The sequence below is a fragment of the Nicotiana tomentosiformis genome, chromosome 8, assembly GCF_000390325.3.
Source record: "Nicotiana tomentosiformis chromosome 8, ASM39032v3, whole genome shotgun sequence".
Lineage (NCBI taxonomy): Eukaryota > Viridiplantae > Streptophyta > Magnoliopsida > Solanales > Solanaceae > Nicotiana > Nicotiana tomentosiformis.
The window spans coordinates 88,758,685-88,830,773 of record NC_090819.1 but is presented as its reverse complement, the minus strand read 5'-3'; the positions used below and the strand labels follow the sequence as shown (position 1 = coordinate 88,830,773).

At 37.1% G+C, this 72,089-nt stretch overlaps 3 protein-coding genes and 2 long non-coding RNA genes across 6 annotated transcripts; 3 read left to right on the top strand and 2 right to left on the bottom strand.

The window, feature by feature from the left end:
* The first annotated feature begins 2,061 nt into the window (after positions 1–2,061).
* Positions 2,062–18,264, top strand: LOC104106190 (uncharacterized). 2 transcript variants are annotated; one of them, XR_011410453.1, is made up of 5 exons: positions 2,075–2,276; positions 2,385–2,473; positions 11,185–11,248; positions 17,435–17,971; positions 18,046–18,264. It is a non-coding gene; the product is annotated as an uncharacterized lncRNA (long non-coding RNA). The 2 variants fall into 2 exon arrangements; XR_011410452.1 differs by lacking the exons at positions 17,435–17,971; positions 18,046–18,264 and having other exon boundaries at positions 2,062–2,276; positions 11,185–11,471.
* A 2,035-nt stretch (positions 18,265–20,299) lies between these two features.
* LOC108946850 (uncharacterized) lies at positions 20,300–21,062 on the top strand. The gene is made up of 2 exons (XR_001971231.3): positions 20,300–20,358; positions 20,807–21,062. It is a non-coding gene; the product is annotated as an uncharacterized lncRNA (long non-coding RNA).
* Positions 21,063–26,590: 5,528 nt separating this feature from the next.
* LOC104106188 (protein JINGUBANG-like) lies at positions 26,591–28,316 on the top strand. The gene has a single exon (XM_009614680.4). The coding sequence runs from the start codon at positions 26,760–26,762 to the stop codon at positions 28,143–28,145; it is 1,386 nt and encodes a 461-aa protein (XP_009612975.1). The 5' UTR covers positions 26,591–26,759; the 3' UTR covers positions 28,146–28,316.
* A 12,730-nt stretch (positions 28,317–41,046) lies between these two features.
* On the bottom strand, positions 41,047–42,903 carry LOC104106187 (aquaporin TIP4-1). The gene is made up of 3 exons (XM_009614679.4): positions 42,656–42,903; positions 41,802–42,043; positions 41,047–41,539 (listed from the first exon to the last, which is right to left on the bottom strand). The coding sequence occupies exons 1-3, from the start codon at positions 42,780–42,782 to the stop codon at positions 41,165–41,167; spliced, it is 744 nt and encodes a 247-aa protein (XP_009612974.1). The 5' UTR covers positions 42,783–42,903; the 3' UTR covers positions 41,047–41,164.
* Positions 42,904–55,951: 13,048 nt separating this feature from the next.
* Positions 55,952–61,509, bottom strand: LOC138897801 (uncharacterized). Its single transcript, XM_070183816.1, has 5 exons — positions 60,507–61,509; positions 59,412–59,555; positions 58,479–58,971; positions 57,756–57,838; positions 55,952–56,157 (listed from the first exon to the last, which is right to left on the bottom strand). The coding sequence occupies exons 1-5, from the start codon at positions 61,507–61,509 to the stop codon at positions 55,952–55,954; spliced, it is 1,929 nt and encodes a 642-aa protein (XP_070039917.1).
* Positions 61,510–72,089: the final 10,580 nt, after the last annotated feature.

Here is a 72,089-nt window from a genome sequence, read left to right as displayed (position 1 = left end):
AAAAAGTCAACAAAAGGACCCGCCTCTCGGAACCCGACATAATTTTCATGAAATCCGAACACCCATTCCGATACGAGTTCAACCATACCAATTTTATCGAATTCCAATAACAAATCAACCTCCAAATCTTAAATTTGAACTAAGAGGGTTTTCTAAATTTTTCAACCCAATTCACTAATTTAGTGATAAAAACAACAATAGATTCATGTAATTTAACCAAAATCAAGTTAGGAATTCTTACCCCAATATTTTCCTTGAAAAACATTCGAAAGATCGCCTCACCCGAGCTTCCTTGGTCCGAAAATGGAAGAATGACACGAAGTTGGACTTTATTCTGCTGCCCAGGGGTTTGTTCTTCACGTTCGCGAGACTCCCCTCGCGAAGAAAAAAAATTTCAAAACTCATTTTCAAACTCTTCTCAGACAGCCTTTAGTATAATAGTCATAACGTTTTGTACAAAACTCCAAATGATAAATGGTTTGACTTTCTGAAAACTACACTCCAAGGGCTATAACTTTTATTTGTTGATCATCTCCCAATTCCTTATAGATTACGAGATATAAGCTTCCAAAATCAGCCCTATGCAACAGAGATTTCCAAACTCTTCCCGGACAGCCTATAGTGTATCCACCATAACTTTTTGTACACAACTCCAAATGACATATGGTTTACCTTTCTGAAACTAGACACAACAAACTATAACTCTCAGTTTTGGATCATCTCCAAATTTCTTATAGATTGCGAGATATGAGCCTCTAAAGTCAGACGACGAACAACAAAATTTTCTTCTTCGCGAACGCGAAGAACAAAGTCCTAACAGCAAAATCCTTCTTCGCGAACGCGAGAGGCTCCTCACAAACACGAAGAACAACACCAGAACCAGCAACCAGCAGCATCAAAATACCCAAACTTGGTCCTGAACCACCCCGAATCAAACCTGAGGCTCCCGGGACACCGTCCAATCGTACCAACTAGTCCCAATACATAACACGAACCTGCTTGAGGCCTCAAATCACATCAAACAACATCAAAGCCACGAATCATACCCCAATTCAAGCCTAATGAACTTTGAAATTTCAAATTCTATATCTTGTGCCGAAACATATCAAATCAATCTGGAATGACTTCAAATTTTGCACACAAGTCATAATTGACATAACGAAGCTATTCTAATTTCCAGAATTGGATTTCGGCCCCGATATCAAAAAGTCAACCCCCCGGTCAAACTTTTCAAAAATTTATTTTTCGTCATTTCAAGCCAAATTCCTCTATGGATCTCCAAATAATTTTTCGGATACGCTCCTAAGTCCATAATCACCATACGGAGCTATTGACATCATCAAAAATTTATTCCGGAGTCGTCTTCACACAGTTCCGACTACGGTAAAAATCCTAAGATTTAAGCTTCCGTTTTGGGGACCAAGTGTCCCAAATTACTCCAAATCATCCGGTAACTGAATTCATCCATGCACGCAAGTCAATACACATAATAAGAAGCTGCTCAAGGCCTTATGCCGCCAAGCAGGGCTTAAATTCTTAAAATGATAAATCGGGTCGTTACAGTAGGGGTAAGGTCTGCGTATACACTACCCTCCCCAGACCCCACTAGTGGGATTATACTGGGTTGTTGTTGTTATTATTGTATTTGATTCAGTAATCATCAATATATCATGGTAAATGATAGATTTCTCAAAGAGCAATTGGTTTGATAGTGTTACGTTGAAAATTTAGTCGCCGGAATATGTGTTTAATAGTATATGTCTCATAATAAGAAAAAAGCCGATAAATAACCGAAAATACCGAAAAATTATCAAAAAGCGACAAAAAAGTGAAATTAAAGATTCATGAGGCTTACGCCTCGCCCAATATTAAGTGAAATGCTCACGTCATATGGCCCGACTTTTAAAACATTTTGCCGATTTAGAACTTTTTATTAAACTATCAATGTTTATTCAAAATATATATTATTATTAATACTACTTGTTAGATGTTGGATTTAAAGATGAAATATTTAAAATAAACCAAAAATATATATAGAACCAAGGAACCCACATTTATGATGACCACAATTGAGAAACATAGGTTAGCCGTATGCTCCTAGCCTTAGAAGCACCTAAGGAACTATCCGCTCTCTTCTCTCAATCTAAAATCAATTTTGGCTCAAAATCTCAAATTGGGTTTGGCCAAAATTTCTCAAGTCGGCTCCCTCCACCCCAAGACTCAAAAGGAGCAATGTATGGAGAGTATAGGAGATTTAGAAGGAAAAGATTTTGGCAGTAAGAATTTTGCTTCCCTCCTCCCAATTCTAAAAAATATAGTTTTCCTTCCTTAGTTAGAATTCTACAAAAAAACCTAATTTTTTGCATTCCATTGTGCTATAATAGATACTTGAAGACGAAAATTGCTGAGGCTTTTTTTGCCACTGAGGCTTTTGCTACTGAGATTCACAAAGCTTATTTTCTACAAATTCAAGGTACCCAATTTAGTTAACAGATTTCTTTCTTTTTCTTAGTTGTTCGGATTTTGGTTAACAAATTTCTTTCTTTTTCTTAATTGTTTGGATTTGAGTTAATAATTTTCCCTTTTAGGTATTGATTGGTAGATTGATTTTGATTTTTTTGTGTGTATTTTTGGGTGTTTGTTGTTTAGTACATTTATAAAGTTGGATATAATATTTTCATTATTTAGTGGTAGATTATGCTTAGAGTTCAATTAGATTATTTACTCAAGATGTCAATTGTGGTATTCTACAGTTTGATTATGCTTAGTCATGATAAAATATTAAATATTGTGGCGATAGAGTGAACTAGTTTGTAAGATTCACTTGGAAAAAAAAATAAAGAAACTAGATATGTTTTTTGCCATGCTCTGAATGAACACATTTGTATAGTCATTAGTAAAGTGTATAAATTATAATATATATTCGTATTCTACGATATACTCTTTCTAGTTTCTATCTATAATTACTCTCTTTTAATTGATTTTTTTGCTATATGTATAGGTTATTCTTAATGGATAACAGTTGGATAAACATATTGAATAAGAATGATCCTCTATATGAGAATAGAGCCAAAAAGTTTCTTCATTTTGCCTCATTAGATAGGCCTAATGCATCTGAAATCTTGTGTCCACGTTGGAAGTGTCGTAATATGAAATTTATCCCGAAAGAGTTGATTGTTGAACATAATGTGGTTGATGGATTTCTACCTAGTTATGTTAATTAGATTTTTCATGGTGAGACATCATCTTCATCAATGTCTATGGATAGATTAGATAGAGGTGATGAGATACAAAACTTGGTGCATGATGCTTTTGGACTTCCTCCTACTAGTGACTATATTAATATGGACACTCGTGGTGATAGTTTTGGTGGGTCAAATCAACATAATATGGGATTTGATAAGAAAATTGAAAAGTTTTTTAACTTATTGAAAGAAGCTGAGCGTGAATTATATCTTGGAAGCAAATATTCACTTCTTTCTTTTCTTGTTCGTCTATTACATTTAAAGTGTCTCAATGGGTGGAGTAACAATTCATTTTCCATGTTGTTAGAGTTATTAAAAGATGTGTTTCCTGAAGGTGAAATATTACCTAAGTCCTTTAATGATGCAAAAATATTATTAAATATTTAGGACTCGAATACAAAAAAATACATGCATGTCCAAATGAATGTATGATCTATTGGAGTGAGATAAAAGATCAAACTGATTGTAAGTTTTGCAAAGCTCCAAGATACAAACAATTTGTAGGTGAATCTGGTAGTTTGGAAACCTCAAAAATTCCAGCAAAGGTGTTTAGATACTTTCTATTGATACCGAGGCTTCAAAGATTATTCATGGCATCTAAAATATCTACTGATATGAGATGGCATGCGGAAGGTCGCACTAAAAACGGGGTAATGCGACATCCTGCTGATAGTATTGCTTAGAGAAAATTTGATTAATCACATCAAGATTTTTCTTAAGATCCTCGAAATGTTAGACTTGGATTGGCTTCAGATGGATTTAATCCATTCAAGTCTATGTCTATCTCACATAGCACATGGCCAGTTATCTTGGTTCCATATAACTTGCCACCATGGTTGTGCATGAAGCAACTATACATGATATTATCAATGATTATTGATGGCCTTCATGCACCAGGCAATGATATTGATGTCTATCTACGTCCGTTAATTGATGAGTTAAAAGAATTGTAGGTTGGTGTTGACATTATGATGCATCAAAGAATCATATGTTTCAAATGCGTGCTTCATTGCTTTGGACAGTCAGTGATTTTTCAGCACTAGGTAACTTATCAGGGTATGGTGTGAAAACTAGATATGCTTGACCATGTTGTCTGACTAAGACTAAATTTTTGAGATTTAAATATGGGCGAAAATATTGCTTCATGTCGCATAGGCGTTGGTTACCCCATGGGCACAAGTTTCGAAACGATAAAGTTCTGTTTGATGGTTTTAAGGAGTTAGAGGCAGCACCTAAATGTTTATCAGGAATTGAAGTTCTTAAGCAATTGAAAGGTATTAAAAATAAATTCAGAAAACATCCATCGACCAAATCCAAGAAAAGAAAATGGATGAATTCTGATCATGTTGACGATGCCATGTTCAAATATTTATGGATGAAAAAGAGCATAGTTTTTGAGTTAGACTACTGGAAAGACAATATAATTCGTCATAATCTTGACACAATGCATATTGAAAAGAATATATTTTACAATATATTCTGGACATTACTAAATATTGACGGGAAAGGAAAGGACAATCTGAATTCTCGTTTGGATTTACAAGAGATGGAGATTCGAAAGGCTTTGCACCCTAAAAAAAGAGCTAATGCAACAATTCCTTCCTATTGCTTTGCGAGGTCTCCTTCCAATGAATGTTTTTAAGCCAATGATCGAATTAAGTAATTTTATTATGGGCATTTGTTCAACAGTTATGAACATAGGTGAATTAGAAATGCTCCAAGATCGAGTTGTAATAACTCTTTGTCATTTGGAGAGAATGTGTCACGACCTCAAATTCCCTCTGTAGGAGGTCATGATGGCACCTAGTCTCTAAGACTAGGTAAGCCTATTAATGCGAAATAATAATAAATATCTGAAATAAATAAACTACAATTAAAATAATTTCAACTCCCAAAACCCGGTAGAAATAAGTCACAAGCTTCTAAAAATTTATTCTCTATGTCTCTATACATCAGAGTCTAAAGCAAATAAGGAAGACAACATAGTAAGATAGAAGGGGACTCCGGAGTCTGCGGACGCTGGCGGATATACCTCGAAGTCTCCTCGTACAGCTAGTTTACTGATGCCTGGTCTGATAAGGTGTACCTGGATCTGCACAAAAAGATGTGCAGAAGCGTAGTATGAGGACACCATAACGGTACCCAGTAAGTGCCAAGCCTAACCTCGGTAGAGCAGTAACGAGGTCAGGTCAGGCCCTACTGAAAAATAATAATTGGCATGGTAAAATATTTAACAATATAATAAAATAAAATAACGATGGAAATGAATCAAGTAGCATGTTACCGTTTAATTACACAAAATAATGACAAATAACATCTCGTGAAAACAAAACAAAATTTCCTTTCAACTTCAAGAAAATCACAACAAATAATCAAAGGCAACTGCGGCCATAAATCAATATCAACAAGGACACTCCCGAGGTACCGCTTCGTAGTCCCAAATCATAAATAAATTCACAATATCTCATTTTCTTATCTCACCGCGGGAGCCTTCACAATTTATTTGAAAGAAAATATTTTTTTCAAAATAGCATCCCACGTTTTAGCCATCCTTATCATACCGCATGATTTCAAGTAGTTTCCCCTACTAGCCACGCATATCAAGTCACCCTTATCTCGCCGCATGCGTTTCAATACACAAACCTTATACCACCGCATGCGTATCAATATCACAATATATCACAATTTGCACCTCAAGTGCTCAAATAATTTAACTTGCGAAAATAATTCAACAACAATATTTTTTCACAATAAAGAGCTCACGGCTCATGCCAAAATAAATCATCAATAATATTTTTTCACAATAAAGAGCTTACGACTCATGTCAAAAATAATTCAACAATAATATTTTTTTCACAATAAAGAGCTCACGGCTCATGTCAAAATAATTCAACAATAATATTTTTTCACAATAAAGAGCTCACTGCTCCATCACAATGAGTACGAAAATCTTACAAAAATATCCAAGAGTAAATAATTCAGGAAAATAATATTTTAAAATCTTTAATACGTTCCTTTAATATCAAGTTTAAAAATGTCAAATACTTCATATTAATAATATTTAATTTAAAGAAAATCAACCTTCAACTAATGCACAGAATAAAAGAAACCAAGTTCCAACTAAACAGATAAAACAATTAGCAGGAAAAGGTCAAGCAAATTTAAAATATAAACATTAAATCAATAATGAAGAATATAACAAAATGAAGTAATTTAATTAATGCGCAACAGTGATCTACACAATTTAAAATATAATCTTTCACATTTAGCCCGTGTACACACTTGTCACCTCGTGTACACGACTTTTCACACATTATAATTATCAATCCTAGGGGGAATTTTCCCCACACAAGGTTAGACAAGTCACTTACCTCGACTTGCTCCAATTTAACCAAGTATTATGCTTTTTTCTCGATTTTCCGACTCTGGTCAACTCGTATCTAGTCATAATTAGTTTGATAGAGTCAACAAAAATTATAGTAATCAATTTCATAAGAAAATATTATATTTTTCAATAAAATCCGAAATTAGCTCAAAATTTGCCCGTAGGGCCCACATCTCGAAATCCGGTGAAACTTATAAAATCCGACAACCCATTCAATTACGAGCCCACCTATATCAATTTTATCAAATTCCGATAACAACTCGACCTCCAAATCTTAAATTTTCGTTTTTGAAAGATTTTGCAAAAATCTTGATTTTTCTTCCATAAATTCACTGATTCATGATGTAAATGAGTATGGAATCATGAAATATAATCAATATAGGATAAGGAACACTTACCCCAATATTTTTCCGTAAAAATCGCCCAAAAATCGCGCAAGAACCGTGCTCCAAAAATCCAAAACGAAATGAAGGAAATTACCATTTTTGGTCCTTAAGTTTCTGCCCATCCGTCACTAAAAGTCCATTTTTCGTCACTAAATGTCCACCAGAACTTGCTTGTTCCAGCCTTCCTTCAATCAATCATAACTTTATATACAAATATCCAAATGATGAATGGTTTAATTTTCTGGAAACTAGAATCAAACGACTACAACTTTCATGTTTTGAAACATTTTCGATTCCTTATGAATTGCGAGATATAAGCTTCCAAAATCGGCTCCATGCATCAGAAATTTCTGGTGAAACTGCTCTACCGGCCTTCATTCAATCCATCATAACTTTCTGTACGAATGTCCAAATAATAAATGGTGTAACTTTATGGAAACTATAATCAAATGAATACAACTTTCATGTTTTGAAAATATTAGGATTCCTTATGAATTGCGAGATATAAGTTTTCAAAATTGGCTTCACGCACCAGAAATTTCTGGAGAAATTTCTGGAGAAATTTCTGCAACAGAAATTTTTGGCGAAAGTTCTGCAACAGAAATTTCCAGCAACCCTCTTTGTCCGAAATCCATTCCGTTTACCTTTCGAAATCCACCCGAGACCCTCGGGACCTTAACCAATTATTCCAACATGTCCCAAAATACAATACAAACTTAGTCGAGGCTTCAAACCACATCAAACAACATCAAAACAACGAATCGTACCTCAAATCAAAATTTATGAACTTTGAACTTTCAAATTCTATATCTTGTGCCGAAACACATCAAATCAATTCGGAATGACTTCAAATTTTGCACACAAGTCATAAATGACATAACAGACGTATTCCAATTTCCAGAATCGGATTCCGACCTCGATATCAAAAGTCAACCCCCCGGTCAAACTTTTCAAAAATTCAACTTTTGGCATTTCAAGCCTAATTCCACTACGGACTTCTAAATAAAATTTCGATCATGCTCCTAAATCCAAAATTACCATACGGAGTTGTTAGAATCATCAAAATTCTATTTCTGGGTCGTTTGCACATAATTTGACATCCGGTCACTATTTAAACTTAAACTTTTAATTTTTCATCAAAATTCCATATCTCGGGCTAAGGACCTCGGAATTTGATTCTGGACATACGTCTAAGTCCCAAATCACGATACGGACCTACCAAAACTGTCAAAACATTGATCCGAGTTCGTTTTCTCAAAATGTGACCAAAGTCAACTCAATTAGTTTTAAAGCTCTAATTCACATTTTAATATATTTTTTACCTGAAAACTTTTCGGAAAATTTTACGGACATCGCACGCAAGTCGAGGAATAATAAATAGTACTTTTTTAGGTCTTAGAACATAGAATTAATTATTGAATTTAAAGATGACATTTTGGATCATCATAGAATATTTCCTTCATCTTTTTTTGATATCATGGAACATCTAGTCATCCATTTAGCTGAAGAAGCAAAGATTGGTTGTAACGATCCGGCCTGTCATTTTGAGTATTATATCCCGCTACCCCATTTACTGCTCAATTTATGCTTTACAGTTATTTTATGACTTACTAGGTTAATTGGTTCAGGTCCGGTAAGGTTTTGGAATGAATTGGAACATTTAGTTCCAAGGTTTAAAGCTTAAGTTAAGATAGTGACTGAATGTCTACTTATGTGTAAACGACCCCGGAATAGAGTTTTTATGATTTCAATAGCTCCGTATGGTAATTTTGGACTTAGGAGCGTGTTCGGAAAATTATTTGAAAGTTCGTAGTAGAATTTGGTTTGAAATGGCGAAAATTAAATTTTAGAGAAATTAAACCGGGGAGTTGACTTTTTGTTATCGGGGTCGGAATCCAGTTCTGAAAATTTTCATAGCTTCGTTATGTCATTTATGACTTGTGTGCAAAATTTGAGGTTAATCGGACGTGATTTGATAGGTTCCGGCGTCGTTTATAGAAATTGGAAGTTTCAAAGTTCATTAGGCTTGAATCTATGTGTGATACATGTTTTTAGTGTTGTTGGGTGTGATTTAAAAACTCGATTAAGTTTGTATGATGTTTTAGGATTTGTTGGTGTATTTGGTTAAGGTCCCGAGGGTCTCGGGGGAGTTTCGGATGGTTAACGGATCAAATTCGGAATTAGATAAAATCTGGAAATTTTCTGTCTTCTGGTGTGATCGCACCTGCGTGAAATTGGCCGCAGGTGTGATGCCGAAGAAGCGGCTCATGTTGCGCAGAATCGGCTCATGCACGCGCGAGCGAAGGAGCGCTGGTGCGGCTCCGCAGGTGCGGGAGATGGAGCGCAGGTACGGCATTTGGGAAACCAAGTGGCTTCCTCAGAAGCGGAAATTTCACCGCATAAGCGATTCCGCAGGTGTGGTTAGGGGGTCCAGGTGCGAAAATCCTGGGCTGAATGTTAAAAACAGAGGAGTCCGAGATTTTTTGTCATTTCTAACATTTCCAACGGGGGTTGAGGCGATGTTTGAGCGAGAAATCACGGGAAATATTGAGGTAAGTCACTTGTGATCATTTCTTCTCCATAATATTGAAATATCAACGAATAATCCGACTATATTACGTGTTTTTTAAGTGTAAATCGGGGATTTGAATCTAGGGATTTGAAAATAAGATTTGAGGGTTTGGAGGTCGAGTTGAAGTCGGATTTTGATAAAATTAGTATGGTTAGACTCGTGATTGAATGGGCTTTTGAATTTTATAATTTTTGTCAGATTCTGAGATATGGGCCCCACATGCGATTTTTGAGCTAAATTTCGAATTTTGTTGGAATATTTGTATTTTCTTATGGGATTAATTCCAATAAATTTTATTAACTGAATTGAATTAATAGTGGCTAGATTCGAGGCGTTTGGAGGACAATTCACGAGGCAAAGGCATATCGAAGTAAAGAATTACACGGTTTGAGACAAGTAACACTTCTAAACTTGGTTCTGAGGCTATGAATCCTCGAAATTTGGTATGATATAAATTATTTGGAGGTAACACACACGATAGGTGACGAGCATGTAGACGTGTGCCACAAAAAATGTGTCTTGAATAAATCTTGTGAAGTTGTAAAATTAAAAGATAATGTTATTATCTGAACATGTGACACATGTTAGAGGAATTGAGCTGAGGCTCGTAATAAAGATCATGTTTAGGCTATGTGCCGATATTTTAGGACCCATAGAATCGTGTTGCCGTTGAATTAATTATTTAGAAAATATACATTTCATACTTAGTCATATTTGTCCATTGTGAGGATAATTATGGGATCGAGTTGCGCATCGCGGCAGGCCATATTGGCTTTTATATATTATTATTATTATTATTATTATTATTATTATTATTATTATTATTATTATTATTATTATTATTATTATTCTGGATCGGGGTTGCCCGCCTGCAGCAGGCCATAATGGCTTTATACATTATTATTATTATATGGATCGGGGCTGCCCTCCTGTAGCAGGACTTATAGGCTTTACTATTTTTTAGATCGGGATTGTCCGCCTGCAGCAGGCTTTATAGGCTTTATTATTATACGGATCGGGACTGCCCGCCTGCAGTAAGCCATAAAGGTTTTATATCACGCTTGGGCTGAAGGAGCCCCTCCGTAGTCTGTACACACCCCATTGAGCGTAGATGATTATATATATTCGGGATGGATTTACCAGGGCATGGACTTGCCTTACTTATTTATATTGTAATTAATTTACCTGGACATGGATCTTGTCCGTATCATTTACATTTGGGGTTATTTACCCCAGGGATGGATTGGCCTTATACGGTACTGAGTGTCTGACTGTCAGTCGATGTGTATTTACATACGGGTTGGAACACCCCTGGGCTGGATTGGCCATAAATAGTACCGAGTGATCGAATAATTAGTGACCAGTATTTACTTGAGGTATTTCAATTGAGATGTTGTATTCCTCATATCATACAGTATTGATCTATTTCCCTTGTACTGAGTTTAACTGTTGAACTTGAAAGCATGCCTACATTTTTGTACCATTATTTATAGTGGAATGTACCTGCGAAACTCGTCATTTCTTTCAGCCCAGAGGTTAGTCTTGTTACTTATTGAGTTAGTTGTACTCATACTACAATCTGCACATTGTGTGCAGATCCAGGTGCTTCCAGATACGGCGGCTGCTAGATTTCGAAGTTAATTCTATGGGAAATATCAAGGTAGTTGTTTGACGTCCGCAGACTCGATTCTTTTTCTGTTTAATTAGTGTACTGTTCTATATTTTCAAACAGTGATTTTTATCCGTCAGACTTTGTATTCATATTAGATGCTCATGTACTCAGTGACACCGGGTTTTGGGAGTGTTATATTTAAAATTGTAAGTTTTTCCCGCTGAATTTAATTACTTTGTTCTCAAACTTAAAAGATATGGTGGTTTATTTAGATTTTTGGCTTGCCTAATATTGAGATAGGCGCCATCACGACAGGTGAGATTTTAGGTCGTGACAAGTTAGTATCAGAGCTCTAGGTAACATAGATCTCGCGAGTCATGAGCGGGTTTAGTAGAGTCTTGCGGATCGGTACGGAGACGTCTGTACTTATCTTCGAGAGGCTGTCGAACCCTTAGGAAAATTTTACTTTCTTGAATTCTATCATGCGGAATTGATTCAGCTTGAAACATAACTCTTTGAATTCCTTCCACGCATTCGTATGCGCACATGAGCGCTCGGTATCAGTTGTGCATTACCGGCTTATGATTCTATGAACGAGGTTCAAGATGTGTATTCTGTGTTTTGGTGATGGGCTAGTCTGGAGGACTTGAGGCCAGGTTTAGTCCACAGCTTAGGCTCGATAGATTCAGTTGTAACCTGTACATTTGGACTCATATGTCCGGTAATATCCCTATGAGTGGAATTTGTGGCTCGATGAGTGGTGGAATGGCTTTGTGATGAATATGATGTAATTGCGGGATGTGTTAAGACGATTTGAATGTGACGAGAAGTGTTTCCTTGAAATATAAAAGAAGGCCATTGTGTGCTTTATTTTTGTTTTGATGTGACGTACAATCTCAAGTGTGAATGTTTTGAAAGATCTTTCACGTTGTTAAATTTTGGGGCAAATTAAATTCTCGTGTCTGGTTAATGAGTTTGGACTCAGAAAGATTAAGTGATTTCATAGTAATTGTGGCTGCGAAAGGGTATATAACAAGATGCCAATTTAGGACTAAGCAGGTAGGTTTTCTCCTGCGCAGTAATCTATGTAGGTGTGTTCCTTATGATGTGAATAGAGAGTTTCTTTTCTACCAACGGAGCGTATGTGTTGAGATTTGAATTTGAATCGGGTTGAGAAAATTTGACTTGATTTTCGCGAGAATAAATGCTAACTTAGCGGATGATTGGGGCATTTTATGGTGGGTGTTGCATAAGCTTGAGAAGAATTTTCGTTGAACTGACTGCAGTATTATAGCAATAATAAAGTATGGGTATTATGAGTTATCGAGTATTTTGTTCTATAGCTTTGAGAAAGTGGGGGAGTCTTCTATTGACAATTCAATTTCATAGATATATGTTAAATTTTAGTTTTGGTTTGAGGCATACTTGTGGGTTAGTTATGACTTACAGAGGTGGAGATCGAGGATTCCTGGATACGGGTTACATTAAACTTTATGAAAATATGAAAATTATGGAATGATTAAGTTGTTATTTTGAAGGATGTAGTGCGCACGAAGTATGAATTCGATTGGTCGAGTTAAGGCAGGGTTACTTTTTTGAGTGTTGATCGTGCTAAAGGAGCACATGTCTCTCGGCCTGCTTGGGGCGGAGTAAATTAGATTTGAGCAGAGTGGATAAATCTCGAGAGGGTTCTAATGGATTCAAAATGTATATATGGAAATTGAAATTTTTTTGAATTTGTATATCACTAGAATCGGGTACTTACATTGGATGGTATCGGGACGTGCAGTAATTCTATTTGACTATGGATTCTATATTTCAGTGTAAGAAAGGAAAGAGGAACAATTGTAAATTCGCATAAGGTATTTCAGAGTGAGTGTTACAGTTGTAGTATTTATGGAGGTGCTTAAGAAGAATGCAGTGACTTATGGGCCTTAGGGCGGTGTAGTTTTAAGTTAGGATGTCTTGTAGTGAGCTTTGGATAAAGTAGTGGTGTTCTGACAAGGAGAAATGACAACTTGAGGATAATCCATAAGAAACTCGGAGAAAATAGGACAAATGGGTAACATGCTGGATCAATATGGTAATGGTATGCTTGGTTCTTTTAGTTCTTATGATGATGTGAGGCTTTACGAGTGTTTTATGGCAATACTCTCGGATTTGGCAACCTATGTGGCTTGGTCGAGTTAGAGGAATTTAGTTTTGATAGATTGGTTATGTGCAAACAGATTTCAAAGTGTTCTTGATGATTTCTACCATGGTTTGATCCGGATATTTCTGCCGGTGTGGGGAACGTGTTGTGCATTGTGATTTCCTCCTAGAAAAAAGTAAGAGAAAAGTTTCCAACTAATAGGGTATGTAATTTGCTGGTGACTCGGAGTTTATAATGAGATTATCGTGCTTTTCACATGATAGATGTGGTGTGTTGTGAGGGATTTAGATTTATATGTACAAGGTGTCAGTTCATTCTTGAAAGGAAGATCACGAATTCTGGACATAATGGTCAGTGTTATATATTTAGATGATTGTTATAGTTGCTCGGTAATCCCTGAGAAGGGTGTGCGGTTAAATGGGGCATTGTATTTTGATTTACGAATGTTTATTGGTATTGCGGTACTCTCCTGGTTGATAAACTGATGATATTCAAATTATTGATATGTGGCACGGAATAATTATGAAAATATTCCTAGTGGGATGATCGTGCATGAAGGATGTGATAGTTATTCGAATGCTGGAGTTGTGATCAATTACGATGGTTCATGCGTACTTATTTGATTGCTCATGTATGATATGCTTGGATTAGAGGCCTGTGACCATGCCAGACGGATTATGTTATTGGCATGTGAGTTGTCCGTGAGGATTCATATACTAATATTATTGGCACAAGAGTGTCTGTACGGGTCCAGATATTGATACTATAGCACGTGAGTTGTCCGTGCGAGTGATGCTAATGTGAGCTCTAGAAGAGCTGGTTACTGTTATTAAATTTATGTGTCTTGGTTCTACTATATATATAATGAGCTTATAGCATTACAGTTGTGGTGGTGCTTGTTGAACTTACAATACGGTTCTCTACTTTGAGACATCTTCCATTTTGGGTACAAGGTTGCATAGTTGTGGATTGAGTTGTATTGGTGTGGCATGTCAATAGGATAGTTGTATTTAATAATATTTGGTCATTGGACCTAGAATGGGTACTATCAAGTTTGATTACGGTATATTGGGAGGATAATATTGAAAGTCGACTTAGAAAATGATTATGGTTCTGGTTGGGGCGGGAGAGCTCCATGACTTGTCGATATGATAAAATGTTATGAGATTTCGCATGTTTTTTTCATTATCAGCAGTGTACGAAAGTTTTAGAATGAGATTTTGTTTGATATGGGGTTTAATACTATTACCGGTTTACTTTGGAGTAGTTAATATGATCAAAAATGGTGTTGCGAGCATGCGAGTTGTGTAGTATGTTAAGTGAGTATATCTAGGGTTATGGTTATGGCTTAATACAGCTTGTTCAGACTCATACATCGTGTTGATATGAGATTTAGGTCTTGAAAAGAAATTTTGAATGTTGGAAATTGAATTCCAAGGTTTATGGGCTAAGGTTGAAGTAATGATTTTTAATTATGTTTGTTGTCAGGCCTATACAATTTACACAGAATAGGGTGGCGTGGGATCACCCCCGGGTATGTGCATGGTAGGTGGAATAGTGATGTGATGGCTTGGAAACAACTTTTGGCACGTTCGAGGACGAACGTATGTTTAAGTGGGGGAGAATATAATGACCTGGCCGGTCATTTTGAGTATTATATCCCGTTTCCCCATTTACTGCTCAGTTTATGCTTTATAGTTGTTTTATGACTTACCAGGTTAATTGGTTCGGGTCCGGTGAGGTTTTGAAACGAATTGGAATACTTAGTTCCAAGGTTTAAAGCTTAAGTTAAAATAGAGACTGGATGTCGACTTATATGTAAACGACCCCAGAATGGAATTTTGATGATTCCAATAGCTCCGTATGATGATTTTGGACTTAAGAGCATATCCGAAAAATTATTTGGAAGTCCGTAGTGGAATTTTGCTTGAAATGGGAAAAATTAAAATTTTGAGAAGTTTGACCGGGGAATTGACATTTTGTTATTGGGGTCGAAATCCAGTTCTGAAAATTTTTATAGCTCTGTTATGTCATGTATGACTTGTGTGCAAAATTTGAGGTCAATCGGACGTGATTTAATAGGTTCGGGCGTCGTTTATAGAAATTGAAAGTTTCAAATTTCATTAGGCTTGAATCTATGTGTGATTCGTATTTTTAGTGTTTTTGGATGTGATTTGAAGACTCAACAAAGTTTGTATGATGTTTTAGGACTTGTTGGTGTATTTGGTTAACGTCCTGAGGGTCTTGGGTGAGTTTCGAATGGTTAACGGATCAAATTCGGACTTAGAAAAAATCTGGAAATTTTTCATCTTTTGGTGTGATCGCACCTGCCAGAAATTGGACGCAGGTGCGATGCCGAAGAAGCGGCTCATGTTGCGCAGAATCAGCTCATGCATGCGCGAGCGAAGGAGCGCAGGTGCGGTTTTGCAGCCGCGGGAGATGGAGCGCAAGTGCGGCATTTTGGGAAACCAAGTGGCTTCCGTAGAAGCGGAAATTTCACCTCATAAGCGGTTCCGCTGGTGCGGACAGGGGGTCGCATGTGCGAAAATCCTGGACTGAATGTTAAAAACAGAGGAGTCCGAGATTTTTGTCATTTCTAACATTTCCAACATGGATTGAGGCAATTTTTGAGCGAGAAATCACGAAAAATCTTGAGGTAAGTCACTTGTGATCATTTCTTCTCCATAATATTGAAATATCAACGAATAATCCGACTAGATTACGTGTTTTTGAGGTGTAAAGTGAGGATTTGAACCTAGGGATTTGAAAATAAGATTTGAGGGTTTGGAGGTCGAGTTGAGATCGAATTTTGATAAAATTAGTATGGTTAGACTCGTGGTTGAATGTGCTTTCGGATTTTGTAACATTTATCGGATTCCGAGATGTGGGCCCCACGGGCGATTTTTGAGCTAAATTTCGGATTGTGTTGGAAAATTTATATTTTCTTATGGGATTAATTCCAATAAATTTTATTGACTGAATCGAATTAATAGTGGCTAGATTCGAGGCGTTTGGAGGCCAATTCACGAGGCAAAGGAATAGCGGAGTAAAGAATTATACGGTTTGAGGTTAGTAACACTTCCAAACTTGGTTCTGAGGGTATGAATCCCCGAAATTTGGTATGATATAAATTGTTTGGAGGTGACACACACGATAGGTGACGAGCATGCAGACGTGCACCACAGAAATTGTGTCTTGAATATATCTTGTGAAGTTGTAAAACTAAAGGATTATGTTATTATCTGAACATGTGGCACGTGTTAGAGGAATTGAGCTAAGGCTCGTAATAAAGATCATGTTTAGGATATGTGCTGATATTTTAGGACCCATAGGATCGTATTGCCGTTGAATTAATTATTTCAAAAATATACATTTCATACTCAGTCATATTCGTCCATTGTAAGGATAATTATGGGATCGAGCTACATGCCGCGGCAGGCCATATTGGCTTATATATATATAATTATTATTCTGGATCGGGGTTGCCCGCCTGCAGCATGCCATAATGGATTTATACATTATTATTATATGGATCGGGGTTGCCCGCCTACAGCAGGCCTTATAGGCTTTACTCTTTTATGGATCGGGGCTGCCCGCCTGCAGCAGGCCTTATAGGCTTTATTATTATGCGGACCAGGACTGCCCGCCGGTAGTAGGCCATAAAGGCTTTATATCACGCTTGGGCTGAAGGAGCCCTCCGGAGTCTGTACACCCCCCTAGTGAGCCAGTGAGCGTAGATGATTATTTATATTCGAGATGGATTTCTCAGGGCATGGACTTGCCTTATTTATTTATATTGTAATGAATTTACCTGGACATGGATCTTGTTCGTATCATTTATATTTGGGGATAAATTACCCCAGGGTTGGATTGGCTTTATACGGTATTGAGTGACTGGCTGTCAGTCGATGTATATTTATATACGGGTTGGAACACCCCTAGGTTGGATTGGCCATAAACAGTACCGAGTGATCGAATAATTGGTGACCAATATTTACTTGAGGTCTTTCTACTAAGATGACATATTTCTCATATCATGCAGTATTGATCTGTTTCACTTATACTGAGTTTAACTGTTACAGTTGAAAGTATGCCTACATTTTTGTACCATTATTTATATTGGACTGTACCTGCGGATCTCGTCATTTCTTTCGGCCCAGAGGTTAGTCTTGTTACTTATTGAGTTAGTTATACTCATATTACACTTTGCACCTCGTGTGCAGATCCAGGTTCTCCCAAATATGGCGGCTGCTAGATTTCGAAATTAATTATGTTGGGAACTACTAAGGTAGTTGCTTGACGTCCGCAGACTCGATTCCTTTCCTGCTTAATTATTTTACTGTTCAATATTTTCAAACAGTATTTTTTATTCGTCAGACTTTGTATTCATATTAGATGCTCATGTACTCAGTTACACCAGGTTTTGGGAGTGTTATATTTGAAATTGTGAGTTTCTTCCGCTGAATTTAATTATTTTGTTCTCAAACTTAAAAGATATGGTGGTTTATTTAGATTGTTGGCTTGCCTAGTATTGAGATAGGCACCATCACGACATGTGAGATTTTGGGTCGTGACATTGGTGGATCTCCACAATACCGTTCAATGTGGGCATTTGAAAGGTACTATTTCATTATTCTTATTTATTGTACTTTTGAAGTATTATATTGAACTATAATATTATTTATTATTTTAGGTACTTGCTTACTCTTAAAAATTATGTGAGGAGTAGAAGCCACCCAGAAGAATCAATTGCAGAGGGATATTGGATAGAAGAGTGCATGACATTCTGCTCAAGATATCTACATGATGTGGAGATAAAATTAAATTGACCTTTAAGAAATTATGGTTTGTATAATGAGATTTCAAATCAAGAGGGTCGTGAGTCAACTAAAATTAACGGGTTTACGCTTGATGACATTACCCATGCCCAAGCATACAGATATGTTTTATTTAATTCTGCTACCATAACGCCATGCCGCGAGTAAGTATTCAATAATATTTTGCTTTATAATTAATTATTAAGTAATAATATTTATAATTTTTTTATTAAGTTTCTTTGTGTTTTACTTTTGTAGTGAACATATAAAAGAAATCAAGAAGCAAAATCCTCGTCTATCGAGACATGATGTGGATCAGATTCACAATGAAAAATTTCACATATGGTTTAGAAAACGTGTAATTATGAACTAGCTAAAATGCATTTACACACACACTATATATAATATTACAATACCAATTTTTAATTAGTTCTTGCTTATTTATAGGTTGAGAAGATACATATGGCAGGTGAGCAAATATCAGAAGAAATTCAAAATCTAGCTATTGGCCCATCAAAGCAAGCAAAAAGGATGTATGTATATATAAGTAATGGAGTTAGATACTTAACAAAGTCTCGTGATGCAAAACTAAAAATACAAAATAGGGGAGTTATGGTGAAGGCTGCCACTCAGAGCTATGCAAGCGCAAGAGACAGAAATCCCATATTAGCAGAAGTCACCTTTTAAACAGATGACAAAGAAAAATGGTGTAAAACTAAATCGTATCGAGGTGTTCAAAGAAACACATACGAGAAAGAATAAATAACCAGTAAATGAGATAGCTGATGAAACTATGATAAATTTTCATTCTTTATGAATATAACATTACTTTCTTTCCAATATAAAATTTTATTAACTTTTCATTGTTTTACCTTTTCTTTCCAAAAGAAAGAAATGGATGAAGCTGCTAAGGTGTATCCTGAGTTAAATATTCCTGGAAGTGCTCCCAATGATGTATATGCACACGTTATGGGACCAGACACTCATGAAAATATTCGAACTCTAGGAAAAGGAGCAGCTCCAAGTTTTATTTATGGTCCTGCATATAAACGATCCCAGGCTGAACAAAGAGATTTTGATAGAAGTGAAAAAAGCTACCTCCGCTATGCGAATTGAGATGGAAGAAAAATTGTCTGAAGCAAAGAGAAGAAATACAAGCAACAGAGAAAAAGTTATTTGAAGCAAAAGAAGAAATAAAAGCGTTGCGGGAAAAAATATTTGAAGCAAAAAATGATATGGATGCAAAAATAGACGATAAAGTAAAGCTGGGTATAGCTGCATATCTAGAATCTTTGAGTATTACTATTGGCTCAAATAGGAAATTATCTGGTGATGAGCAGGTAAACAATATTGTTCTCTTTAGCAAAAAATTTATTGTTTTTAAGATAATCTTGTAATTTAGTTTTTTTTTAATTGTAGTAATCACCAACAATAACTATCACATGTTTCAGTTATTCACACAAAGGTGAGTTCGTAACCTCATTTTAACTATATCTTTTTCTACATACATTCAAAGAGTATAGTTTTAACTATGTCAATTTTCACTTCAGTTACGTAAAAGTTCAAAATAGCATTCCAAAGTATAGAGGCTATTTTACAATAAAAAAGATTATGAATATGTCCTCTCACTGTTGAGCCCTAAGGGGGTGCATTTAGCTGTAACTTGTCCACCTCCTAATAAAAACTCAAATGATAATACTTTGCCCACTAATCACAGTAAGCATGTTCTTATGAAAAAGCATCAGTGCTCAACTCTTCAGGCTCTTCTCCAGCTTACACTTAAAGATGGAGTTCCATTTTTAAACTTGTGTTTGACGATGATGGTGGCATTCTTGCTGCAACTGTGAAGAAGTTAGCTTATTTTTTCTTTTTATTAATTGATAAGATCCCCATAAAGCATAATTTTACCCTCCTGCATAAGGTATTTAGCCTCTTGTAGAACCTGAAAGAATCGGTAAGTTAAAGACTCTTGCCTAGATCAGGGAAATAAAGATCTATGATTCAAACGCCATCATATTAGAAAACAAAAATTATTATATGACTTTGTCCTGTTTTTTATATCTTGTATTCACAATTTCTAAGTTGTAAATTTTATAAACTACATGAGTAACCAATCTAATATTTCTTCTCTGGTTAACATAATAAAAAAGACTAGAGTTAGTAAAGTTGGCACAAAGAAAAAGAAGCGGGTAAGTTTAAAAAAATTATAAGATTCTTGTTCCTCCGTTTCAAAGGGAGAAACCCTTCATGTTATAGTTTGCAAAACTTATATAACATTCATTAGTTTTCATCTCAGTATATCATTTATGCAAACTAATATTTCAAAATTCAACCCTCCCCTATCCCACACCCCCCTCCCCTACAACCAAAAAAATATCTTCAACTGCATTATGATATTATAATATTTTAGTTGTTGTTCGATTTGGGCGGTTGCGTTCACTTTGTTGGATTTTTTGCTTTATGTTGTCTGTTTCTTTCTCGCTCCAGCTGCTAGTATTATATTCATTATCAATTTTTTTTTTCTTTTTTAGAACCTATATCATTTATTATTTTTGGTATTCCAATTGTTTTAGAGGAGGAAAGAATTTACTTTATTATAAAGGTATAATTCCTTTTTTTTTATGACTTCTTTTGCAGCATTTTTGAAGGTAGTGATGTCAATTACTGACAGTGAAAAGCTTGACTTGTGGAGAGTTGGTTTTATAAGATTTAATCTAGAAGTTGAGGAAAATTAATTTGAATTAGGAGTGATCTTAAAGTACTTACATATTGAAATTACTATCTTTTATGATTTAGGTAGATTTGAGTTTTACGTGAGAACAAATCATTTGATTTGACATTATCTATCTTATACTAAGTACGTTTTATATTGCTATTTTGTTCTTTAGTTACATTATTAAAAGATATTTGCTTTACATTTATTTGATGTTTGTTATAAAAGTTGACATTTGTGAATGTAAATGTGTTCGTGATGAAACAAAACAGAGCATTATTAATTAAATTCTAAAAAATATGAGACCAACATTAATTTAAATGTCAAACATTTAATGCGATATTTTGCTATGTTGTAAAAGATATGTCACTAATTTTTTTAATGATATTCACTTAAAGTGAATACGACATTTTGTATATGTTGTGATTTTTCTTATTGACATTTACCAAAATGTCGGAAATTTCATTACGATATTTTGTGAAGATCATACGTAAATGTCGTATTTTTTTAGTAACATTAATCTAAGTGTCGAAAATTTTAAGTGACATTTCCTAGATGCTGTAAACTAAATGTCGTAACATTCTTACCGATATTTACCTAAATATCGTAAATTAAATGTCATAAATTTCTTATCGACATTTACCTAAATGTTGCAAAGTAAGTGTCGTAAATTTCTTATCGACATTTACCTAAATATTGTAAAATAAGTGTCATAATTTCTTATTGACATTTACCTAAATGTCGTAAAGTAAGTGTCATAATTTATTATCGATATTTACCTAAATGTCGAAAAATTACCGACATTGAAATTAACAACATTTGATGCAAATGTAAATTAAATGTCGGTAAATAAATTTGTGACATTTAAACAACTTAATACGGCATTTATTAAATGTCGTCATATCTTCACTTTCTTGTACTGATTAGACGTGAGGCTTGAATCACAGGTCATCCCCAAGAGGGGAAGTTTCAAGTACCTTGGGTCGGTTATATAGGGGGATTGAGAGATCGATGAGGATGTCACACACCGTATAAGGGTGGGGTGGATGAAGTGGAGGTTAGCGTTTGGAGTCCTGTGTTACAAGAAAGTGAGTGCCACTGATTCTCAAAGGTAAATTTTATAAAGTGGTGGTTAGACCGGCCATGTTGTATATAGCTGAGTGTTGGCCAATTAAGAGCTCACATATCCAAAAAATAAAAATAGATGAAATGAGAATGTTGAGGTGGATGAGCGGACACACTAAGATGGATAAGATTAGGAATGCAGATATTGGGAGAAGGTGGGTGTGGCCCCCATGGATGATAAGCTGCGTGAAGCAAGGCTCATATGGTTCGGGGACGTTCAAAGGAGAAGCCCAGATGCGCCGGTGAGGAGGTGTGAACAGCTGGCTTTGATGGGTACGGAGAGAGGTAGGGTGTGTCCTAAGAAGTATTGGAGAGAGCTGATCAGGCAGGACATGGTGCGGCTTCAGAATACCGAGGACATGACACTAGAATGGAAGTTGTGGAGGTCGAGCATTAAGGTTGTAGGGTAGGAGATAGTTGTGCATATTTCTACGGCGCACCAGAGTGAGGCTAGTCTGTTAGGACTTAGTCTTGGATTGTTAGTGGTTAATGTTGAGTCACACTACTCTTTCGTTCCTCTTAATGATGGGCTTTATCTACTAGTTATTGTTTTGCTTTTTATCTATTTTCTGGTTCTGGTGATGCTGTTATTTGTTCCATGGTTTCTATTGATGGTACTGATATATTGCCTCTTTTCGTCCTATTTTCGTCTTCTTGAGCCGAAGATCTTTCGGAAACAGTCTCTTTATCCCCTCGGGGTAGGGGTAAGGTCTGCGTACACACTACTCTCCCCATACCCCACTAGTAAAATTTTATTGGGTCATTATTATTGTTGTTGTTGCTGTAGTTTCCTTATTAGTCTGTTCAAAAAAGAATAACACATTTCTACAATTGAAAATAATTTAATTTTAAATTCTTCATTTTACTCATTGTACCCTTAATGAGAAGTTTTTATAACCACACAAATATCATGGCCCCACAAAACTTTTACCTCTTAAGCTTTTAAGACCACAAGCTTCAAAAGTCTTCATTTTTTTTTAAACTTCGTGTCGAGTCAAACTATCTCATCTAAATTGAAATGGAGGAAGTATAGTTTACTGATAATAGTGTACCTAAGGACACGTGTTATGCATTCATTGGACTGATGTAAAACCCTTGGTAAGTTGTTTCTGCATTTGCTTTGTTTTTTCCCCTGCAAATGGTTGGAAGAACTAACTTTAGGAGATGTGGCCGGAAGATAATACCGTTAGGAGTTTCCATCAGCTTCCCCTAGCAATTTGTTGTATAAATTGTGGAAAGTTTATCTTTTGTAGTTTAAAACCTAAAATTAGGCCAACAGCTTGTCCGGCTCATTTAGTTATGAATTGAGTGGTCCTTAGTATTAGGGACTGAATTTACGTTATGTTTATCTGTATCTATTCAGAAATTAAGGAAGAAAACATGTACTATTAGAAACACGGGACATATCAACACACACACAAAAAAGGGAGCAACGTAATATCACATCCCAGAAAATGGTGTTTCACTGAATTGCATATTTGCCAAGCAAGTACATCTAGAGAGGGTAAACAACATATCCTTAAGAGAGGACAGACATATATCGAATCCTATAGGTTATTACATACATGATAGAAATATAGTAACATCTTTATTAGCTCATTTATTTCATAATAAGATTCAACTAACCTTTTCAAGTATTTTCAATTTCACCATATAAACAAGCAATGTAGGACAACTGATCTACCAATGGTGGCTCAATCCTGTAATGAATCTAAAAAGAAGGATCTTGAAATTTCTCAGGGTTTCAAACCACGGACAGTGCAGATTTAGCAGTAAATTATGATGAAATGGGAACTCCCATTTAACTTATGATAATGAAATTTCAGACGTGGTCATGGTCTTGGACCATTAACTAGTATAATAACATGTGCACGGATAGGGTGTCAGGGTGATAAATTTATGTTCAATTTTATCCATTTACCAATTACCACCACTGATAAAGAGTAGAAAAAGAAGGTTGACTTAATTATTTTTCCTCTACATTGACCAGGCAATGTATATATTGGTCCATAGCTAAGCAAGATACAAGACCTAGCACTTCTCTTCAAATTAAATCTTTTTCCCACTACGGTTTATTACTTAATTTATAAGGATCTTGATGCTTCAGAATTAATTAATAAGAAGCACACTCTAGCAATACTTCTTTTTTCGTCTCCCCAGTAATTTTTCCCTTTAATACTGGTGGGTGGGATAAAGAAAACTAGTTTTTCCAAAGTCAGTGGAGTAGAGACCCATTATATTATTGTATATGGTGAGCGAATTAAGGAGAATTAATTCTAGGACCTTCCTTAAAGGTACTAGCTTAAGTAGGCGTTTGGACATGCATTCCAAAAAGAAAATTGGAATTTGGAATTTCACTAAAATTTCAAGTGAAGATGAAGTTGTGTTTGGTTATAATTTTTGCTAACATATTTGGATGTCTTTTTTTTCAAAATCATAAAATATGATTTATACTCACGACTTACAAAAAATATCAAAACCACCCCAATTTGATTATCCTACTTGAAATAAATAATCAAAATGCTATTGTTTAACTTTATCATATTCTGCTTTACTGCAATACACAAAAGATGCAAAATCAATATCACATTTTCTAATTCTATTAATACACAAAGAAGGAATTTAAGCCAAAAACAACATAAATATGAACAATTGCTGGGGTTATTTTATAAATTTTAAAAATACAGCGTAAAATTATAACACTAAAAACTAGCAAATTCCCATTTTCAATTGAAAAACTGGTCAGAACCAGTTTTTCAAATTTGAAAATGGATTTTCAACTGAAATTGGAAAATTTGGTAAGAATGGGATAACCAAACATTGTTTTCAAAAAAAAATTTGAAAAAAATTTGTATGTCCAAACGGGCTCTAAATTTGCGCTACAATTAACTTCATTATGTATGCACATGGTATATTAATATATTGAAAAGGAAGTCGACCTAGTGGAGTAGTTTTCTAGTGGGCACAACCAGTGTTTTAAAAGGCGTGAGCGTAAGGCGAGGCGTTTTACATATGGTTCAGCGAGGCGTAACCCCCGAAGCGCGGGGCGTAAGCCCCATAGGTATTTAATTTTTAATATTTTATAAATTAATATAATTACAGTAAATATTTATAAACAGGTAAAATTGCATAAAAATGAAGAAAATTATATATATATATATATATATATATATATATATGTGTGTGTGTGTGTGTGTGTGTGTGTGTGTGCGTGCGCGCGCGCGCGCTCACGCTTCATCCCCACAAAAAACTAGTCAAAGCAATCTATTATACGCTACTTAGAAGCTTAAGTAACTTGAGTTGAAAAAAAATAATATTTTCTACATTGCGGAACAAAATGGATGACTAACCTTCAATTTGAACTTTGAACTTGCTGCTATGAAGGATAACGGGGTTCTCTTTGTATTTGCAAAAAAAATAAATATTCATTACTTTTGGGAGATATTAGCAGACTAGCGGATAAGATAAAGAATTGAAAAAGACCATGAATTGGGGCTTCAATCAATAAAAAAGGTCTTAATTTTTAAATTTAATACATTTCAGTTTTTTTTAAAAAAACTTTTGAGTAATTACCAAGCTGAATTTTGAAAATTTGCGTATTATTTGAAGGACTTATTCAACAAATTTTGTTTTAATTTAAAAAAATCTCTCGGGCTTACGCCTCAAACGCCCCGAACGCCCGGGCGTACGCCCTGAATTGTTGGGCGTATGCTTCTTGAGACTTTCGCCCCACACCATCGCCCCGGGGCGTTTTTGGTGCGCCTCACCCCGGGCTCGCCCCGAAAACGTCTTTTAAAACACCGGGTACAACATCTAATTTATTAGCATTGGATCAGTATAACAACCAATCTCCTTATAGTACACATGGTCGAGCAGCCACAAATAAGATCACATCGGGGAATTGACATTAAACTATATTAGCAAACGAAAATCATGAAAGAATATGGTTCAAATTTTAGCCGATAAAAAAAATTGTTTGGTAATCTCTTTGCATCCTCATGCTTGAGTCTTGGTGGCCAAACACCCAGAATTGGCATAACTGATGAAATAGTCGAGGTAGACACAAATTAAACAAGTCACCAGGGGCGGATCCAGCACAATAATTATGAGTTCCCGTGAACCCAGTAGTTTTTGTCTAGATACTGTATTTGTATTGAAAAATCCATCTTAAATATATAAGAATATTTATCTTGGAACCAATCCATTAATCCAATTATTATTATATATTAACTTGAGATTTCTGTAAAAACTCATAAACTTATAATTTTGAATCCGCATTGCCAATCATTATTTAGATAAATAAAGAAGTAAATGAAAATCACGAAGAGGAAGTTTGTTGGCATTGTCATAACATTGAGTTTGGCATGCATTTGAGTTTGATATTAAATTAGCCGATTTGACTACAACCACCTCTGGTAAAGGCACCCGTCAAAAAAAAAGGAGAAAAAGTACTCCTAATTACAGCTTGAAGTATTTATCAAGCTCTATGCATCTCCCTCAGATAATATTTAATTTACTATAACTCTCTCATATATTTTTAGGTGAATATTTAGTATTTCCCTAATTGTTCCTGGCGCCACCATATCTACATGCCCAACTAACCACAGTTGTAGGCATATATCATAATGTCTATATTCAATACCCTATCGTACTCAAAATTGAAGTACTACAGTACTCCCCCTTCATATAAACACTGACAAATTCAATCCTTTTGTTGCACCCTTTTCTTACCCAATATTTCTCTAGACCAATATGGAATACTATGGCAAGAGAAGCCTCCATAGTTACTTTGATAAAGAAAAAAGATTATCAATACAATCCCCTCCTCGTCTCTCCTTCAACTCTCATCTAAAATTATCTGAACATGAACTTCTCTATAGTCCATCAAGATCTTCTAATGCTAGTGCAACCACTATGTATTCCTTAATGCCCCCTCCTAGCACGGATTCTCCTTGGACACTTTCCCCTTTACAAACACCATCTCCATCTCTCCTCTACCACTGCATCGCGTCCCTCCATCGCCACGAGGGGACAATTTACTCCATCGCTGTTTCAAAAGGTATTGTTTTCACTGGCTCAGAGAGTAGCCGGATACGTGCATGGCGACAACCGGATTGTATCGAGAGAGGGTACCTCAAGGCAAGTTGTGGTGATGTTAGGGCAATTTTGGTCTACGGTAACATGCTCTTTACTTCACATAAAGACCACAAAATCCGGATATGGAATGTGAATGCATCCGATCATTTTCGAGGCAAGAAAATCACAACCCTACCTAAGAAGAACACTTATTCGTTTCTCAAATTTCCTAGGTCAAACAGTAGCAATCAACATAAAGATTGCATTTCTTGCATGGCTTATTACCATGCAGAAGGGCTTTTATACACAGGATCATGGGATAAAACAGTCAAGACATGGAGAATCTCCGATAATCGATGCGTTGACTCATTCTTGGCTCATGAAGATAATGTCAACTCAATTATTGTAAATCAAGAAGATGGTTGTGTTTTCACATGTTCATCCGATGCTTCAATAAAAATTTGGAGGAGAGTATATGGACAAAACTCTCATACTCTAACAATGACACTAAAATTCCAGCCATCACCGGTTAATGCATTAGCCCTAAGCACTTCAGCAACTTCTTGTTTTCTCTACTCTGGATCCTCAGATGGATTCATAAATTTTTGGGAAAAGGAGAAAACTTCCGGTAGATTTAACCATGGAGGATTCTTGCAAGGGCATAGATTTTCTGTCCTTTGTTTGGTTGCAATTGAGAAATTGATATTTAGTGGCTCAGAGGATACAACAATTAGGGTTTGGAGAAGAGAAGAAGGGAGTTGTTTTCATGAGTGTCTTGCTGTGTTAGATGCACATAGAGGTCCAGTTAAGTGTTTGGCTGCTAATTTGGAAATTGACAAAGTTGTAATGGGATTTTTGGTTTATAGTGCTAGTTTGGATCAAACTTTTAAAGTTTGGAGAATTAAGGTTATGCCTGATGAGAATAAAGTTAATATTTCTTCAGAGGAAAATCATCAGCAGAATGGTGAAAATAAAATGAAGACGATGGACTATGAGTTAAATCCTGTTTTATCTCCTTCTTGGGTAGAGAAGAAACTACAAGGGAGCCATCATTTTCACTAGGAAAATAAAAAAGAAATGATTTCGTTATACTGTTTAGTATACTTGAAATCGACGTGTATATTATTTTGTATTCAAAATTCAGGATCTATGTAATAATGCCCCATAAATCTGTTTTGCTGATGACATCTTATATATGGTGAGACAACTCACATACTGTCCCGTTTGATCTTATACCACTATGACTAGATTATTGACATATAAGCTAAACATGCACTTTTACTCGGTTTCACTTTACGTGACATAATTATTATTTGGATGGCCAAGGAAGGAACTTCTACTTACTCCATTTGATTCTCCTATTTCGGTTCTAAATATCAATTTAATTGGTTGCTAGAGTAAAATCCTTTAGTATATATTAATCCATCTTTCTTTTGAAAACAAAACTTAGATACTAAGAAATAGTATAAGTCAAAACACTACAAAATGAGACTTTTTAAAATATATATATATATATATATATATATATATATATATATATATATATATATATATATATATAAAATTCTTTTTTTACAAAAAAATAATAATAATAATACCTAGCTGACAGTCTTTTCTGGGTGATTTTTGGTTTTTACAGTTATTCCAAAAGAAAATTGACTATTAAAGCCATGTTAATGGCCCAAGCAACTTTCTGTACACAATTGGTACCGGAAGAGAGAATATAAGGAAAAATTCATGCACGCCCTTGTTTCATTCATTAGGCAAATATGATTTAATGTTACTATGGCTACACTGTCACGGCATAACACTTTGAGCTACCCCGATCGAACTGCCGAAAACTGATACATCAGCACTGTACTGGTCATTGTATAAGTTATTCGTAGAATAGAACATTGAAGATATCAGATGGAGTAGATAAACTAATAAATATCCGATATCTATAATATAAAAATAGCTACCAGCAGCAAAGTTCCCAATTAATTTAATTTTTTCCACTTTTTGCATGATTTTGGTGGTGTATTCAATGGCATTTGCTAGCTAGGAGACAAATCCTGTCTGCGCTAATTTAATTTGAGATGTACACTGTAAAGTTCTGTAATTAATATCCACCAGAAATAATTATAGGAGTATTTAATTTCAAAGTAGTTTGTTACATTGTCAACAACAATTGTCCTGTTAAAATAATGATATACAGCCAGAATTTAAAACAACTACCGTAGAATATCAATTGTTCATTTAGAGCTTCTCATTTTTTTACTATTTGAGATCATTTTACTAGCTTCCACTCACGGCAAATAATTACATCTACATTGCATTACATTTGCCAAATAATACTTAGAGGGTGTTTGGCTAAGCTTATAAGCTGGTCAAACTGGCTTATAAGCACCTTTTGGCTTATCTACGCGTTTGGTAAATACTCAAAGTGCTTATAAGCTAAAATCAGCCATAAGTCATAAGCCGGTCACCCCCAACTTATGGCTTTTCAACTTATAAGCACTTTTAGTTTGACCAACACTTTTACTAGTTTATCCTTAATAATATTTTCTAATTCACAAAATACTTTTCCCAAAATAAATTTCTTAACTTTCTCTTCATTCCATATTCGTTATTAATTCGTTTCTTTGCAAAGAAATTTTTAATTTATAATCTTTTGAAAAAGATTCAAGGGTATTTTAGTCATTTTAACAAAAGAATAGCTTATCAGCATTTTTTAATCAAACACATCAACTGCTTATTATCAGTTTCAGCACTTCTATCCAAACACGTAAATGATTATTTTAAAAATCAGTTTCAGCATTTAAAAAATCTTTTCAGCACTACAAACTTATCAGCTATTTACAATCAGCTAATCCAAACGGGCTCTTAGTTGCACTCATCATTTTGTCAAATATTAAAAGAGCCCTTCTAATTGTTGGAGTCACAATGCTCTACTGCACACAGACACCTCGGATCTCTTTCTTATCTACTCCCGTGACTTAGATTTATCTTCTTCTTTCTTTAGGAACATATGTAATAAATTACGAACAAGGGTTGTGGTGGAGTGGTAAGTATTCCTTCATACTTAACCAGAGGTCTCGGGTTCGAGTCTCTGAGTATGGAGTCGCTTTTGTTAGGGAGTGCTTTACCCCCGATGTGGGACTTTTTTAGTTGGGCCCAAATATGGGTACCGAAAACCGGATGAAAAACAAAAAAAATATGTAATAAGTTAGTTGAGTAGTCTAAGTAAGCAAACAAACAAGAGTCCTATATTACTTTCCCCTAGCTACGTCAGTTTTTTTTAATATCCACTCAAACAATGTATATTTACTTTTTGGGTGCAATGAAGTCTTTTCTTATTTATAGTTCCCTGCATATTTGAAGTATTGCATTTGCATTTCAGATATAATTGTGACCCAATGAAATGATCAATTGGTGGAAGTGACTAATAGGAAATTTACTTCGCCTCACATCCCGTTTTCAAGCAAACCAAAATATTAAGGAAAAAGTAAAACATAGACTTGGTATGACAATGCACAATATTCTTTTCACTAAATATAAGAATAAGAAATAATTAGGAAAAAAAACTTTCTCTCTCTAGACATGAGCTCTCCTCTCAGCAGTAGCTGATTATGGCAAGGAAGGCAAAATCTGGAGAAGGAGGGAGCATCGTACAGCATACCACAACAGGAAGAGACCCAAAAAAAGTTCCACAATCATTGGAGAGAAAGAAATTCCGAAAGTTTCTCTCTCTAGAATAAGAGCTTTTCTTAGCTCCGCTAATGACGAGAAAATCGAAGACTAGAGGGAGGGGACAACAATCGAAAGGTAGCAATCAAGGAATAACCATGGCAAAAACAAGAATACCGGACTCTGCAGATGCAAAGAAACAACGTAGCATTAATGCAATCCAAGGAATAATACCATTGGACTTAACCATAGCGTCCACATTGAAAACACAGCAAAGGAGCAATTCAGTGAACAGAGAAAGGGGAACTGTGGATCTAAGCTGGGGAAAAATATACTGGGCTGACATGGTGAATGAGGAAGCCATAGATAGCGAGAACAAAGGTACGCGGTCGAATTCAAATTCAAGCCCTAAATCATGGAGTCGTGTAGTAGGAGCAATTCCGAGTACAGAGGGGCTAGATCTGAGCAAACCAGTAGAGAATCACATAAATGTAAAAATTACTTTGTATGACATCAAAGGCGAGGTGGAGTATTAGGCATCAGCAGTGATCTGCTACGTCCTAGGATCCAATCCTCCACAACCTGTAATGGATGGATACTTTCGGAGGATATTGGGGAAATTGAAAATTGATAAGGTGGCACAAATTAGTCGAGGTGTGTTCATTGTACGCTTTCATGACCTGGAGAATAGAAGCAGAGTGGTTGAAGAGGGAGTCCAAATGTTTGACAGAAAGCCAGTCATAGTAAAGCCATAGAAACCAGATATGGACTTCACTAAAACACAAATGGAGAAAATACTTGAGTGGGCAAGATTATCGGGACTGGACATCAAATACTGGGGCAAGGTTGCGTTGACTAAAATAGCAGGGCTAATTGGGTAACCTCTCAAAGCAGATAGTGCAACTACGCAAAGGGAAAGATTAACATATGCTTGAGTATTGGTGGAGACTGCATTGAATCAAACATATCCAACATCAATAATGTTTGAGAATGAATATGGTAAAATAGTGGAGCAAACTGTAACATATGAGTGGAAACCTGTGTTATGTGACAAGTGTGGTAACTATGGCCATAAAATGAAAGAATGCAAGAAATTCCTTAAGGAGGAAAAGGGTAAACAGGAGAAAATAGAAGGAACTAAAGATCACCAGGGACAGGGAAATAAGACCAGCAAGGAGATCAGTAATGAAATGGAGAAAACAACAGAGACAACGACCAAAATCCCTGCAGAAAAAGGAGGAAATCAGACCAAACAGATAACTGGCAAGCAAGGTAACCAATAAGGATTCAAGGCAGGGAACTACATAAAAAGGGGGGTGACCTTACAAAATACAACAATAAAGCTAGGGAACATATTTTCTAGCCTAGTGGAGAAATAACCAGTGGAAGAGAGGAACAAATACTCAGGAGAATCAAGCTCTTCTTTCCCTGAAGGAGTACAAGGTGCAGGGGAGCCATGACTTGGCAAGGGTGGGGGCCTCCCCCGTCCTAATGGATAACATAGGTTTCTGGAATACTAGAGGCCTAAATAATCCTACTAAACAGAAGGTGATAAAGATATTCATACACAATGCTAGGGTAGGGGTATTTGGTCTTCTGGAAACAAAGGTGAAGAGAGCAAAAGTCCAGCAAGTCTCTCTTCACCTCTGTTAAGGCTGGTCGTTTAGTACAAATCTATCCCAATAACCCAGAGGAAGGATATGGATTCTATGAAATCCTATGTTATATGGAGCCAGCATAACCAAAGTAACAGCACAACTAATTCACTGTGAGCTACATCATAGAGGGACTGGCAAAACACTACATGTGATATGATTTATGCATTTAATGATGTTGCACTTAGAAGAGATCTTTGGCAGGCAATTAAAGATATTCATGCTCGGATGAAAGGTCCATGGGCGATAAAGAGGGACTTAATTTGTGTTCTACATAAGGAGGAGAGAATGGGAAGCCCTGTCACAATGGCAGAGATAAGAGACTTTAAGAAATGTGTTGAGGATTGCTCATTGTTGGACCTTAAATCTACTAGAGCATTCTTCACATGGACAAACAAGCAAAGTAGAGGGGATAGAGTACTCAGTAGAATTGATAGAGTAATGGTAAATGATGAGTGGGGACTAAACCTACCTGCATCAGTAGTACATTCACTGTTTGATCACTGTCCAGCCATTATAAGTTAGGACAATGGCAACCAACCAAAGAATAAATGTTCAGATACTTCAATATGTCGAGCTTGGCCCCAGATTGCAAGGAGGAAATAAAGTCAGGGTGGAGAATTGATAGGAAAGACACTAAAATGTATGAATTAGTGGGAAAACTAAACAAAATCAAAACACATATTGCAAGAGCTGAACAAAGACAGATTCAGTGAGGTTGAAAGGAAGGCAGACGAGGCAATGCAGAAGCTTCAAAATTTCTAGGAAAGAATGCAATTGGATCCATGTAACATCCAATTGATAGAAGAAGAAACTATCCTGTCCCTGAAATGCAAAATATGGTATAATGCTAGAGAGCAGTTCTTGAGGCAAAAATGCAAAATACAGTGGCTGACCCAAGGAGACATGAACACAAAATTTTTTCATAGTATGATGAAAGCAAGAAGGAATTCTAATAGAATATTCTCTATTGATAATACAATTGAAAAACACACAAATGATCTAGAGGGGATAGATAAGGCATTTGTAACCTTCTATGAAGGTCTATTGGGAACCAATAAAAGGAATAGGGAGCATGTATGTAGCAGCTTGATAAGACAGAGACCTACCAGTCAGTCTTGCTGATGCTAAGAGGACTCCAGTCATTCTCAAGGGCTTCAGGATTATGCACTAATGCAGGGAAGTCTAATATTTTTAGTGTCAATATGGATCAACAATGTCTGGTGGATTTATGTGACATAACATGCTACCAAAAGGAGTCTTTACCATTTAAGTATTTGGGTGTTCCAATTTCAACTAAAATGCTCACTGGCATAGAGTGTGAGATATTGGTAGACAAGATGACAACAAGAATTAAAGCATGGGGATCAAGGAACCTATCATATGCAGGTCGAGTGCAGCTAATCAACTCAGTGTTGATGCATGTTCACACATATTGGGCTTCCATATTCAACCTACCTAAAGAAGTGATGAAAATAATTACAACAAGTTGCAGAAACTTTCTATGGAATTGGAAGGAAGTGAGCACAAAGCACCACTGGTAGCATGGGACTTGGTATATAGACCAAAGAATATGGGAGGCCTGGGAATCATAAATGGGGTGGTATGGAATGCGGCTACCATAGCCAAGTATGTATGGAATATTGCTTGCAAGGCAGATGATCTATGGGTAAAATAAATAGATCACATATACTTAAAAGGCAGCTCTTGGTGGCAATACAAATCTCCTAATGACTGTTGCTGGTATTGGAGGAAAATTTGCTCGATCAGGGACAAGTCGAACAAGGGTGGTTAGCAAGGAACGACAGTTATACCATTAAAAATGGTTACCTATGGAGAATAGGAAATCTGGATAATTGGCCGTGGAGTAGCTGGGTATGGAACAAAGGAAATGTGCCTAAACACAACTTCATATGTTAGTTGGCTGGACACAAGAGACTACTAACAAGAGTGAGAATGCAGAAAATATGGATAATCCAAGACACAAAATGTGCAATATGCGACAATGAACCTGGGATGATAGAATACCTATTCTTTGAATGCCAGTTCTCAACAGCTTGTATATTGGCAGTGCTAAAATGTTTAAATATTGGAATACAAAACACCACAGTACAAGGCATATGAAGAAGGTTAACAAGAGGAGTCAAAGTAGAAAGAAGCAGAACATTCGTAAAGACGGTATTAGCATCACTAGTATATGCTATATGGAAGGCACGCAATGAAGCATTATGGAACCAAAGAGTTCCTAATCCTGGGACAATCTGTAATCAAATTCAGCAGGAATTTAAGACAAGGAATGATAGAATAGGTACCAAGGAAGGAAGTTGGAGGGACGGGGAGTGGATAGAGGGTCTGTATAGGCAAAGGTCATAACACAAAAGAATACATAGAGCCCAGTTTTACGACAATGGAACGATTATAGGTTGCAATATCTAGCTTTCATAGTCGGTATAGATTTTAAAGTGTATACCTCATACAGTCGTTATTGGGATGATTAATAATATTTTTCTCTTCACCAAAAAAGAAATTCTGAAATGTCAATGCAATGTACAAGGCATCGCTCCATTAGCTTTGCTAGAATGATGGCTTCGACATCAATAGTGGTGGAGAACACGCCGGCTATGAAATCATGGGCAGATCTAATGGAGGAAGAGGGAAGCGAGTCGGAATCAGTAGGAAAACAAAGCCATGCAAAGGAACGAACAGAAGGGGAGAATTGGAGTCAAATTGGAGGAAAAAGGTGAGCAAATCAAAGGGTATGACCTAACCATGAAAGAAGGGGAGCAATTGAGATGTAATGTTAAATTACAATGGAAGACATAAAAGATGAGATAATTTACTGGAGATCTGCTATAATTTGTTATGTGTTAGGCTCAAATCCACCACAAACAGTTATGGAAGGATACTTCAAAAGAGTATGGGGAACACTGGGAATAGATAAAATAGCTCAGGTGAACATGGGAGTGTTCATAGTAATATTTCACTCAATAGAGAACAAGGAAAAAGTGGTGGAGGAAGGAATCGGAATGTTTGACAAAAAACCAATAGTTGTTAAACCATGAAGACCTGATATTGGATTTGACAAGCAGATGGTTGATAAAATTCCTATGTGGATTAGATTGATGAACCTGGATATAAAATACTGGGGACAAAATGCTCTAATAAAAATAGCAGGGATGATTGGTAATCCACTGAAAGCGGACAGAGCAACAACACAAAAAGAGAGATTGCAATATGCAAGAATTTTAGTTGAAGTAACACCAAATCAGATAAATCAAGATATGGTAATATTCGAGAATGAATGTGGAGTGATCATTGAGCAAGAGGTTAGCTATGAATGGAAACCAGTCTTTTGTAAATTATGTCAAAACTTTGGACATGGTATCAAAGATTATAGGAAGTAATTAAGGCAGAAACAAGTGGTAGAGGGAATAAAAAAGGGAACCAGACAACAGGAGGAAAATAAATAACTCCAAAGAAGTGGAGAAACATGTCGAGCAACAATAGAGCACTGAAGCAGGTAGCATCACTACAATTGAAAATGGGAGTAACAAAGATAAGCACCAGGGGACACAACGAAATCAAAACCAGGCAGTAAATAACAGAAGAGAGCAGGAAACATGGCAAGTGGTACAGGGGAAAAATTGCATGGAAGGGTCAAGGAAACAATCAAAATACTTATGTTGCAGTAACAAAGCTGTACAAGAGGAATAATGGGAGGAATGAAGGAGAGGAGAATACTAATGGAAAAGAGATGGAATCACAAGAGAATGATAATAAATCAGGGAAGGATGGGGGACCTAACCCCCACCTCCCTAATGGATATCATTGGATTTTGGAACACCAGAGGCCTAAACAGGACAACCAAACAAAAGGAAGTGAACCTTTTTCTACAAAGACAACAGGTTGGATTGTTTGGGCTCTTGGAAATAAAGATTAAGAGGGCTAAGGCAAATCAAGCTTCTCTTAATCTTTGTATATGGTGGTCTTATACTACAAATCACTCTAAGCATAATGCAGATAGAATATGATTATTGTGGAAGCCACAAACCTTTACTATAAAGGTGGAAATGCTTACAGAACAACTAATACATAGTATGATTACTCATAGTAGCACAGGAAAGGTGATTAATATGACTATGGTGTATGAGTTCAATGATCCAATACTAAGGTCTGAATTGTGGAGAGACATAAGGAATATAGCCAATAAAATGGTAGGGGCATGGGCAATCATGGGAGATTTCAACTCTATACTCAATCAAGAGGATAGAGCGTGAAGTAAGGTTAGTTACGCTGAAATAAAAGACTTTAAGGGATGTGTTGAACAATGTAGACTAAAAGAAATGATGTCATCTGGTTTTTTTTATACATGCAGCAATAAACAAGATGGATAGGATAGAGTACTAAGCATGGTTGACAGGGTGATCACCAATGCTGATTGGATAAACAGGTTGTCAACATCTGAGATTAATTACATGCCTGCAGGAGTATATAATCTCAGTCCTGTAATAATAAAATGGGATAGAACTGGCACACCTAAGATAAGGATTTTCAGATACTACAACATGTAGAGTATGGATAAATCCTACATGGCAAGAGTGGAGAGCAACTGGAGATAACCAATAAAGGGAACAAATATATTCAAAATTATGAAAAAATTAAATAGACTTAAAAAGGTTCTGCTAAAGTTAAACAAAGACAAGTTTACTAAAGTGGAGAAAGAGGTAGAGGAAAGCATGAAAAAGCTGGTAGAGTGTCAAGATAAGATCCAAAAGGATCTTAGGAATTAATTGTTAGTCATAGAGGAGAAAGATTTGACACAGCAATGCACATACGAGAAGAAAGCAAAAACAAAATATTTGCAGCAGAAGAGTAAAGTACAGTGGCTCAAATATGGAGATATGAAGACAAGCTATTTTCACTCTATGATCAAGGCTAAGAGAGCAGCAAGCAGGATATTTACAATTTAGAACATGCAAGGAGAAATAGTTTATTCAATAGAGGCAGTAGTTGATGCTTTCATTGAGTTCTATACAAGCCTACTGGACACTGAATAACAGAGCAGGGATCATGTGGCAAGCCATATAATCAAAGAGGGGAAGATTAGTTCAGCAGAACAAAAGGCCCAACTAGAAAGAGCTTTCTCACAAAAGGAAGTTAAAGAAGCACTATGGGACATAGAAGGGACAAAGACACCAGGCCCTTATGGGTATAGCGGCCAATTTTTCAAGGACAACTGGACCATTGTAGGTGAGGATGTCACTGCATCTGTGCTGGAATATTTTCAATCTGGGAAAATGCTCAAAGCACTCAACAATATAGTTATCACCCTTATACCAAAATCCACTAATGCTGAAACAGTAGGAGATTACAGACCTATAGCATGTTGTAATGTGGTGTACAAGATTATTTCAAAGATGATGTGTAATCGATTGAAGTTGGTGTTTCCAGACATCATATCACCAAATCAAAGTGCTTTTGTGACTGGGAGAACAATAGTACAAAATATCTTAATTTGTCAAGACCTGGTCAGATTATACAATAGAAAACAAACCACTAAGAGTTACTTGATCAAGGTGGATTTGAAGAAGGCGTATGATTCCATTGAATGGAAATTTGTGGAGGAAATATTGCATCCATTAAACTTCCCTGGGATCTTAATAAGGTGGATTATGGCATGTATCACCTCAACTAGCTACAACATTAACTTAAATGAAGGGTGCTATATGTCAGATTACAGGGGAAGATAGGCTTGAGACAAGGAGATCCAATCTCTCCTCTACTGTTTGTCATTTGTTTGGAATATTTCATGCGAATTATGGTGCATGTGGCCAGGCAAGAGGAATTTGTTTTTCATACAAAATGCAAAGGATTAAGGCTAACATACCTTTGTTTTGCTGATAACATGATATTATTCTGTAAAGGAGACTACCCTTCAGTAATGCTCATGCTAAGAGGGTTCAATCATTCTCCCAAGCATCTGGTATGACCGTCAATGCAAATAAATCCAATATTGTTTGTGCTAATATGAATGGAAGGGAGATAGAAGACATATGTGAGCTGACAAGGTATAAGAGAGGTAAACTCCCATTCAAATATCTTGGGGTGCCTATATCATCAAAGAAGCTAAGTGTTGTGGACTGTGAAATATTAATAGACAAGATCTTGGTAAAGATAAAAGGGTGGGGATCGAGGAACCTATCGTATGCAGGGAGAACCTAATTGGTAAATGCAGTGTTGCTGCATTTACATTTATATTGGGCATCAATCTTCTTGTTACCAAAAAGGGTCCTGAAGGACATTGTAGCTATATGCAGGAACTACTTATGGGATGCAAAAAGTGTCACGAACAAAGCCCCATTGGCATCATGGGACCTGGTCTGCCGAACTAAATGAGAAGGTGGATTAGGCATAGAAGACTGCTTGATGTAGAATGAAGCAGCATTGGCAAAGTATGTATGGAACATAAAGCAAAAAAATGATTCCTTATGGGTCAAATGGGTAGATCATATATACATAAAGAGCAAGGACTAGTGGCAATATAAACCACCACAGGATAGTGCATGGTATTGGAAGAAAATATGTGATATCAAAATAACTTTTTTTGCAGGATTCGTACAAAAAGGATGGAAGGGACAGACAAATATATACACAGTGAAAGAAGGATACCAATGGAGAAGAGGAGCAGCACCTAAATGGTTGTATGCAAGATAGATTTGGAATAGACTAAATGTTCCAAATATTGCTTTATTGGCTGGTTGATCATAAGATAGAGATTACTTACGAGAGACAGATTACATATAATAGGAATCACTACTAAAAATTCGGCCAAAATCGTTCGCGACCAACCGACTGACTTCAGTAGGTCAAAAACCGACTGAAATACTGATCGAAGTCGATCGGTTTTTTAAAATATTTAATTTTTTAACTTTTTTAAGAAACTGACCAACTTCGGTCGATATATTCTGCGCAAAAATGTGAGAAACTATTTTAGTGTCCAACGGAATTTATTTTTTAAGAAACCAACCGAAATCGGTCGATTTTTCATAAAAAAATAAATTAAAATTAATATTCAAAAAATTGACCGAAATCGGTCGGTTATTTCAGTCAGTCATTTTAAAAAATCGACCGATTTCGATCGGTAATTTTAAATTTTTAATAAAACTGACCGAAATCAGTCGATTATTTTCGTGCGAAAATGCAATTAAAGAATACAAATAAAATAAAAGAAAGTCTTAAACCAAAATGTATCAATAGTCTAGTGGTAGAATAGTATCCTTCCACAGTACAAACTCTGGTTCGATTCCCAGATAATGTATTTTTTAATTGCATAATTAAAAATACCGACCGACTTCCGTCAGTTTTTTCGGCAGATTATTTCTTTTTGGGTCATTTGTAAAATTTAATTGACCGATCGAAATCGGTCAAAAATTGCGACCGACTTCGGTCGCTATTTATTATCGACCAGCCTAATTTCGATGGATTAAAGTCGGTCAAAAATCGGTCGGTTTTTTCAGTTTACCAACCGATTTTGGTCGGTATTTATGGACAGTTTTAGGCAGTTTTCTAGTAGTGAATAAGCCAGGAAAGAACATATCTACTCTGTGGAATGCATGATGAAACAATCCAGCATCTGTACTTTGAGTGTCAATTCTCAAAACTGTGCATTGAAGAACTCTGCAACGGGCTGGGAATAAAGCTGAAGCAAATAGACATGCAGAGCATTTGGAGGAAAATGGGAAGATGTATTAAAGAGAGAGTACGCGGAGGGTTCGTGACCTCAATCATCATAGCTGTAATGTATTGGGATATGGCAAGTAAGAAATAAAGCACTATGGAATCCGAAAGTATCATGGCCAACAATGATGCGGAAGAGCATAGCAAATATAGTGCAACTGATAGAAGCCAACAGGAAGAATAGGAAAGAAATAGAGTGGATAAGTCAATTGTATAGATAGGAAAACAACAATGACATTTCGAATAGATTAGGACCTGCTTCCAACTGGACAGACCTACCTAGTAGGGATGGTCAAGGAGGAAGAGAATAAATGGTTATAGTTTTTGACATAGAGCTAGCTAGGGATAGATTATGGATTGTAAACATCACTTGTAAGTATCTTTTGTCCGGTGGAGATCAATACAAAATTTTCTTTCACCAAAAGACTTGATATGACAATGCATAATAATACGGAACACATATATACAATGTGAGGATATAAGGTGCTGTGAGAAATTAACGTGGACACAATGTTCGTCCGACAAAATATAGTAAATTGCAGGAGTCGTGTCATAGGGATCGGATAAGAGTTGACCAGTTGAAAGATAATGCCATTTGGTGGACATGATTATGTTGTGATGTTAAAAATAAAATTAGAGAGGAATTCTTGTCACGTTTTAGCAAAAGAGAGAGAATGAAACACTCTTGATACTTTCTCAAGATTTGAGAATTCTAATAGACTTAATTAGGTTTCTTATTTGATGTTCCAAATTTAAATCAATGAACTTTGATTTGTCACTTGTTTGGTACATGTGATCTACCTAAAATAAAACCATATCACTTAAATTGGGTGATATGTTATCTTAGCAGCTTACAAGTGCCGAAATGGAAAAATTAAAAATATGGGGAGAAATCTAAGGAGTTGGTACATAATTTCATACAAAGTGTTATTATATATGAAACTTACAAAACTGAAACATAGAAAATACATGCATAGCAAGGCAGACTGCAAACTAGCCAGGGACCCTTTGACACAAAACCTAGAAAGATTCATCACTAGGAAGAGGAACATGAGTTCTAACAATGAAAAAGTTTTCACAGATAAAGCCAGCAAGCCCACCACCAATCAAAGGCCCAACCCAGTAAACCCAATGGTCAGTCCAGATTCCACTAACAAAAGCTGGCCCAAATGATCTTGCTGGGTTCATTGAAGCTCCTGAAAAAGGCCCTCCAGCCATGATGTTGGCCCCAACAACAAGCCCAGTTAGAAGTGGGCCCATCCCTTCAAGAATTCCCTTCTTGGGGTCCACAATGGTAGTATAGACAGTGAACAACAAAGAAAAGGTCAAAATCACCTCCATAATTATCCCTTGGCCATAGCTCACTCCATTTGCTAGTGTGTGAACTGGTGTTTCCTGCAAAAGTACAAACAAGAGAGATCAACATACAACAATACCCTATTAATGCCATCGATCATATGACTATTTTGAGTGATTATTACTATCTCGCTTGAGTTAGATGAGCAGAAAAGGATTTTATGCCACGGTAACCGGTCTGTCTATATGCCACTAGTAAGTAGTCTGTCTGTGTAGTATCTAGTACTAGAACTAGTAGATTAGAGGACAAGATGTTGGTTATTTTTGTTCTTGCAGAGAAAGTAGTAGTAGGATTACTAACCAATCCGGCAGTGAGGTAATTGAGCAAAGCACAAGCAGCAACAGAAGCCAATAATTGGTCAATCCAGTAAAGGATTGATCTGAAGACAGTGATATGACCACCCATACAAAGGCCAAGTGTGACAGCAGGGTTGAGGTGTCCACCAGAAATTCTGAAACCAGCAGAGATGGTCACTGCCACCACCAATGCATGTGCCATTGCCACAAAAAATAAACTCACCAGTGGATCTCCATTTAGCTTGTCTGTTTTCAATATATTCAACACTACAATTATCAAACCCATTGCTTCACTTCCAATATATCATAAGCTAATCTTTGTATTTAAACCATCCGTTTCATAGTTCATACGTTGGTTCGTTTTATTATATATATGCAGATTTAAGACCGGATTTTATGTGATCACCCGAAAAGGGGATATTTTATACAAATGATCGGGTTAGATAGATATCCCTTCAACATAGGTTATCAAAAGGATCTACCAGACCCTCTAAAGTACGAAATTCAGCTCAATGGTATACACATGTACAAAAAAAGTTTAAGATCATGGATTATTCTCTCTGCTCAATACTACCATCACTTTTCTTTCCCTTTAAGGAATCTGGCATCTTAAAAGTACATGGAAACCCAAATGGCCAAAATAATCAATGAAATCTTATACTAACCATTTTGCCAATTCTAACAAGACAATAGTATAAACCAAAACAAAAAACAGAGAAATGCACACCCCAAAAAATGGACTATAATATCAATTCGATCTACAATTCAAGTAACCAAGTTCAATCCCACTCAAACTCTCTTTATCACTTGTAATAATGGAAGGAAAAAAAAAAAAGACTTATAATTGATGCAACTTACTGGCAGCCATGGCAGATCCAACACCAGCAAAAACAAAGAGAAAAGTGCAAATAAACTCAACAATGAGTGCTTGGATGCAGTCAGGCTGAATAGCCTCACGGCTACTTCCAACAGCAATCTTCGCCATTGGCCTTCTCTGATCAAATTACACTGGCAAATGAAAGGTTAATAACTATAAAGAAATGAAGAATGGCTGTGGTTTATTTTGGCTTTAAAATGGAGGACCACGTACCGGTATTTATACAATTGTGACATCAAATGCCATGCTCGTAAGGTAGACTTATGGTCTGGAAAGTAGTGGTGAAAACGATATTCTAATAGCGAAATGACAAATTAATTAGGAAATGAATTAAAAAGAAAAAAGAAGAAAAGACAAACAAAACAAAAGGAACAAATGTAGAGTTGACCTGATTGTAATTTGTAAACTGCAACAAAGAGATAAATTGGAGCAAATTTTTTGCATGATTTCTTTTTGATTGATGAACGATCATAAAAATCACAAAAACGTATACTGTAGCATACATGAATAGAGAAAGGGTAAGCATTTAATTTGATCTTTAGTATTAAATGAAAAAGGGAAACTATAAGTTGAAGCTACTTTCATTACTAATTCTCAGAAAAAAGTACACACTAAATAAGCAAACACTACACGCCATTCTCAAATTTACTTGTTTTTTGTTTTGATTTGTCTCGAGCCCGTTCTAGAACGGAAATATCAGATTTCTTGGGAAAACATTAACATAATTTAGACTTTATAAACATAAATTACGTTTAAACTTTGCAAGCTCTCTCAGTAAATTAATTTTTATTTCTCAATAAAAGACAGAAATTAAAGCGTCAACAGACGTGCGCCACATTGATTGATTGGGAAGTATGAGGTCAATTAGGGGCACATTCATTTTCTCCTCATTTAAAGACTTTTTCAATTTATCACATTAACAAGTGACAAGCTAGTCAACGATTATGGGAATCTCTATCATAATACAAAAGATTATTGAAAATGTAATCCGACGATGAACCTTTCAAGAAATTAAAAGTGCATTATTCTTGTGATCAATGATAGTAAAATGGCCAAACAGCCATAGATGCTAAAAATTACCCCATGAAAAATATTAGTGCAAATCGGTAATTTGGTTACTCTAGGTGTAATTGTCATTTTGATCCCTAAATATCATAAGTAATTTCACGAATAGTCACTCAAATTAAATTAAAGTTACTAAATTATTTCTGTAACAACAAAAATCACTCAACTTTGTCTAAACATTACAGAAAATCACTAATTATTGTAAAAATAAACTATTCAACTTTAATTTGCCTACGTATAGCAGAAACTCAATAAATAAAATAATTTTCTTTAATTGGAAGCCACTCAACTTTGTTCAAGTATCATAGTATTAAATATCTCTTTTATTTCTTACTAATGACTTTTCTGATACTTAAAATAAACTCGATGACTTTTTAGTTAAAAAAAAATTTAGTAACTTATTGTGATACTTAATAAAATTGAATAATATTTTTGTATAACAGTACAAATAATAGTTTAGTGATTTTGGTGCAATAGAATAAAGTGATTTTGCCCTCTATCAATGACAAATTTCCGACCAATCAAAATCAGACAACAACATAGTTGAATTTGAATTCCTTATGAAGCATGATGAAGCTTTAGTTTAATCATAGATGCCCGCTGCTCCTTTTATCATACCATAGCAAAATGCTGATCAGTAAAATTGGAATACACGACAATAAGTATGTTTGGTGAGTGTGTCATTTGGTGTCGTCTTCTTCATTTCCTTTTTTCCTCTATCTATCACTTTTCGTGTTTTTATTCAGTTTTTTATCATTTATATAGGCCTACCTAAGTTATCAATTGAAAGCATATGCGTCCATTGACTTTGCAAGGCCAATAGCAACCTCTCCTTTTTTTAAAAGTTGATTCCATGAATCTGCAAGTGAGGGACATCTGCCAGAACCCAATAGTTGTAGGGTTTTGTGCAAACTAATTAAACATCATCGCCAATTTAATTTCTTTTTCCTTCTTTTCTCTGCACAAAATAATCAAAACATAAAAAGGCTTAAAAGATTAGGAAGCCAAGTTTGGGTTGTTGATGTTATCATTATTGCCCCTTAGCTTCTTTAGTTTGATATATTTCTGCTCTATATTTTACTAAGGAGTCCAAAAGAGAAAATGCTTTCGCCAGTCTATAAAGTGTATAAAAAAAATATAAAAAAAAAAAAAAACTAGTTGATATTTTGAGATATTGAATTTTACACAGTCGATGAAAACGATACCAAATAATTAGTCCATATATATAGATCTTATCTTCACAAAACTGTATTACACGCTAGTAAGACAAATGTATCACGAAATTGGACTATTGCATCATCATAGTATTTCAAAATACTAATACCTCAGCCAGTTAAAAATGCGAGGCAAATAATTCCAAAGTATATTCCGTTTTATTACGTAAATATTTCCATCTTCTCCTATTCATCTACAGTTAGTCTCCCAAAACGGTAATCATTTCCACTTATTATTACTTTTTCTGGTATCTTCCTTTAATTTGCCTCTTCTTTAATGAAATAAAGACCACGAACGAAGAAATGGTTGGTGTACTATAGCCCTTACAGCTACAAACACTGATTGCTTATTGGAACAAACACGAGAAAACTCTAGGAAGTATGTATGGTACTATAGAACCTTTGGTATACATGACAAACTTAGAATTATTCCAAAAGGTGTTGACGACAGAAGGGCTTGTCAATATAGTGCACCATCTCACCAATATTATTTTTGTATGTATCAACCATCTTATTTATGCGGGAATAATAAATATTTATTCATCTGATTTTTGAGTTTAAGTCATGAGTATAGAATTATCTTTATTAGGAACGTTTTACCCTATAAAGGAAAACTTTTCGATGTGAATCTAATTCAATCGGAACCCAAAATAAATACTTAACACCGATTAGAAAACAAAACTATTTTTCTACCTTACTTTAAGCGACTGATCATTAATGCTTACTCAGCCATGTGTGGTTTGACATAAAGGCTACACCTTTTTCTAGCCTATAGTCTTGTAGAAATGGAGCTAATGAATTTGTATCAATGTAGGAAGTAGCTGGACTTTAATTATTGGGCACTCTTGTGTAACTTCTCTTTTTCGTATTTTATCTTTGTCAGAGGAGTACTTAATCATTGATGTTTATGGAAGCATCCTTGAAAAGAGAACAGAATCTTTAACTTAAATAATACATTACTTAAACAATATAACATAAATAAATAAATAAAAAATTAAAATGACAGTAATAGAAAGAATGCATTTAACAATAAGTCAGTAACGTTATAAGGAATATTTTATTCAAAAGTTAAATTGACACAAAAACTAAGGCGACCGGCGTAAGAGAGGTATTACTGTTATTTTTTACTACAGTTACCCACGAGAAGGGGTTGAAATGTGTCTTCCCTCGCGTTTTAAAAAAACCCGATTCTTTGAACTATTCGAACAGATACAAACAGAAATAATTATGTATAACGATTCGTTCGGTCGTTTTATTTTATAGATCTCTGTTCCCCTATTTAAGACATCCTGTATATGCTTTTCCTATTTTATGACTTGTGGGGGAGATTTATTTAGTTTTGGAAGGGTTCGGGTTGAATCCGGAACACTTAGTTTCAAAAATAGTGGCCTAAGGTGGCCAAGTTTGACTTGAGTCAACACTTTGAGTAAACGACCTCAGAATCAGGATTTAAAGGTTCCAATAGGTTCATATGGTGATTTTGGACTTGAGCATATATTCGAATCGAGTTTCGGATGGACCGGGTGCGTTTCGACGCTTATAGCTGAAAGTCGACATTTTGAAGATTTTAGAGTTTTCTAAGTTTGACTTGAGCTAGATTTTGATGCTATCGAATCCCGTTTGGCATTTCGAGCTTGGGAGTAGGTTCATTTTGTCATGTCAGACTTGTGTGTGAAGTTTCGTATCATTCCGAGTTGTCTAAGTATGATTCACTGCGTTCGGAGTTAGTTGGAAGAAGTTTGAAGTTTAGAAGTTGATTAATTTGGTTTTGAGGTGTGATTCTTAGTTTCGATATTATTTTTATATTTTTCGAGACTTCGAGTGGGTCCGCAATATGTTTATGGACTTGTTGGTACAGTTGGACGGGGTATCGGGTAGCTCGAGTGAGTTTCGGACCACCCGAAGTAAGGTTGAAGTTGGCAGATTTTGCGGGTGCCTGGTGTGAATCGCAATCGCGGCGAAGGTCTCGTGATCACGGAGAGTTGTGAGGGGCTGAGGGGGTTTTGTGCTTCGCGTTCGCGTGACTAGGGTTGTGAGCGCGATAAGTTGGGGGCAAGGGCCAGGGGAGTCAGCTGGTCTACGCGATCACGTGGGATATTCCGCGATCGCAGAAGAGGAATTCTGGGAGGCACTGCAGTGGAGCGTACGTGTTAGCGACAGGGGGATCGCCTTCGCGATGTGTCCAGCCTGGAAGCCTTCGTGCTCACGAGATCTCTTGTCGTGTTCGCGGAGGAAATCAAGGGCAGAAGCAAGATTGTGCTTCGCGATCGCGACGCTTTATCTGCAATCGCGAAGGGTAACACCTGGGCAGAATGCATGTTTTAATACTGGACTTGGGCTGATTTTCCTTACTTTTCACTTGGCTTGGGCGGTTTGGGAGCTCTTTGGAGAGGGATTTTCATCAAGCATCATAAGGTAAGTAATTTCTACCTATTGTGAGTTAATACATAGATTATGTAAGGATTTTAACATAAAAAATAGTGGGATTTTGGGATTTTGTTGAAAGATCTAGGATTTAGTAAAAATGAGATTTGATTACGAAATTTATTATGAAATTGGGTATAAGTTATATATTTGAGTTCGTAATGATATGGGTAACATTTATCTTCGAAAAATTCTGGAATTCGGGCATGTGGGTCCAAGATTGACTTTTGTTGACTTTCCGAGTTGGATTGAAAAATTACTCTTATAGTTAAATTATGAGCTTTTGAGCATATATTGATTTGTTTGTACATCTTTTGATTACTTTCGGGTTGCTCGACGTTGATTTGAGGCGACTAATGAGGTTTGAGAGCCGAGTAGTGGGCTTGGAAACAAGGTAAGTCTCTTGCCTAATCTTGTAAGAGAAAAATATCCTCGTAGGCATTTCAATTGTTGTGTACTACTTGTTGGATGCTACATACATACGAGGTGATGAGAGTCCGTTCGTAGCTAGATTCATGTTTATGTCCGGGTAGACATAGACCTACACCATGCCTTAACTGTTACTACTTAAATTAAATTTATTTGTTTGATTACTTGAATTTATAATTGAGATTTGAGACTATAATAAATATATTGACGTAGCCTCTTACTTTAGATTTGTGGAATATTTGATGAACGGTAGTTCTGTGTCTTCTCGACTCGTATGTATCTTCACAGGTGACAAAGTTTCTTTATTCTTATGGGATCAGACCGTTCGCCTCGGTAGTATTGTGAACTATTCTTATGGGATCGGGCCGTTTGCCTCGGTAGGATTGTGTAATATTCTTCTTACGGGATCGGATCGTTCGCCTCGACGGGATTGTGTAACATTATTTTTATGGTATCATACTGTTCGCCTCGGTAGTAATGTGTAACACTACTCTTAAAGGATCGAGTTGTTTGCTTCGGCAGACTCGTGCGTAATACTTGAGATTTGATTTTGTATTGATATTAGTTGGTCTTGTGCCTTCGAGGCAGGTTATGGTATTCAGTGATTTCATAATTATTCTTGTTTGAGAATTTTATTTGATATTTATCTGTCTCGTTGCTACTTGTTGTGTTTCATACATATCTATCTTATGTTCATTGTTATTAGACCACTAGTAAGTGTCGATGTCGATCCCTCGTCACTACTTCTTCGATGTTAGACTTGATACTTTCTGGTATGCGTTGATTTACATACTCATACTACACTTCTGTACTAATTAAGCAGGTGCTGAGGCAAGTACTTCAGGTGGTCATTTAGGCGCGTAGACACACTATCCAGAGACTTAGTGGTGAGCTGCTCTCCATGCTTTGATCTGTAGCACCCGGAGTCTCCTTCTTGTTATATTTTTTATCTATATTATTCCGGACAATAGTTATAGTGATTTTGTATATTCTACTAGATTGGTCATGCACTTGTGACACCGTATTTTGGAGGCTTCTAGTGGATGTTCACGGTTGTACATAATGTTATTATCACTTCGCTTTATATTTCATTCATACTCTGTGATTTTGTAAGGAAGAACGTATGATTTCTAAATTAAATTCCATTTAGTTAATGTAATTCCTGATTTTAAAAGTTAAGGATGTATAATTAAGTTGGAGGTTCGCCATCACGGCCTATGGTGAGAATTAGATCGTAACATTATGGAAAAGTAATCAATACAGAGATTTTTACATAAAAAACCTCCTTACTCAATGGAGTAAAAACCACGACCTACCCAGTAGGATTTTCCTCAAATCTCCACTAACATGAAAGAGCAGTTTTAGGTTATCACTTTATAACTAAGGGGACTAACTATAGTACCCTAACCCCTACAATCAATCCAATTGTAGCAACCTGTTTCCAAACTAACTCTTAGCCTAGAACGCTTACATAATAATATTTCAACAATAACCTACTATTACACTTCTATGAAAGTAGCTAGGTTATAATTCATAATACAAGACTCAACCTAACAACTAAAGAACACGAGCACTTTCATCTTCAAGAAGTAGTTCTTTAGTTGATTGAGTTGAATCTTCAGAAGTACCTTTTTATTTTGCTTGCTATTGGCAGAAGTATTCTCACGATTTCTCTCAATAGAAGTATCATGAAGTATGGCAAAAGGTCTTCTTTTATAGGTACAATGTTGGCCGAAAGTCTTCTTCAATTAATGCTCCAAAACTTAGAGTATTTCGGTTAAGAAAAGTCTCTCCTATTTAGACTTGGTTTCCTTAATTGTTTCTAACCTTTCAATCTTCTTTTTTCCTACAAGTATTTCCCATAAACACATATTCCTTTTAATACATGAAGTCCACCAAAATGCGTATTCCTTTTAAGACACGGATAGGATGTTCTGGGAATCCCTACTCGCATGGAAATTCTAGCCTTTCGCGTCTGACTTGCTTTCTTTTGTTGGCCTGCTACAAACCTGGTTCACTTGAACTTCATCTTTTTTATCTGCACAGCAGTCTAGCAGCACACAAAAACTGGAACATAAAACATGATTCTCATATAAGGTTTGTTAATCATCAAAATATAATACATACTCAGCTCAACAAATTCTCCTTTTTGATAATGACAAATCCATGTACAAATTAGTCAACTGCTTGCCCAATTTTCATCAATCTTCAGCATAAGAACCAGTTTCATTCATAATACTCTTCTTCAGTTTGTCCATGTTTGCACAAGTGTAAAGGACTCGCATTTCATTCATCGCAACTCTGGATATGGCTAGGCATAATTCATTCTAAAACCTACAAACAGACAACTCAAGAGTATTTTCCTTTATTAGTCCAAGTGTCATTCAAGAACCAGGTTATATTAAGCACAAACCTAACTTTCCTCGTTTGACTTTATCGAAAAAACAATAAGTCAGTGTGGTCAATGAGATAATGTAGTAATGTAAAAGTCATGGCCGCTAGGGCTACACTAACATATATATTTCATCAGGAGCATAAATGAGTAATCAAGTAAAAATTAGCCTATAAACATAATTTTGCCAAAAGTCAGAAAATTTTATTTATTTGTCATTTTGTCATGCCATGTACCACATTAAGCCTAAAAGAGCCCATACCAAAAAATGGTTAAACAAACCCGTCAAACTGACAACAACATTAAAACATACAAAAAAAACAAATCCAGACATTGGTCATAGAGGGGGTTGCATGACAAGGGACTGGCTAACGGTAAACTAAGGGACCTAAGAGGACTAAGGACCAGGTTCTTTGCTGGAAGAGGGTTCTCTTTGAATAAGCCCCAGAAGTCTGTCAATTCTAGCAGCATAGGCTTTTTGCTCCTTCTTCTTCTCCTCCTTCAGCCTCCTATTTTCCTCCTTTAGTGAGGCAATTTCTCCGTTTGGCTTCTCTTTTTTCCTCATTACCAGCAGTCAATTCCTCTAGTAGGTTAGTGACAATGCTCTTACTTTTGGTTCCAGGTGGTCGAGCAACACAATCACATTCCCTCAGGGTATCCTCATCAAACATTTTCTTCTTTGTTTCCTTTTTAGGACCTCTGAGAGGAACCTTAAAGTGCTCAAATACCCTAGTCAATCGTAATTCATATGGTAGAGCATGAGTACCATTTTTCTTATCAACAGCCCTTTCCCTATGTTTCAACATTATAGATAGGATGTTGATTGGCCTGTTCTTATCAAGGACCTCCATCACTGCCAAATCTAAGTAGGCCGCCTCATGCTTCCTTTCAGAACAAGGCATCAACCATTTGTTCACAAGCTCAAATAACAGCTTGTGAACTAGTTCCATCTCCCCTTTTCTTACCTTCCTAGTTGTCGACTTCTCCTTTTTCTGAGTGTACTTGTTGGTCAAGTACATGGAATCTTCCTTTTCCCCTAACTTAGTCCTCTCATGCTTCACGTAAGTGTCAAAACTTTCTACTGGCACATTCAGAATTTTGTAACGACCCGGCCGGTCGTTTTGAGTATTACAACCCTGTTTTCCCATTTACTTCTCAAATTATACTTTACAGTTATTGTGTGAATTGCCGGGGTAATTGGTTCGTGTCCAGTAAGGTTTTTGAAGGAATTGGAATATTTAGTTCCAAGATTTAAAGCTTAAGTTAAAATAGTGACCGGATGTGGACTTATGTGTAAACGACCTTGGATTCGAATTTTGATGATTCCAATAGCTCCGTATGGTGATTTTGGATTTAGGAGCATGTCCGGCAAATTATTTGGAGGTCTATAGTAGAATTTGGCATGAATTGCCGAAAGTTAAATTTTTGGGAAGTTTGACCGGAGGTTTGACTTTTTGATATCGGGGTCGAAATCCAATTCTGGAAATTTGAATAGGTCTGTAATGTGAAATGTGATTTTTGTGCAAAATTTGAGGTCAATCGGGCGTGATTTGATAGGTTTCGACGTCGTTTGTAGAATTTGAAAATTTATTAGGCTTAAATCCGTGTGTAGTTCGTATTTTTGAGGTTGTTAGGTATGATTTGAGTCCTCGAGTAGGTTCGTGTTATATTATGAAACTTGTTGGTATGTTCGTATGAGGACCCGAGGGCCTCGGGTGAGTTTCGTATGGTTAACGGATTGATTTTTGAATTTGGAAGACTGTTGGAATTGAAGCCTTCTAGTGTAATCGCACCTGCGAAAAAGTAGTCACAGGTGCGAGCTCGCAAGTGCGAGCAGGGGTGCGCTGAAGCAAGGTATTCAGGTGCAGAAGATGCTTCGCAGGTGCGGAATCGCACCTGCACGAGAAGGAGCGCATATGCGGGCAGAGGGCTGTGAGGCATTGGTCGCAGGTGCGAGGGAAAATTCCGCACCTGCGTGAGCGCAGATGCGGACGGATGGGCGCAGAAGCGAAAACTGGGCAGGCGAGTGGAGTCCGCAAATGCGACGTTTTGCTAGCACAAGCGGATGCGCAGGTGCACAAATCTTGTCCGCAGATGCGGAAATCGCTGGGGCAGAACCTTAAATTCGAGGGTTCAACATTTTCACCCATTTTCGGATTTTGGAGCTCGGGTTGGGCGATTTTGGAGAGGAAATTTTCCACAGAATTTGGGGTAGGTGTTCTTAACTCCCTTATGATTATATTTTATTAATTAATCTTCATTTTTGGTGTAAGATTATTGAATCTTCAAGAGAAATAGAAGGAAATTTCTATAATGTCATAAAATGAATTTTTTAAGTTTGAATACCGGTTTAGAGTCGGATTTGATTGAAATTAGTATGGTTGGACTTGTAATTGGATGGGTTTTCGTATTTTATGAGTTTCATCGGATTTCGAGATATGGGTCCCACAGGTGATGTTTGGGGCGCAATTTCGAATTTTTGAAAAATATTAGTATTTTAATATGGAATTAATTTCTATAATTTTTGTGGGCTGAATCAAATTATTGTGACTAGATTCAAGCCATTTGGAAGTTGATACGCGCAGAATGGAATTTCTGGAGTATTGCTTAGCTTGCTCGACATTGGATTTGGCCTGTTCGAGGTAAGTAACTCTTCTAATCTTGGAATTGAGGGTATGAACCCTGAATATATATATTTTTTTGTGAATTATTTTTAGGTGACGCACATGCTAAGTGACGGGCGTGTGGGCGTGCACTATAGAAATTGTGACATAATTGTTCTATGGAATTTTATAGTTAAATAATCTTGGTATTTTCCCGGCGGTTTTATGTGTTAAAGAAATTGAGCTGAAAAGAATATCAAAAAATCATGTTGAGGCTATGTGCCAGTATTATTGGGACCCACAAAGGGCATATTACTGTAAATTATTATGTTAAATTGAAAATTCATACTCAGTCATATTCATTGCATTGCATATCATATCTCAGTCTCTGTTGTTATTTATTGATACTTCACATCATCATTTTGGGGCTATTTTTCATGACATTGTGAGCCCGAGAGACTGGAGAGATTGATGACTGAGTGAGGCCGAGGGCCTGATTGTGAATATGAGTGTGGATCGGGGCTGCCCGCCTGCAGCATACTTTATTATTAAAGCACGTGAGTTGTCCGTGCAGCACGTGAGTTGTTCGTACAGATTATAGCACTTGGGCTGAAGGAGCCTCTACGGAGTCCGTACACATACCCCAGTGCCTACCTACTGAGTGCGAGTGTCGAGTGCCGAGTGCCGAGTGCTGAGTGACTGGGAGGCATGAGTAATTGTGAGGTATGCCTGAGTGGCAAGAGTGATTGTGAGGTATGCCCGAGTGGCACGAGTGACTGTGAGGTTTGCCCGAGGGGCTGTATATGAGTGATGTTCTACCCGAGGGGCTGTTTATGATTTTATCACTGAGTTGCATCGCATTGACATGCACACATGACATACAGGCATAAAGATATATTTTTTCTCATGTTGTACAACATCACATCATTCATGATTTCTCACACATTTTGACAGATGGGCATAGTAATGCATTTGTTTTACAAGGGTTACCCGAAAGGAAAATGAAACATATTATTTATTATTGAAAAGATTTTTGGAGAAATTTATTGTTTTCAAATTATGCATATTATTGGCAACTTCGGCAAACGATTTGGGTTTTCACTGATGTATTTGAAAGAAAGAACTACTATTTTTGAAATTATTATTTGGTTGAGTATTTTGTCCATGAGTTACTTCGGGTATTATTTGCTTTATATTGTTATGGATTGTTGTGGACTATTGGTTTTGTACCCGACCTTGGTGGAAGATCATCACTACTTTCAATCTACGGCTAGGTTTGTTACTTACTCAGTACATAGGGTCGGTTGTACTTATACTACACTTCTGCACATTGCATGCAAATGTTGGCTGTTGTTGTTGCTGTGCTTGATGGTTGCAGGATTTGAAGATGTATCTGCATTCCTGTTATAGCTGCCTCTTGTTCAGGGTAGCCTTAGATTTATAAAAGCTCTGATACCACCTTGTCACGACCCAAAATCCAACTAGTCGTGATGACACTTAACTCATCCCGTTAGGTAAGCCAATTTCCAACTAACCAATTTCAATAATAATTATTAAAGTAATTTAATTGTATAAGATCAAGATCTTTATTCACTTAAATTGCTTTAATAATTATTATTATTAAAATTGGTTAGTTGGAAATTGGCTTACCTAACGGGATAGGTTAGGTGCCATCACGACTAGTTGGATTTTGGGTCGTGACAAATTTCTCTCAGTATCTTAGCATCAAAAACTAGGTCTATTCCTCTGACTTCAGTACTCACTGTATCATTCTCCAGCACTTTAAAGTTCATGTAAACATAAAGCATTATTTCACTATACATGATTGGGAGTGGGCAAAGGAACAAGTTCATCCACCCTCGGACCTCCAACTTCTCCAGTAACTCCTTCATTCCAAACATTGTCACCACAGCAGGGTCAATTACTTTACCCTTTAGCATTATCAACCCAGCAAACCACTCTTCTCTTCCAACAATGGTAATTTTTCTCTGAGTCTTTTTCCTGTGTTTGAAACTGGTTCCTTTCACTTCTAGTTCAAACACTGTAGCCTTTCTCTTTTTGGCAGATTTTTCCTTGGGAGTGGCTGAAGATGATTCAGCCTTCTTATTCCCTTTTCTTTGAAGAGTGACTTCCCCTTTCTCTTCTTCTTCTTCATCATCTTCTCTGCTCACCTCTTTCTTTCTTTCTTTCTTATTTTTCTTGCTCTTTTCCATGGCTTTCTCAAGTGATGTCTTACTTTTCCCTCTTGGGGAAAAGGATGAAGCTTATATTCATAATTAACCAAACATCACTTGCAAATTAGCCAGACAAATAGCAAATTAAATAGTAGGTTTTTAACTTGGAAATGACCATGTAAACAGCACAGACTTAAAGCCAAGCTCCCTAAGCATTCCGATATTCCTGTCCTAAAGCAAGGACTTATCAGATAGATTTTAAAACACTATTGTGGAATTCAGGAAAGAGAAAATGAGGCATATTCCATAATTTGGCAAAGAAGATTATACCACCGTCAGACTCCTCATTGGAGAACAATAACCTTTTCAGTCTTAAGAGTTCAACACAAGGAATGGTTCCTTTTGATCTAGGAAGAGAGTCGATCAATCGATCAACAACATGTCTATCCCAAAGTAGTTGGAGTCGACTATACGAATCTGCTCCATCCATTCTGCTCTAGTCATTCATCATAGTTGTATACTATTTTTATAGACTATCAACATACCACAATCCTCCTCTTTTATGCCCCAGAGAGCTAATGGCGCACAGTACAAAACTTGGTGGATAATGTGTCCACTTCTCTACAGGTATTCTTCCCCCAAAATTGACAGATGCAGGAGGCAAGGCTGCTTTCTTTGCAATAGCCTTTACCCTCTTGGGGATGGTTTTCTCCTCACCTTGCTTCCTCATCCTCATGCTAGCAATTAAATTTACCAGTGTCTCATCATCAGTGTCATCACTACTCTCTTTTCCAACTATTGCTTCTACTTACTTTTCCTCTTCTTCTTCAGTGTCAGTCCAGTCATAGGACTCATATTTTTCTGGGTCAGCGTTCAAAGAATCAGGTTCTTGAACCTGACTTGCCTATTGCCTTGTCACTACTTCAACATCTCCTACTGCAACAAGTTCTCTCTCACCAGCAACAGAAGAACCTGGTTATTGTTCAAGAGCTTCTGGTGTTTCTACTCTAGCATTAACGCTCTCCCTGGGTTCTCCCACTATCTCTTCTGGTTTCTCCTTACTCACATCATCAGCAATTTCTTCACCCTCTTTTTCTGCCACTAACTTACTAGACTCCACTATATTTTCCTGAATCCCAACACCCCCCCCTCCCCCATTCAAGTTTTCATTAGCAGCTTCGTCTGCTTGTACAGTACCAACCTCTTATTCACATTCAATGTTTGCTTTCCCCTAAATTTGTGGCTCCTCCACAACTCGGTTTTCACTCTCAGATCATTCACTCTCCTCTTCATCAGAGTAATTAACCAATCCAATGAAAGACTTTGGGGCTTTTGGTGGGGAGGATGGTTCTTAGGCAGATTCGACTTGGGTAGTTGTGGAAACAATTGCAGTAGGGTTAAGGTTAGGACTTTCGATAGGAATTTTAGAGGGAACTTTGCTAGGTGAGTTCGTCATTGCAGTGTGTTCTGTGATTCTGAAAGAAGAAGAGAACTATGGTTTTCTTTTTGTTCAAAATTGGGAATTTCTTCGACAGGTTTTGATCATATTAGAGGGAAATGGAGAGAGGAGAGGGTTTTTTAGCGGATGATTTTTGACAGTTTTTAGCCTTGATATTTCCTTTTAATTAATCCTAATATGGCTCTAAATGGGAGAGAAGGGGTAACTGTCATATTTTGAAATTTGAATAATGGCGGTTAGGTGATTTAATTGGGCGGTAGATATGTGTGCAGGGAAGTTTAGGAAACTGGTCCTAGTTACATGCGAACTTGAGTCAATCATGATTACCCTATGACTTGACGGTTTTGGAACATGATCCACCTTTAATTTCCTAGGGTTAGAGAGATTGGTTCATGGAGTACAAGCAAAAGGATGGGAACCTGGTTTAAATGATGTGGCAGTTTAACAGTTAAGTATAACAATTAATTGGAGAAGGGGTACATACCTGGGTGTCAAACAACCAGGTTATTTGACTCATTTCCTCAATCTTGGCTGGGAAACCTTTTCTTGTCCGGACTTTTTCAATCAAATTACTCACCATACCTTAGAGTTAATGTCATACATGCATACTTGTTACAATCTAAGACTAAGTTAGACATTATTCAACACATTTATTCAATGAACAGATTATTAAAACATAGCCAATCATTAAGGGAAGTCAAGAATCTTTTAATCCATCTTGATTAAACCAAGCGGTTTCTTTCAAAGTGATCCCTGATCAAAGCTTTGGTAAATATGTCAGCAATTTGATCTTCTGTCTTGCAAAACTCCATAGAGATATGACCTTTCTCAACATTATCTCTCAAGAAGTGGTGCCTCACATCAATATGTTTGGTTCTCTTATGGTGGACCGGGTTCTTGGCTATATTCATAACACTTGTATTGTCACAAAATATGGGGACTTTTTCAAACATCACCCCATAGTCTTCTAGTTGTTTCTTGATTCATAGCAGCTGAACACAATATGATGCAGCAGCTACATACTCAGCTTCAGCAGTAGATAGGGCCACTGAATTTTGTTTCTTAGATGCCCATGAGATTAAGCATGACCCAAGATAGTGGGCCTTTTTTGACCTGCTTTTCCTATCCACCAAGTACCTAGCATAGTCAACATCTGCATATCCAATCAATTCCAAGGGTTCTCCAGTTGGGTACCAGAGAACCAGGTCTTGAGTACCCTTAAGGTATCTCAAAATTCTTTTAACAACCTTCAAGTTTGATTCTTTTGGATTGGACTAGAATATTGCATACAACCTCACACTTTATACAATATCAGGCCTACTTGCAGTCAAATAGAGCAAGGACCCAATCATATCCCTATACTTCTTTTCATCAACAAGTGTACCAGGTTCATCCATATCCAAGCTGATTGCAGTAGCAATGGGAGTGTCATTATTTTAGCATTGTCCATGTCGAACCTTTTAAGTAACTCCTTGATGTTCTTCTGCTGGTGTATCATGATTCCCTTTTCTGTCTACTTGACTTTGAAGCCCAAGAAAGAAGTTTAATTCTCCCATCTTGCTCCTTTCAAATTCACTTGCCATTTCTTCAGCGAATGCATTACATATGGATTCGTTTGTGGCTCCAAAAATGATGGCATCCATATATATTTACACTATCAGTAGGTTCTTGTCACTTTTTAATTGGAACAGTGTGTTGTCAATTTTTTCTCGTGAGAACCCATTCTCTAGGAGAAACTTTAACAGTATTTCATACCATGCCCTTAGAGCATGTTTTAAACCATAAAAATCCTGGAGGTTGTCGTACAAATACTTTCTCTTTCAAGTACCCATTTAGGAAGATACTCTTCACATCCATTTGATATAGTTTGAAACCTTTGTATGATGCTAAGGTAATGACCATGCGAATTACCTTCATTCTTGCCACAGGAGCAAACATTTCATTGTAGTCAAGCCCTTCTTCTTGATTGTAACCTTGTACAACCAATCTTACCTTATTTTTGGTAATATTTTCTTGATCATTCAGCTTATTCCGAAACACCTACCTAGTCCCAATGACTATTCTGTCTTTTAGGCTGGGAACTAGGTGCCAGATTTTGTTTCTTTCAAGCTGATTTAGCTCCTCCTGCATGCCCACTATCCAGTCTACATCTCCAAGAGCTTCTTTGATGTTCTTAGACTCCACCATAGATATGTAAGATGATAAAGCAATCATATTTCTAAATTTTGATCTTGTCACCATTCTGGAGTCAACTAGTGTAAGCACATTTGTCAAAGGGTAGGAACTTTGGTGTTTCCATCCCCTTGTATGAGAACCTTGAATCCCAGTGTTTCCTTCATGCTCAGCAGAGGAACCAGGTGCTATACTTTCTTCTTGATTTTCTTGGATTGTTCCCCATATCTTTGATATATCCTGAACAATCTCTATAGGACATGGTTTTTGCTTCTGTTCTGCAGCAGCCTTTAGGAGTTCATGGTTTGTTTGTTCCTCATTATTTTCAACCGTCCCAAACTCACCATCATCAGCAACTTGTGTATCTTTCTCACCCAAAAGGTTAGATTCATCAAAGATTACATGAATACTTTCCTCAATACATTTTGTTCTTTTATTGTACACTTTATAAGCTTTACTATGTGGTAGTAACCCAGAAAGATACTCTTATCACTTTTAGCATTAAACTTTCCAAGAGCCTTTTTGTCTTTATTGTGCACAAAACACTTGCTTCCAAAGGCTCTTAGGTAGGTTACATTTGATTTTTAGCCCTTAAGTAATTCATAGGGGGTCTTATCAATTATTGACTTAATCATATATTTATTTATGATGTAGCATGCAGTGTTCACAGCTTCATCTCAAAAGGTCTTAGGAAGACCACTGCTGATTAACATAATTCTATCCATGGCCTCTATAGTTCTTTTTTTTCTTTCTACAATACCATTTTGTTATGGTGTCCTAAGAGTATATAAATTATGATATATACCATATCTACCACAGAACTCAAGGAAGTTAACATTTTCAAATTCAGTTCTATGGCTAGATCTCTTGCTTGCTACATGACTGTTTATTTTTCTTTGTTGTTTCTTCACAAAAGTTACAAACATATCAAATATTCCATCCTTTGTTGCTAAAAATATAGTTCATGTAAATTTAGAATAATCATTAACAGTTACAAACACATACCTTTTTCCACATCTACTCTGAACCCTTATTGTTCCACATAAGTCATGTGAAGTAGTTTCAGAGGTCGAGAGGTACTTACCACTTTCTTGGATTTGAATGATAATCTGACCTGCTTACCTTTAACACAAGTATTATAAACTTTATCTTCTCTGAATTTTGACTTTATAGCCCGAAGACCAGGTCCTTGGAAATTGATTTGTTCAACATAGAAAAACTAATATGCCCCAGTCTTTTGTGGCACAAAAAAGAGTCAGTATCAAGTGCACTAAGACGTGAGAGTTCATTTTCAGGTGAAGATATAATGTCAGCCTTGGAAACATTTTTGTGTCTTTTCCTTTGAGAACAAAGTTTTCAGAGTTTTCATTTGTAACCATACAGTTCTTAGAGGAAAAGAGAACCTGGTTCCCTTTGTCACATATTTGAGACACACTCGGAAACTTGTGCTTCAATCCTTTGACATAATACACAATATTAATAGCATGATATTAAAACTTACCAACCTTATCTATGCCGATTATATTTCCCTTTTTGCCATTTCCAGAGCCCACACTCCCTCCTTGATAGGCTCTTAGTGAGAGACAATTGCCTTTATTTTCGGTTATGTGGCGAGAGCAAGCACTGTCAACGTACCACCAATTTTTGCTTTCTCTCAACTTAGCCTGCAAAAATATTCATGGGTTAGTTTTAGGAACTAGACAAACTTGGGTCCCTTTCTCTGAGTAAAAGGATGAATAATATTCTTGTTAGTCCACCTTGATTGTTTATTATTCTTCAGTCATGGCCCAAATTTCATTATTTTTTTTTCTTAATATATGCAACATTTTTAGGCCTGCTTGGATTCTGGATGAGCATATTTCTTTAAAGTGTCCATTATTTTCATAGTGAGTGCAAAGACGATTGTCAGGAATGTCTGTATACTTGCTATGTGGATTGTATGGAGTCTTAGCCTTAGTATGTCCTAGACCTTTTTTATTATTACTATGGTTTTCATGCATTTTGATTATTATCTGGGAAGACCTGGTCCATTTCAAGTTATTTTCTAATTCAAAATTGGTCTTATCTAGGTTTTCTTGAAGTATCCTATCCTTTTCAGATTCAACTAGAAGTTTGTTGTTAGCTTCTTTTAGTTCACTTTCTAATTTCTCATGTATGTCAGTGGCTAGGTCCTTACCTATATTTGGAGCATAGAGAAATTTATTATTCTCAGTTTCTAAGCCACTCTTTTCATCCTCTAACACAAAAATCTGGTCCTTGAGATGTACTACGAAGACCTCAAGATTTTCTCTACTTATTTCTAGGTCATTGTGTTCAAGTCTCAGTAATGCATAGTCATTCATTAATTGTTCCTTTTCATCAGAAATCTTTAGGTATGCATCAATCAAGACACCTAACAAAGAAATCAATTTATTTTTAGAGTAGGTGTGAATTTTGTCCTTGATATCTTGAAAGCTTACCTCAAGTTCTTCTTCCTTATCAACATTAAAGTCTGGATTTTCCATCAATGCCAGGAGATCTTCTGATTCAGTGTCACTATCCTCTTTGGCCATCAATGGTTGATCTTCATCTTCACTTCTATCATCATTATCAGACTCGTCATTTGATGATTGCATGGCAGCCATAGCTCTTTTTATAATTTTATCCATTGCCTTATTTGTCACTCTTCGTCTAGGAACCCGATCTTTCTTCTGTTGCTTTCCCTTATCAGAACTATTCTTCTTCCACTCAAGTTCCCACAAGGAACAATATTTTATGAAGTGATATTTCTTTTCATATTTGTACCATCCATATGTGTTGTTATTATTATTTTTCTCCACGATCTTGGATTTTGATGAACTACCTTTCTTCAAGAAACCCCATTTCCTTATTGCCTCCTGGAAACATCTAGTGAGTAATGCCATATCATCTTATTTACTATCATGTTTATGGGTGGTCTTGAGCAGCAGGTTCTTGGTCTTGCAAGGTTCAGAAGTTTGTCGAACTAGGAGATTTTGATTGAGCTTTAACTTATAAGTCTCCAAGTTTCCAATAAGGTCATCAAGGGTCATTGTATTCAGGTTTCTAGCTTCAGTGATTACATTCACCTTGTTGTCCCATGATAGTGGTAGTGTGCTCAGAATTTTTCTCATAATTTTGTTACGAGGAATAACTTCTCCAAGAGATATTAATTCATTGATAATTGAAGTGAGCATAGTATGCATCTCCAGGATAGTTTTTCCCTCTTTCATCTTAAACAGTTCATATTGCCTAGTTAGCATATTAATCTTTGATTGCTTCACTTGAGAGGTACCTTCATGGGGACATTGTAGGGTATTCCATATGGCCTTTGCATCTCTACAAGCAGAGATTCTGTTATATTCATCCGGACTAATTCCAGATATCAGAATCTTCTTAGCTTTGGCATTCTTTTGAACTCCTTTAACATCTTCTTCAGAATATTTTTCTCTTGACTTTGGTCCAATGGGGACACCCTTATCATCAAACAACATGAGAATCTTTGGTCCCTTCTCAACAATGTCCCATAGTTCCAGGTCTTCTCCTTCCAAGAAATCACGCATCATTTCCTTCCAACATTCGTAGTATTTTCCATTAAACAATGGTGGCCTGCCAGTTGATTGTCCTTTTTGAGCATCAGGTGGTGCAGCCATTGTGAATCCTTTCGAGGTGTTAGCCTCTTATGAAAGAACTTGTTCTGATACCAATTACTATTTTATACTACACTTAGACATAAAAAGGCGGGTTGAATTGTATCTTGCGTGATTTTTTGCGTTTAAAAAGAACCTGGTTCTTTGAACTTTTCGAACAGACACAAACAAAAATAATTGTGAAAAAGTAATCAACACATAGATTTTTATGTGAAAAACCTCCTTACTCAAGGGAATAAAAACCACGACCTACCTAGTAGGATTTTTCTCAAATTTCTACTAACTTCAAAGAGCAGTTTTAGGTTACAACTCTATAACCAAGGGGACTAACTCTAGTACCCTAACTCCTACAATCAACCCAATTATAGCAACCTTTTCCCAGACTAAATCTAGTCTAGAAAGCTTACAAAATAATATTTCAATAATAACCTACTATTTACACTTCCATGAAAGTAAATAAGTTACAATTCATACTACTAGACTCAACCTAATAATTAAAGAATTCAAGAAGCTTCATATTCAAGAATTTGTTCTTCAATTGATTGAGTTGAATCTTTAGAAGTACCTTTTTGCTTTGCTTGCTATTGTCAGAAGTATTCTCACGATTTCTCTCAATAGCAGTAGTCTTGAAGTATGGCAAAAGGTCATCTTTTAGAGGTGCAAGGTTGGCATAAATTCTTCTTCAATTAATGCTCCAGAACTTAGAATATTTTGGTTAAGGAAAATCTCTCCTATTTAGACTTAGTTTCCTTAATTGTTTCCAACTTTGCAACCTTCTTTTTTCCCACGAGTATTTTCCATAAATACATATTATTTTTAATACACGAAGTCCACCAAAACGTGTATTCCTTTTAAGATACAGATAGGATCTTCTGGGAATCCCTACTCGTATGAGAATGCTGACCTTTCATGTCTGACTTGCTTTCTTTCGCTGGCCTGCTGCAAATCTGGTTCACTTGACCTTCATCTTTCTTATCTGCACAACAGTCTAGCAGCACACAAAAACTGGAACATGAAACCTAGTTCTCATATAAGGTTTATTAACCATCAAAACATAATACATGCTCAGCTCAACAGGTATGATAATACTAAGTGGAGAAACATTTTATTTATGTAATCTCTGCGAACATATATAATCTAAACGTGTTGAAACAAATAAGGGTGTGTAGTATATACTAAAATGTACGTCTGTGTATATGTAGGTGCATATAGATACACAAACATACTACGTGCTACTTTCTCTTAAAAAAATTTACGCTGAAAAAATCACTATTCAAAAATCCCCAAATTATCAATTATTTCCTAAAACAAATAGTGAACTAGAGAAAGCAAAGTTGAACTATTACTAGGTTTCTAAAGCTGTATGCGTGATGTATAAACTTAGCCATATCAAACTAAAAGAGACTAAGACTTCAATTTACTATTTTACAGTTTAAGAAAGTAGGTGTGTATATATCGTGGCTCACATATACAATTAGATGGACAACAATAACAATTAAACCAATTCTGTTAAACAGCTGATCGAGCAATGCTATAGTTGAAAAGAAGCACTCTTTTATTCCAAAATAAATACTACTCCTAGTATTTCACGTACAAGCTGGATTAAATTTGAAAATTTGTACTTAAATTTGGGCATCAATTGTTAAGATGTTTAAGAATCATGATAAAATATCATTCAACTCTCGGAACAATAATATCACTTAAGATGAAATAAAAAGTAGTCAGTATTAATGCAAGTGTTGTCATTTGGTTGTATCATTATAACCCATCTTCCCTGGAGTTCAGAGATTCATCAAAAACCAGGCTCTTTCCCGTAAGTACAAAATATTAACAGAAAGGTTGTCTACCACATGGTGTGGTTATGACTAAACACCAAAGTCATTTTGATCATTTGAAAATTGGTGTGATTTTCATTTGAAAAGTCTTTTGATGCTTTACCTCCTTAACTTCATGTAACTTCGTGGGGCCCTAGTGTTGCGTCCAATTCTTTCAATAAATATGCTATCCCATAAACTTGGGATCTTTATACAAATAGTCGGCTATCTTTATTATTTAATTTTTTCGGTCATATATATAATTTATATATTGATTATACATAATTATACATAAATTATGTATATATTATACCTTCACCGCCTATTTTTAATTTAAGCGGTTGGATATGCTGTTATTTAGTTTAATTCTTCCATAAAGTTTCTCCCTAAGCCCATGTCCACTGAGTCCCGTCTCATGTTCGGGTTAAGTGCATCCGTAGCCACTTTAATTCAAGGGCGATACACGCTCGATGTGTCGAACTGAATTCACGCGATCTGAATTCCCTTCTTAGTCTCAACACTAACAAGCTCACTACCATCTTCAAAGCTTTGTTTCCCAAGATCATGTTTAACACTTGTTGAGTTGAAATTTGAAATTTCTTTTTTAGAATCCTCAAACTCATTACAGCTAGACGAGTGTATATGGAAAACCGAACCCATGGGATGTCTCGGTTTCCGATGAAGTAAACGGAGCGGGAGACATGACGGTAAGGAACCAGAGTCGAAGCAAAGAGCCCCTTGAGCAGGGGTCCGGACAAAACGCCTGACCTAGGGAGTATCGGGACCATGGCCCCCAGGTTCGAATCCCAAAGGCCTCGGAAAGCATTATCAAATAATCGAGCACGACCAACAAAAGACCGTGATATCCGTGACCAGCCGGATGTCACGGAGTGAATCTCGGCACGTATCGGCAGAGAACCGATGATTAGTTCAACAGAAGAGTTTTACCTTTTATGGAATTGTACTTAGGGTAAAACTCCCCTACTATATAAATGGGGGTCTGATTATTCATTAGCGACGTTGTAACAGGCACACCAAGGCAATATACTCTTATTTTCTCTGTTATTCAAAGTTCTTATTTTTGTTCATCAAATCACCAGTAACGTGAGCCCGGGATCGAAGGCAGACATTTCATTAGGCTGTTACTAAGTCTGGGATCACTCCTCTTAATTGGTTTGATAATTTATTACATCATTTATCTGTTTAATCTAATATAATTTATCGTTTGTATTGAATTAAACCACGTATCCTTAAAATCACTTACAAATTTAATTATTATCCATTTTTTAGGGTAAACAGTTTGACGCCCACCATGGGGCTAAGGATAATAGTGACAATTTTATACAAATTTTGATAACACACTCTATTTTACACTTGTTCTTTGAGCTTTTAATTTCAGGTCAGATTAAAAATGTCGAACTCCCAATCGCCCATTTGAACGTGGATGCTGAGTCCGACCACCATGGCGAAAACAATAACGTGGTACCCAGCAACGAGGTACCCCCTGCTGACCCTAATAGAGTCACAATCGCTGATCTGATCGATGCTCACTCACACGTGGCTATAGAAGCAAACTTGCCAATTGACCTCGAAAACAGCATTCGCGTGAGAGCCTGTTCGATAGCCCAAAATACACACGACGACGAAGGTAATGGGATCAACTTGCGCGTGATCTTTGAAATGTTATAGGCTCAACAGGCAGCGATAGCCTAGTTGCAGAACCAAAGCTGAGCCCCCGGCAGAGTTGAGCTTGAACCGTCCCGGGAAAATGCCCGTAGAAATAAACCGTCCACAGAAAGGCCGGGTGAAGCAGAACCCGGGACCAATCCCGAGATCATAAAGATGCTTGAGAAACTGACAAAATGGGTGGAATCGGGAGAAAAGAAAATCGAAGCCAACAACAAAAAAGTGGAGACCTATAACTCCAGGGTCGACCAAATCCCGGGAGCCCCACCGATACTGAAGGGCCTGGATTCCAAAAACTTTGTCCAAAAGCCTTTCCCTCTGAGCGCAGCTCCAAAGCCAATCCCAAAGAAGTTACGTATGCCCGAAATTCCGAAGTATAATGGGACAACCGATCCCAACGAATATGTGACCTCTTATACATGCGCCATCAAAGGAAATGACTTGGAAGATGATGAAATCGAATCCGTTCTGCTGAAAACGTTCGGAGAGACCTTGTCGAAAGGAGCTATGATATGGTATCACAACTTTTTCCTTAATTCTATTGACTCGTTTGCTATGCTTGTAGATACCTTTGTAAAAGCGCATGCCGGGGCCATCAAGGTCGTGACCAGGAAATCAGACATTTTCAAGGTAAAGCAAAGAGATAACGAGATGCTCAGGGAATTTGTATCGAGGTTTCAAATGGAACGGATGGACCTGCCTCCGGTCGCAGATGATTGGGCCGTTCACGCCTTCACTTAAGGACTCAATCCCTAAAGCTCATTGGCTTCACAACAGTTGAAGCAAAATCTAATAGAATACTCGGTAGTAACTTGGGCCGATGTCAATAACTGGTACCAATCAAAAATCAGGGTCGAAGACGACCAACTCGAGGCCCCTTACGGTTCCGTTATCACGTCAGAGCTGGTGACAGATCCAAAAGAGACATTGATCGTGAACCAAGATCGAATAGAGACCGGTATCAACCATACCATGGAGATCGAAGGGGTAATGGGTCTGGACGCAACACTGTGAGAAGTGAAAGAAGGAGCGACCGAGGTCAGAATAACTGGGGACTCATGAGCAAAAACAGTTTTGACAGACCCATCGGGTCTAAGAAAGCACCAAGGTTATCGGAGTACAACTTCAACGTCGACGATACCGCTATCGTATCAGCCATCAGACGCATCAAAGATACTAAGTGGCATCGACCATTGCAATCACATCCTGCCCAAAGGGACCTCAACCTAATGTGTAAATATCATGGCACTCACGGCCACAGAATCGAAGACTGCCGAAAACTGAGTGAGGAAATAGCTCGGGTATTCAACAACGAACACCACCGAGAGTTTCTAAGTGATCGAGCCAAAAATCACTTCAGAAATAGGGACTCCAACAAGCAGATCGAACAAGAGGAACCTCAGCACGTCATTAATATGATCATTGGTGAGGTTAACGACCCCTAGGGGCCGATGTTAAAGCGCACTAAAGTGTCCATTACAAGAGAAAAATAAACTCGAGATTATGTACCAGAGGGAACCGTATCTTTCAACAATGAGGATGATGAAGGCATCGTGCAACCACACAATAATGCATTGGTTATATCTGTACTCATAAATAAATTTCGAGTTAAGTGTGTATTTATTGATCCAGGTAGCTCGGCCAATATCATCAGATCGAGGGTCGTGGAACAGCTGGGTCTACAAGACCAAAGTGTGCCTACTGTTCGAGTTTTAAATGGATTTAACATGGCATGTGAGACCACTAAAGGGGAGATAACCCTATCGGTAAACACTGCTGGAACCATTCAAGAAACAAAGTTCTACGTGATCGAAGGAGATGTGAGATACAACGCTCTATTCGGGAGGCCTTGGATTCACAACATGAGGGCAGTACCCTCAACGCTACATGAGGCGTTGAAATTCCCCACACCGGGAGGGATCAAAATGGTTTACGGAGAGCAATCGGCTGCAAAAGTGATGTTCGCAGTCGATGAGGAGGTCCCGATATCTACACTCTCAACCTCGAAGAACCCGAGTTCGGTCACCAAGGAAGAAGCCAAATAGCAATCACCGGTACCAGCCTCGACCGAACCAGAAAAGCAAGGGATAGGCGAGGAGGACGATTACGGAGTCCCCAGGTCTTTCATAGCCCCTGACGATTCTGATGCCACCAAGTTGACGGTTGAGGAGTTGGACCAAGTCATATTGATCGAGCACCTGCCCGATCAGAAGGTATACCTGGGCACGGGGCTTATTCCCGAGCTCAGGAAAAAACTCATTAAATTTCTTATAGCTAACGTGGATTTATTCGCTTGGTCCCATCTTGACATGACAGGGATCCCGCCGTAAATAACTACTCACAAGTTGAGCTTAGATCCGAGGTTTCACCCGGTTAAACAGAAGAGGAGGCCTCAGTCCGAAGTCAAGCACGCATTCATCCAAGACGAGGTATCTAAACTTCTTAAAATAGGTTCCATTCGGGATGTTAAGTACCCGGACTGGTTAGTAAACATAGTGGTAGTGCCTAAAAATGGAAATAAATTAAGAATGTGTGTAGACTACAAAGACTTGAACAAGGCATGCCCTAAGGACTCTTGTGAGTCGAGTCTTAGTCAGGGAAGAAGAAGGTATGTAATTCCCTATATATTATGTTAGCAGGACTCCAGGCGAGGCCGAAATGAGGTATCCTCACCTAGAGAAATTGGCGCTCGCTTTGCTAAGTGCCTCTAGGAAGTTAAAGCCATATTTTCAATGCCATCCCATATGTGTCGTGACCGCTTACCCATTAAGGAACATAATGCACAAACCCAAGCTCTCGGGACGATTGGCCAAATGGGTCGTGGAAATTAGTGGGTACGATATTGAATACCGACCACGAACTGCAATCAAATCTCATATTTTGGCAGACTCCGTGGCCGATTTCATGCCGGCCTTAATACCCGAATTTAAAAAGGAATTGTTTTTAACCTCGAGGACCTCCTCGGGGATCTGGGCCTTCTTTATGGATGGTGCTTCGAACGCAAAAGTGTTCGGACTTGTCATAGTGTTAAAGCTACCCACAGGTAACGTAATTAGGAAATCTATTAGAATTGTGAAATTGACCAACAATGAGGCCGAGTATGAGGCAATGACTGCAAGTATCAAACTGGCTAAAAGCCTAAGGGCCAAGGTGATCGAGGCCAAATGTGATTCCCTCCTTGTGGTGAATCAAGTCAATGGGACGTTCGAAGTGAAAGAGGAATGAATGCGAAGATACCTGGATAAGCTACATGTAACACTGCATCGATTCATGGAGTGGACCCTAAAACATATACCCCGAGATCAAAACAACGAAGTCGATGCTCTAGCTAACTTGGGGTCGTCGGTTGATGACGATGAATTTATCTCGGGAATGGTCGTACAACTCATGAAATTGGTAGTGGAAGAAGGCCACGCCGAGATAAACTCGACAAGCTTAACTTGGGACTAGAGAAACAAGTATATAGATTACCTGAAGACCGGAAAGCTGCCCTTGGATCCTAAAGAATTGAGAGCTCTATGCACGAAGGCGGCCAGGTTCAGTCTGTCTAAAGATAACACCCTATTCAAAAGAATATTTGATGGCCCACTCGCCATATGTCTAGGATCGGAAGACACCGAATACGTTTTGAGAGAACTTCATGAAGGCACCTGCGGGAACCACTCGAGGGCCAAATCGTTGGTTTGTAAGATAATTAGATTTGGCTATTACTAGATCGACATGGAGAAAGATGCGAAGGAGTTCGTACGTAAATGCGACGACTGTTAGAGGCACGCACCGATGATCCATTAACCCGGGGAGCTAGTGCATTCGGTCTTTTCACCCTGGCCATTTATGAAATGAGGAATGGACATCGTCGGTCCCCTGCCATGGGCACCCGTTAAGGCTCAATTTATATTACTTATGACTGGCTATTTTTCTAAATGGGCTGAAGCTCAAGCATTCGAGAAAGTCAGAGAAAAAGAAGTCATTGATTTTATTTAGGACCACATAATATGTCGGTTCAAAATACCGGCCGAGATCGTATGCGACAACGGGAAGCAGTTCATCGACAATAGGGTAAGCAAATTTTTTGAGGATCATAAGATCAAAAGGATCCTGTCAACACCCTATCACCCTAGTGGGAACGGGTAGGCGGAGTCTTCAAACAAGACCATACTCCAAAACCTTAAGAACAGATTGACCGATGCCAAAGGAAAATGGAAGGCAATTTTGTCCGAAGTCCTGTGGGCACACCGTATGACTTCAAAGTCTAGTACCGGGGCCACCCCATTTTCGTTGGTCTATGGTGCCGAAGCGCTAATACCGATCGAGGTAGGAGAACCAAGTTACAGGTTCCGATATATGACCGAAGAGTCAAATGGTGAGGCCATGAGCACGAGCCTGGAACTATTGGATGAAAGGCATGAGGCCATTCTCGTCCGGCTGGCCGCCCAAAAACAACGGATCTAAAGGTATTACAACCGGAGAGCCAATCTCTGACACTTTAATATCGGGGACTTGGTGTTAAGAAAGGTGATACTGAACACCCAAAAACCTAATGCAGGGAAGCTGAGACCGAATTGGGAAGGTTCATATCAAAATATTGAGATTACCGATAAAGGTTCATACAAACTCGAAGCGGAAAATGGTGAGCTGCTACCGAACAATTGGAACATAACCCACCTAAAATGATACTACTGCTAAGGTACGACCCCATTCATTTTTTTTATTATTATTACATATATTGCGAATGCGACTAACACTTGCAGGCAACAGCCATAGGAAGGTGTAGTTGGTAGGCCTGAAAGCACGCATTGCACTCTTTTTTCCTTGAACCAGTTTTGTCCCAAATGGGTTTTCCAACAAGGTTTTTAATGAGGCAACAGTGGGTCATGCTAACTTAGAATCAAAGGACAGATAGAAACACGATTCGATGGTCATATCAACAGTATCTAAGCCCTCTCAATGATCGATCTCGAATATTGGGGGACATCACCCTCAGGTAATGATTCTAGGAAGGAAGGAAACTTTGTGCTTAGAAAGTCTGGGCTCGGTGAATAGGACTAATTGTAAGGGTCAAACGGTCAAATAAATCATGCTTGCGTAGATCACCTAAGCCATAACACGAAGCTTGTACACACTTACAATCCTGTATATTACGCAAAGGAATGAATGAAAGTTTCTACATTGCAGATACATATTTTGTCCCTTAAGACTATTACATTTTGTTCCTTAAGGATATCGAGCGTAAAGGCAGTCTCTATCCAGATCTAATAGACCACCCCCACTCAGGGACTGCCGTCCAATGCAAGCTCAGACGGCTCGAGCTAGTGAAGCTTGGAGGCAAAAAAGCCTATTAGGCAGTGCCTAAACTTAAAAGTCTACGACTAACCCTACTCGGGACTATCGTTCATGGCAAGCTCGGACAACTCGGGATATCGAAGCTCGGAGGCACAAAAGCCTATTAGGTAGTACCTACACTTAAAAGTCTACGACCACCCCCACTCGGGGACTGTTGTCTAAGGAAAGCTCGGATGGCTCGGGTTATCGAAGCCCAGAGGTACAAAGCCTATTAGGCAGTACCTGAACTTAGAAGGCTACAACCACTCTAGAAATGGCTCGGAGACATCAGAAGTCCGTAATCAAAACATAAGGCCTTCAAAATTTCAAACTGACTCAAAAGTTACCCTCGGCAAATTTAAAGTCTAAAAAATCTGAACAAACACTTTTTGGGAAAGCTTCCGGTTATATCGACCTCCTACAAGTTTCAAATGAAACTTACATAAAAAATAAGTCTTGTTCGGACCTCCGAACAAACAACTTATTACTGCATTTTATCCCGTGCTAAGGCATTTGAAATCTTTACAATTGTTAAAAGAATGCTGAAGGTAATAGACTTGGAAATTGCCAAGAGGAAAAAGAACCTTGTATATACACATCCCAAAATGTCTTTACAAAGGCCAATGGAAGCACCCTCAACAAAATAAAAATACAAAATGCAAAACAAAGGCAAAAATTCCTAAGGCACCTATGCCTGACCTCTACCGGAACCCGCCTCATCATCAGAGCTGTCGGGGTCTTCTCCATCTTCGGGTTTACTGGAGCCCTCGGAGCCTTCTTCACCCTCAGGCTCGGCCAGCTTCTTGGCCTCTACCTCGAGCCTCGAGTCTCTTCGATCTCCGCTGACAAGTCAAAACCTTGGGCATGAATCTCTTCGAGGGTCTCCTTTTGAGACATCCAATTCACGTACTCAATGGTAACTTTCAGGTGGGCCTCGGCCACCTCAGCATCAGCCCTGTACTGGCCATCGTCTCTTCATCATCAGCCCTGGATATTTCTGACTCAGACCTCGTT

Excerpts from the sequence above, each read along its gene's own strand:
- LOC104106188 (XM_009614680.4), top strand. The coding sequence starts at position 26,760 with ATGGAATACTATGGCAAGAGAAGCCTCCATAGTTACTTTGATAAAGAA.
- LOC138897801 (XM_070183816.1), bottom strand. The coding sequence starts at position 61,509 with ATGGCATTACTCACTAGATGTTTCCAGGAGGCAATAAGGAAATGGGGT. Across the intron at positions 59,556-60,506 it reads TACAGACATTCCTGACAATC|CAACAAAGGATGGAATATTT; the intron begins GTCTTTGCACTC and ends CTATATTTTTAG. Across the intron at positions 57,839-58,478 it reads AGAATAGTCATTGGGACTAG|CTTGGATATGGATGAACCTG; the intron begins GTAGGTGTTTCG and ends TACTGCAATCAG.
- LOC104106187 (XM_009614679.4), bottom strand. The coding sequence starts at position 42,782 with ATGGCGAAGATTGCTGTTGGAAGTAGCCGTGAGGCTATTCAGCCTGAC. Across the intron at positions 42,044-42,655 it reads TGGATCTGCCATGGCTGCCA|ACAAGCTAAATGGAGATCCA; the intron begins GTAAGTTGCATC and ends TATTGAAAACAG. Across the intron at positions 41,540-41,801 it reads ATTACCTCACTGCCGGATTG|GAAACACCAGTTCACACACT; the intron begins GTTAGTAATCCT and ends GTACTTTTGCAG.